Genomic DNA, 72089 nt, shown 5'->3' with positions numbered 1-72089 from the left:
CTGTGTACTGTGATATGATCAAAGCTTTCGACGTTTTTACTAACTCACTACTTCTTGAAAAACTTCTACTCTCTGGCGTTGAAGTCTCACACGTAGCCCTCCTACGCGACAATCTCCTTGATCGCTTCTGCTTTGTCAGTGTCAATGGAGAGACGTCTTTCGTTTACCCTGTAACGAGTGGAGTTCCTCAAGGTTCTGTACTAAGCCCGTTTCTCTTCTCCGTTTTTATTAATGTTTCCTCGGCGATAAAGAACTCCTCGTTTCTTCTTTATGCTGATGATATAAAAATATTCAAGGTAATACATTCTTTTCAAGATTGCTTGTTGTTGCAATCGGACATATCTGCTTTTTCTGATTGGTGTGCGAAGAATCGACTTACCCTCAGTTCTTCCAAAACTAGGGTTGCGTCCTTTACTCGTAAAACACATAGCTTTCTCTACCATTATTCTGTGAATTCTGTTCTGTTGTACAGGGTTGATGAAATTAATGACCTTGGTGTACTTTTTGACCGCACAGTCAGCTTCTCCTCTCACACTAAACGCATTGCTAAGCGGGCTATGCGCCCACTCGGATTCGTTTGCAGACTTTCGAGAGAGTTCCATACTCCACTTCCGTTCCTAAAACTGTACCTGTCCATATGCTTGCCGCTCTTGGAGTACGCGTCGGTTGTTTGGAATGCCACTTGCAAATCGAACTTGGACAAGGTTGACAGAGTACAAAAAAAATTTTACGGATATTTCATTATCGCTTTCCTTGCTCAACTTCCCCCTCTCGCTCCACCAGGAGCGCCCAAATGAATCTTCCTTCTCTTCACTGCTGTCGTATCAGACTTGATATCATTTTTTTGTACAAACTCCTTCATGGCCACATTATGTGCCCTCAGCTCTTAGAGTACATCCTATTGCGCGTTCCGCGAAAGAGCATGAGGGAATTCTGACCATTTCAAGTTTCTCCTCTTCATTCTCACTCCCCTCTGGATAGGATGCAGTGGTTATTTAACTCTTTTTGTCCTCACCTTGACATCTTCCAAAACTCACTCTGTTCACTTGCATTGGATGTTCGTAGCGTTGTATTCTAAATAGTACTTTGTCTCATATAACTCCCACTTTATAGCCTTAATATTGTATTTACTTTACTTTTTGCTTTTTCTTCTGTTCAATGCTGTCTTTATCTTGAACTGCTTTTTATCCGTTTCTTACTTATATTTCAACTTTAAACTTTATATTCGAAGCTTACTGTCCCCTGTTCAATTTCTATTTCTTTATTGTATTATTCGGGATTTCTAGCCTGTGTTTTAAGTACCATGCACTTGTTGCGCCTGGAATGGTTCTATATTTTATGTATATTTCTATATTACTATATTCAATGTCAGTTATTTGTTGTTGTTTTTCCTCCTCTATCTACCGTTCTTTTTTTTTCTTTCCTGATGTGCTCAAAAATTATCTCACTGTATATAGAAGTGATGCTACTCATTGACTGCTTACCTTCCGTGATTCTTTTCGTCTCAGTTTCATTTCATGTATTATTTATTTCTTCTTTTGTGTTCTCTCTGTGTGTGTAAACATGTTTGTGCATTTTCATTTTTGTTTCTTATATTTTTATTTGTGCTGCAGCACGAAGACCACATGATTGTTCCTGCGCACATTAAATAAAGATTGATTGATTGATTATTTTAAATTATTAATATGAGAAACTAAGCGCTGGTCAGCTGCCATACGATGACAAAGAAATTTCCCTGATTTTCTCTTTAGAAACATGCAGTATTATGATTCTCATGGAATGGTGACCAACAGCGTGCACAGAACAGCAATTTTGATTGAGAATGTTTTTCTGTATTTCATGCGGTCATCCTTACCTGTGTGAATTCCTCCTTCCTAATATGAGGCGCTCTAGACGTGCAGGCTGACGTCGGAATTCGCATTCCATAAATATAGGCTACACATTTGTCCGCGCTCCCCCGCGGCCTTAGCACCGCACAATTAGTTTGTTATAAAACATTTAGAAGTAACTTTCAATTGCTAAATAGAAATTATGCATAAAATATCAGTAGGCATGCAATTATTAAATTACTAAATAAATATTATGCATAAAGAAGATCAGTAGGCATGCAATTATTCAGTTCATATCGGTTACTAATATTGTGGATACAATCGCTTAATTTCAGCTGCTAACCACCCAAAAGGAACCACATGCGCCCTGGCCAACCTCCAAAAGTGAACGGAGCCCTGCCTAAGCAACCTGCACTTGTCAACCCAATTCAACCTAACCATCCTATGAATGTCAACCCTATAAACCCTAGCCCCCCTCTGGAGAGGAATCCAGTCCAACCTAACCAGCCTCTAAATTTCAACGCAGTTCACCCTATCGAACCTGTAAGTACCAATGCAATTACTCCAAGCCAACCTCCAATAATCAACCCAATTGACAGCCCCACCCAGTGCCCCACTTGGGTAAGTATAGTGTGCCTGTTTCATGGTTTAATCCCTTTCACCATTCAAAAGGAGCATATATGGGGCGCATTGCTTTCACCAATATGCCTTTTATAGGACGCACAGGCTTTAAAAACGTATAACTATACATAAAATCGTATTTCCATAGCTGAAAGATGAGTAGAGGCCTGCATGTAGTTGAATAAAGAAATGTTTGAAATTTAAAGCCAATTTTTTTTAAGTGTTTTTTCATTCTGAGTCGCGAGATTCAGTACGTAGCAAGCATTCAGTTTCAAATTTACTATGCAGTGGAGACAGGAGTCGGCACTTTGCATTCTTGTGAAAATCTCATGCTTTTCTATATACACCTATTGCTTTTCTAGACTCCGTACTTCGTTCAGGAATTTCCAATTCCCTTATTGGATAGACGATATATTTATGTAAAGAGGAACACTGAAACAGCCCTATTGCCTGACGGAACATTGTTTGTAAATATCACGCTTATCAAACAATAATTCAAACGTTTTGCTCATCAAACGTGAATTCATGCAGCACGTGGTAATGAAAATAGTTTTTTTGTAAAATAGTTTCAATGTTTGTTCAAGAAAGAATGCAGCATTCCTGATTGTTTGGTAGCATGATGCCTACTAGAGAAATCCTTACTTAAGTCATAGTGAAAATCAAGCCTGGGCGAGGTCTGTTCTCAACATTCGCGGGATTTCAACAGATTTTTTCTTTTTTGAGGAAGGGGGAGGGGTAGGGGGTTGTAAGAAAAAAAAAGTCATCCTCCACGGGCCATTAAACTCGTACTCCTCCATTTACCAGCCGACCGCATTACCCGACTGCGCCACGCAGATGTTTTTTCTTTATTGCGGTGCGCAGATTGACGACGTCATTGGAAAAAGGTTGCTTTTGTGAGCATGAATACGGAAGTATCTGCAACTAGTTATAAATGCCTCCCCCCGAAACTAGTGCGCGTCATTGCTCCCGAGTGGAGCTACTCACTGCGATTCTGGCACGGGAAATGAGGCTCTCCTGCACTTTGACATCGGCGAGGTTCTTTTTAATAAGCCCTACGGGAGAACCAGGCCTATTTGCTTAGCGCTCTTATATTGTCTTAAATGCCTCCAGAATTTTATATAAAAATTCCCATCTTGATAGTCAGGTACATAAATTACCTGACTTTGGTAAACCATGATGTGGCGGAATTGGAAAAATTATTATCCATAAATTGCGCAAAGCCCAGCAGATAATGCACGTAAAGTAAATATTATTATAGTTTGAAAATCTTTCAAAAAGAATTAGTCATGGTGTTGATATGAATGTACCGAGAGTAAAACTATTTTATTTATAGTTTATTAAAACAAAATAGAGCATGCAAGGAAGGTGATTATTTTAAGAATTCCTGCTGAGCACAGAAGCCTGGCAAAAACAGACAAGGTTATATATTTATTTTTATATGTTGTTTACTTTAGTTTTGGTGGGGTAGCAGAATGAACCCACGGGTAATTAAACACAAGCCCATGTGTTACTACACTTCAGCTCCGCTCGACACAGGCCTTCGATTTAAAATTTCTCGCCAAACGTTGCTCGATGGTGCCCCGAAAAAGATTGCACTAAAATTGTGGTGGGCGTGCAAGTCGGATGCACGATTCCATTGGACGCTACTCGCTACACGGCTTCTGGAACATATTTCCGGAGTTACATTTGTTGACCATAAAATGTTGGCATTGCAGTGGCGACGAAAGGTATAACGTTTAAACTCAAAACGACTATTTCATACCTGCTTTAAATGCAGCTGAAAAATGGTAACAGATTAATTATTATAAGATAATTGGCTGTAATTTATGATTTAGGCAGCAACCTGAATAACATGTGTAGTTTTTTTTCTTCATTATGCTGCCAACGAAACTGGCATAACCAAAAGAATGGTTGTTTAACTGATGATGATAACTTTTATGCAATGCTAAGACGACCAAGGTAAAATTCCTGTCCAAGAAATGAACACCATGTTTAAAATTGCTGATTGAAAGAAGAAACTCGTTTGAGTTAGATGACATAGGTGGGGTGTATAGATGGAGATCTCAATTCAAACACGTAGAATGTATCGGAAAAGTTTTGTCGGATAACAGTTTTTGGCATGTTTCATACTAATGAACAAGAAATACGAATGTACAGAGCTTCTCTTAGCTGACCCTTCTCAATTTGTGGACACTCTGATTTCGAGGCTGCTGGAAACCTGCTCCGAGCGCCTGTCGTTTCTACAAGAAGACTAAACTAGCCGGAAATTGAAAAGAGGCCTCGAAGGACGGTACAACACACTATTCACAATTTCGGACGCATAAAAGCGCCAGTCAATGGCCAATATTATAAACATCAAATTTGTCGCCCGAAAGCTTCGTTTCCCGACACTGGAGCGCCCTTTCTGGAGAGTATTTAGCTATAGTCGCACTTTTTCAGATGTAACCAGTTACCACAAATGAGGATCTTTGATAAGAAAGGCATATTTTACACCAATAGTGCTTGTTGCGGCGTGCTGCGGAAACAGGAGTCGAACCTGTTATTTCATAACCTGCGTGGATCAATAACACAACGCAGAAGCCAAAAGAACACGTGTTCACCGAGGAGGTGTGCAGCTGAAAAAATCACAAGCATTCATTCCATACGACTGAACATATATGAGAACTCGAAGCTCAGGGTTGATAAGGAAGTTCGAAGTGCATCGTGTACGCGATAGCAAGAATAATAATTGCGCAGCGAATTCTATTGCTGTATTTAACACATTTCGTAATGTTTTCTTCCGCATTATGGCCCATATATGTAGCTGCTGTAGGACTCATTGACGATTTATCTTTCAGTTTAGTTCAGGTACAAAAAAACAAAAAAGCGCGCCTTTTTAGATTTGTTCAAAGCAAGGATCGTCGTGGTTGAAAGAGCACAATGAGTGAAATGTTAGTGGCGTTTAACGATTACAGTAGTTTTTACGTCAGGCCAGTGCTGTATGTACTGCTGGAAGAAAAGCACTTGGTAAATTACTGCGTGTTACACAGCCTGTCAACAGGCATATTCGTTGAATACTAGCATGCCAAGTTTCTTATTACGACCGCATGCAAGACATGGTCTCTAAAGTGTGGATGCATGATTAATATGCTGCCACAACAAAATATAAAGTTTTACAAAGCGGTTTAGACATATGCAGTATATTTTTGCAGCCAGGATGGCGGCGGCTTTTGGGAAATTCTGTATTTCGTTTGACTGCGGTGTACTTATGTATTTGTAAAGAAAGGAGAGGCAGTGCTACCTTTCCTTCCGTACAACCGATTTGCGCACTTGTCGCAGCTCTCACGTCTCCTCTGCCGCATAAAAGATGAGAAATTTCACACAAAATATAGCATTCAAGTTTGAAGTCACGAGCCAGGGCAGTTTATTTTTCTTTTTCTTTCATAATAATTCGTTAATCACACCTTTATCAACCCAGATATATTCATTACCAATTATTTGCCTTTCTCATTAAGTGAACACTTTCTTCCTTCTCGAAAGCAGCACTGGAGCAAGTCGCATGCCTCTGACACTCTGAAAGCTGGAGTCCAAAAAAAAAAAAACGTTTCTTGAACACTTGCCGAAAATCTGTATTCGGGACAAAGATCGCATGTATTAAGTTTGTGAAAACCTCGACGAGGCGGTGATGACCACGATATTCGAAATCAAAAGAGCCCTACAAACTCTTACAGATATATCATAAAATTGCTGAAAGATATATCACCACGGTCATTCTTCATTACAGTGTGCGCATTTCCGTGCGATTATCTATGACAAGACGAATTGTGTTTCGTTGCTTTCAGTTAACTTCGGCCGCCGCACTTCCATGCTTCTTTTTGTTCTTTCTAGTGCCCTCAAGGGAAAAAAACCAGGAGATTGGTGCGCTCCGGGCTGTAAGTGCGGATATATTCCCAACGTAAGATACATGCTGTCTTATTGCAACCCTGCAATAAACAAAAAGAAGCCTGAAGTCGCATTGCAACAGAAGGGATTGATAAAACAACACACAACGTAGAATACGCCGTTCTTCCTACATTCCTAAACTTGCTTCAAGAAAGGCATAGCTCTTGTAGGATCGAGAACACAAAATAGTCCGAAAGGAAAATAAAATCTGTGGTGGTGCCCATTTGAGTTGACTCTCTCTTTGTTTTGTTCCTTGCAGCGGGCGACAAGTTTCAATACAGATCGCAGATCCTGATTTCGCCCACTGGACTGTTCAAGTTTAAACAGAAACTCGTTGCATATATTGCGAAATATTCCGACAATTTTCTTTCTATACTGCCATTCTCAGTTGTGACCACTGTGGTTGCTGCTTGCTCTACAGTCTGCAAGTAACAGGATAATAATTGCAATACTCAGTAGTGCCCTTTTTCTAATCGTCATGAAGGGCGCCTTGCTGGCATGTGAGTTTCGCCTGCAGAATCGTTCACAGAACGAAACTTCTCGCTGTAGAGTCAGTTTCGCTACAGCCACGCCGACCTAAACTGTAAATATCCCTCACTAAAACTGATCAGACGCAGCTATGATAAAATCTATCATTTCGCGGAATTCAACACCTCCGCCTGCTAATATTGCGTGCCAATTAAGAGAAAGTGTTAGCGCATGCAATAAGTAATTGTTAATCGTAAGCTCTGTGTATATTGTAAGCAACTGTTAGCATCAAACTTGAACAACAATACAGCTGTTTATTGATATTAACCAAAATGTAGCCAGGCATCTCTACGACCACTACCACTACGACCACTACGGCCAGTACTTTATGTTCAATCGAGATAACGCAGTGTTGAGTAATCTGCACAGGCCTCACATTTAGGCGTTGGCGTAAAATTTACAGTGTCATAATGAAGTTCTAGGGGATGTAATTTTCAGAGAATCGAGACACGAATGCCTACTATGAAATTTATATTCGTACTGGGAGATACATATTGTTTTTCACTTCAAAGTCCAAAAATATTTCCCGCAACATCTGAAAAGTTTCAGCTCTTGCTGCGAGATGGTAAAGCATCCGTGGACCTATTCATTTTACTGTGTTGGGTATGCGCAACGTCTGCTATTTGTAATGTGCCTTGTTACGTTTGCCGTTGCCCTTAAACCCCATATAAACTTCGTGGAGTTTACAGCGAACATTCGGGAGGAGCTGGGCTGCAGTGCGGATGTCGTGGAAGCACTAGAGGTATTACAACGCTGTAACTGACAATGGGGCGGATCTCTTCGAAAGTATATTAAAGCTCATGTCAGTACTGTAGTCATGTCTCCCGACGCTGTCGTTTACTGGTTTTCGCCACTCTGCATAGATCCGTAATATACACTCCCGAATTCCCATACATAAATACGCCGTAGCCGCAGGACGCGCAAGTTAATCCGGGGGAATTCCGGTTTCTGGGCAGGGAAATAATTGAGATTAATAACTTCTAAATCACCCTAACATAAAGCCCTGTATTTGATAGGGAGTTTCTCTAAGTGTAAACATGGCCGTGGGTCAGCGCGTTTTTAGTATACAATGTTCCGACGATCATCTGAAAGCTGCGCGTATTTTCAGCAGCTGCACGCGGCTGGCATATTTATAACAACTTGCGATTCCATAATGTGGCGTTAACAGCAACATTGGACCCGTTGCGGCTTGCTGAATCACAAGAAGTTGTAATTTAACAAGTTTAACACGAGTCTTTCTTATAACTGCGGTGTATTTTGTTACCTGATTTCGAAATTTTTTTCATCCTGTTATACAAACAACCAAGTACATCGCACACTTTTACTGCGCCTTGGTTTAGGGGCCCGGATGTCCAACCTGTTCAGGCTTGAAAGAAGCTCTCTAAACACTTCTTCGCGCTCTTTAAAGCGAAGTACATTTCTAGAGAATTGGCCTAAATTTGCTGCTTCTGTTACCTTGATCACATGGTGCGTCAACTGGATTTGTACGATCAGACTAAAGAGTCTAAGCGCACGCAGCTAACCGTGTGTGCTGTAAGAAATATATTTTTAGAATAATATTGAACCCCTTTGGGAGTCCTTATATGGCTACAGTGAATTAATTTCAAGACTAAGAAATATAACATGTCTGGGAAACGTTGCTGCCCACTACGCCATCTAATGCATAACTTTCAGGTTACCCAACAGTACCAGTAATGTGACTGCTGCCTCATGTGCTCATCAATGTGCATAATGTGATGCAGGAATGTATATAAAAAACAGCTCACATTTCGAAAAGCTTTGCCAGAAGCTACCAATAGATCTTTAGGTACTGAAGACGCAATAGAATAATATCTACCTGAGAACCAGTAGCTATTAACAACAATGTTTTGAATAATGTTAGCTTAAATTCGTCCTGCTATTGAACAATATCAGTGCCCCTTCAAGAACCTCGAGTATTCGAAAATTTCGAACAGCTTCCTTACGGCATATCTCGTAACCTGGGTTTCTTTGGGACGATAAACACTATAAACTTGTCTTTATCTCTGCAACCCGTTTTCGATAGATGCTGTGTCTCTTACCAATACCAGACGCTCGTAATAGTCATCTTTGTGGAAACTGATACTGCATCCTGTCAGCTCATAGGAAGTGCGGTCACCCACGTGAGACGGCAGACAACGCAGTGTACGCGAACGCTGGACATGCAAAGGCGATATGGGTTGTGCTGCGCGAAAACTCAAAGATGCGGACCAAATAGATTTACGCAATGCGCCAGAAGCGGCCCAATGATCTGGGTTTGTGCGGAGCACGCGGAGGCAATGCGACAGTAGTTAGCTTACGAAGTTAACTGCCGAGGGTCGGCAGGTGTAGGTAAAGCGTCAGAAACTAGCTATAGACGTTGAGTATCGAATAAGGGAGGGGGAAGCAATGCGTTAAGATACACTGTGCATCCCGAGCACATTCTCGAAGGTATGAGAGCGAAACGTGAAATGCGATGTGTGGACTTCGAATCACCTGCCTGTGAAGCTGAAGTCGGGTCATTAGAAACTAGATGATCCGCAGAAGCGAGGCCGAGAGACTGAAGTCGTAAGATTAAGAATAAAATTTTGATTATTGAAAATAAAATTAGCTGATCACGGTATCATATCAAGGCGAAGCTTGAGCGTCATCGCATTTACTTATTCTGGACTGGGAAGTGAGTTCACTGAGAACCATGGTTGAGCTTCACTGTGTTCAGGAGTCATCATCATCATCAGCCTGATTATACCCACTGCAGGGCGAAGGCCTCTCCCATATTTCTCCACTTAACCCGGTTCTGTGCTAGCTGCATCCACTTGACCCCTGCGAACTTCTTAATCTCATCCGCTCACCTAACTTTCTGCCGCCCCCTGATACGCTTTCCTTCCCTTGGAATCCAGTTTGTTACCCTCAGCGACCATCGGTTATCCTCTCTTCGCTCAGGAGTGCCTACGTACAAAATCAACGCTCCGCTGTTTCATTTCCTTCTTATCTAATTGAGGGAGATTATAAGAAGCGAGAAGACGCACACGAAATATAAGATTGATGTTGCGAAAATTCGGATGCGCTAGGATTCAACATCTTGCCACTTAGTTGCGCCAGTGACGTTTGTTTCTAAATTGTATATAGGGCAATAAGTGGTTGCTTTACGATAACGTAGACCACATAGACTACCCTATAGCTATGTACAACTGTTTTCAGAGAAAGATTTCGAGTGCCAGCCGATCTTGGTGCTTCGCAGGATTTGCACCAAAGAGGACCAAAGATGGACTGCCTCTACCGATCGCATTTGTACGCGCATTTCAATAAACCATTAGAATCTGCCTGCACCATTTTATAATGGGCTGCTATTAAGCGGAGGTATACAGCTACGTATGTAACTTGTGTTAATGTGATATATGTGTTTACATTATGAAATAAGATTGCAGTGACAAGTTTTGCAAATATAGTTTTCTATACCATAGTATGGAGCCTGTCATAAATGAATGGAATGAGAACAATCAGGGTTCATTTTGCCAGAACCCACTTTTGGACATTGTCCTGCAAAGCTCCAACTCTGTGTAAGTACAAATATTGCATGAAAAATCTATTTTTCAATTTCCGGATGGAGGTGCCAAAATATCTAAGCATCACGTCTACTCTTGCAAACGATTTCAGACAATTTTCATGCGAATAATAGCACCCTTTTGATACAAGTATATGCACGCATCCAATCCCATCAGGCGCAGTGCTCACTTTGCTGTCGAAACGCAGCTGTGAGAGTCCCGAGGGTAGAGGGGGCGAGGCATCATGGCGTGATCACGGTCATAATCTACTGCTTCGTGTGTTGTGTTCCGACACTACCTTTCAGATGGCTGTACAAAGCGCGCGCTGTAAATATCACGTGACCTGGTATCCGCGGCACTCGGTCGGTTTCTCGGCATCGTGGAGCTCGCATTGCATACGTAGGTGTTAGTGTTTGAAAGCAGTAACGTAAGCCGGAACGGATTTGTAGAGGTGCTGCCTAAAGCTTTCAGTTTGGGCGAACTATACTATTTTCACAAGATGTTTTCTAAATTATATTTTCAGATAAACTGTTATTTCTCACGCATTTCCCGCAGAGCTAGAGCCTAGCAAAGAAGGGGAGTAATTATTTTAAAATTCTCGAATCAAAGCACGCCCCATCCCTAGATAATTTAGTCATCGGGATGCGAAAAAATAACTGGGGACTTTAAGCGAGCAAATATTGTATGTGTCTGCAGGAGCAAAATATTGTGACGATCCTATACATATGCGCTGGAACTGTATGGTTTGAAGATTTCGATTTGTTTCGTTTTGTTTTTACAATTGGTAACGCGCATAGGATAGGATAGGATAGGAAATACGTTAGTTTCTCTAGGAAGGTCTTGTGCTAGTAGTAGAAGAGGTAACGCGAAGAAATTAGGCATGGATGAAGAACATTTCACTGCGGGCAGCAATAATTCAATGGCAACGTATTCATGAGGAATTGCTCTAATCTAGTTTAAACATCGGAAGTTTTTATTAAAGCGTCTTATTACCGGTGAAGTCGACTGCACTCATCGCGTCTGCTCTTTTAGTTTTGACTTTTATATTGAAGGTCGGCAGGACTTACCAATATTTCCTTTCTGCTCTTTACCCCAATCTGGGGCTGTTATGTATATTATTACTGTTGCAGGAATAATCGCGATTCTAGTATACCGTTCCATTTAGGCCTGTATGCAAGAAATAAGACTTAAAAACGCGAATAATTTTTGCTTTTTTCGGGAGGTGCCAGGAACTGTGAACTCATCTGATGGATCAATGTAACAACGAGTACGCTCCTTTTTTTATTTTAGGAACTGCCTTTGATATAAAGCTTCGGAACGTGTATAGTCGCTGCTAAAAAGTTCACCGCCAATTTTTTTATTGCCATGATTTTTTCACTGTGATCTGCCCAGTGCCCATTCACTCAAACCCTGTCTAAGTATTCTCAGTAATGATTTCTATTTCTGTCTCCTCTTCTATCTTCTTATAGTGGATACATAATTTCCTCTCTACGTTTGCCACCGTCTTTTCGAGGCATTGGACGTAGCTGCGTTTCCTCGAATAGAAAATCCGAAAGCCCTGCTGAATCTGCAGTGGAGAAACGCGACTGCCTGAGCGTTGATGCTGCATACCGTACATTGCGCGCCTCTTGTCGTATACAGCCAGCGTTCTGTTGAAAACATCAAAGTTTACCCCGCCGCGGTGGTGCCGTAGTAAGTCTCCCGACTATTTGACGGAGAACCCGGATTCGATCCCAACCGTGGCGGCGGCGTTTCAATGGAGCCGAAACGAAGAGGCGTCCCTGTACTGTGCGATGTTAGCGCACGCTAAGGATCCCCAGGTGGGCGAAATTATTCCAATAATTTTTACCAATGATTATGAACCAATTATTATTATTATTAATACAAGCATCCGCCCCCTCTCCCAGACGTAGACCGCGGCCAGATCGAATGACACGGGACGGCTGGAGGCGTTGCGTCGGTGCTCTTGCAGCTCTCTAGGCGCTAAACTCCCGGCTCGCACATCGTTTCTTCGTTGCGAGACTCTCTTTACTATGTCGCCACTCACTCGGACGCACTGAACATATAAAAACACCAAATAAACTATAAAAAGTTTCTGTATCAATTTCATACCGGATTCGGCATACCGGGTATGGTACAGCCTGAACAGGCATTAACCCGACCTGACCTTATTCGTGATCTGCTTCCTGTATGGCCGTTTGCCCTCGTTCCTGGAGAAAACGAAAAGTGAACATGGCATGGAAAAATCAAAGAGAGCTATATCATGAAACGACTGCATGTAAAAAATACGAAAATATGTAAACTGGATAGGCATAGAGCGAATGTTGTTGTTCCGCACTTTTTTATATTTTTTTCGGGTGTGGAAGTTGTGGACATATCTTTAGTATGGTAGTGGTCATACTGTTGCTTGTGGCTCTCTTTTTTCTCCACTGTGCAGTGTAGCATGTTTTGTAACAAAAAAATGTTTTGATCTCACCTACTGTTCGCAGTTTCAATGTCTGTGCATCACCCCTTTCATGTCATGCATTCAAGAGTTCGCTCTTTCTGGTGTTTTTTCATTCCTACAATATTACGGTTCGGAGAACCGCATTTTGTCATTTGCATTCTGTTGCATGGGGCTTGCTTTGCTGTTAACATATGTCAAATTATTTAAGTTGTCTCTTTGCAATGTATAATGCTGAGGAAATTAAAAGGTTATGTTGTTTACTCATGTCATTTTTTAGCATTGGGTGCCGTTACTACGTCACTGGTGGCTGTTCACAGTGAAATGTGGCATGTTTTGTCATAACAACATACAGTTCTCTTTAACCAGACAACAGTTGTAGTGTATAATTATTGATCGACGATTGTACACCGTAATTTAGGTGACATCATAACTTAATCTGTGAAATCAGTTCAGTTCAGTCGTTCAGTCGTGTCCGACTCTTCGTGACCCTATGGACCATGTCACGCCACGCTCTCCGGTCTCTCACTATCTTCCTAACATCACATAACTTCATCTGCAGTGCCTCGAGGATGCCATCTAACCATCGCGTTCATTGCCTACCCCTTCTCCGGCGACCCTCAACCTTTCCCAACATCAAATCTTTCTCCAGTGACTCCTCTCTTCTCATCAGATGACCAAAGTAGCTGAGCTTTAACTTTAGAATTTGACCCTCCAATGAGCAGTCAGGGTTTATGGTCGCCAATATTGACTGATTTGATCTTCTGGCAGTCCAAGGAACTCTCAAGAGTCTTCGCCAGCACCACAATTCAAACGCGTCAATTCTTCGGCGGCCAGCCTTTTTCACACTCCAACTCTCGCATCCATACATCACAACTGGAAAGACCATAGCAAATCTGTGAAATAGCGCTGTGATTATGTGCATTAGACATTTCAAGCCGGAATGTAGGCCACATCTCGCTGTAATCATGAATCGACAGTTTGAACAAGGTTCAAAGCATTTTTAGATCTCCAACAGTATAGCCTTTCATGTATCTACAAGATTACTTCTTGTAGATAGTTCAAGCCGTTGTATCGAGTAAACTAGCATATTTGTAAATAAGTTATCAGCTATAGGAAGTCTGAAGAACTCTGTATGCTTCAAAAATTTGTCTCTGAGTGAGCTACGGTATTTTCTTGAAAAACATCTTGTAGCTTAAGTAGGTGGAGCGTTAGTCCAGCTAGGAGACATTTGCAAAATATCTGAAAGGTATCTGGAAATACCTTGCAAGGCATTCATAGGTATCTAGGCCAGACATTCTCAAACGTTCACAAGATGTCCGAAGCTTCACTTAAGGTGCCTTCAAGACTGATTGTACTACATCTTGCCAAGACTGATTGTAGACATCTGAAAGATGACATTGTGTTCAGTGGGAGAGCTAGGTGTCTCCTCTACAAAAGCAGACAGAATATTTTGGCACTGAGAAATTTCGCCAGCTGCAGAATTGACCGTTGCTACACAATCGCGCAGAAAATCAATGCCGAGAATAATGTCATGTGTGGCTCTTGCTGAAACTACAAATTCAACTCGAGACGTTTCCCTAGCAATGACCACTGACACGCAGCAGGGACCCACCGGACGCAAATGTTCTCCCCCAATACCACAAAAGCTTACACTTTGGTCCCAAGCGAACATTATTGTAGGTCCATGGCGATTTTTAAAACTGAGACTCATTACAGAAATTGTAGCACCAGTATCTAATAAAGCTAATGTATTTACACAATTTACAGTAACATACACTTTGTTCCTCAACATCACAGTAGGCAGAGGAATTGGCGAAGATTCTGTTTCGTGACCTCACCTCCATCGGCCGCTCCTGCTAGTATACCGATGGTGGCGTAGGATAGCATTGACGTGGGGATGGGGACCGTACTGAGCGCGGGGGTGGTGGTGTTAAGCTGCTTTGAGAAGCGGGAGAGACTGCGAAATACGCCTGGGTGAGGCTGTAGTGAAAGAGGTGGACGCCACTCAATGTTGTCGTGGACACGGAAACCTGGCCAAGAGCTGGTGCAAGAACGTGAGGCCTGCTGTCGAAGGAGCTGTCAAAACCGCGCGATGTGCCCGCGGTGACCGCAGTTGTAACAAACGGGCGACTCCCGAAAAGCATTGGAGCTGGATCAGGAAAACTTCGATGGTGGTTTAGAGACAATGGGAGCTGATTGCATGACGCACGTTTGAATGTGGAGAAAAGTGGCTAGTCAGATGTGAAGAGGCGCACTCACTGCCGTGCGAGTAGCCCGGAAGTTCTGGTTGGCACGCCCACGAGGCTGGATGTTCAGCCTGCTTTGGCTGAACTGCGCATTCCGAGTACACAGGTTGCGCGTCAGCGCACTGCAGGTGCTTGGCCAGCTCTCCACTCACAACTCTGCGGACCAGAGAGGCGAGATCGTCGTGTAATTGTAGTCAACGCTGGCAGCTACTGGGACGTTGGAGAGGCGTCCAAATTTGGGCACAATACGTCGCATTTTTAAAGCGTCAAATCTACGGCAGTACTGGATAACGTCCGAAGTGCCGCCTAGGGTTTGTTTTGTGATAATGAAATTATAAACATCTTCCAGGAATCCTTTAAGAGATGGCCAACGTTGTCTTCTTCGAGTATGTGTCTATTAAAAAAATGCGGCACAGATTCAGGACTTCCTCTATGTATGTCGTGCAAGTCTCTCCAGGTAACTGTGCTCAATGGGAAAGGATTTGCTCAGCCTTGCGTCTTTTGAATGTGGAGTCTCCAAAACAGTTGGTTATCTCTTCCACAAACGTATCCTAAGTGGAACGGTTGTCTTCATGGTTCTCAAACCATAACAGCGCTGTGCCGGCCAGAAAGAATACCGCGTTCGCTAGTGGCATGGCCGATTCCCAGCAACTTTATTTGCTGACACGTTTGTAATGCGTCAGCCAGTTTTCGACATCCTCAACGGTCAGACAAGAAAATGTTCTGAGCTCCCGCCGATGCGGCCATGAGCTGAACGGTACTTGATGGTCCCGGCCTCATTTAGAAGCAGGTCCAGTTGAGCGGGAAGAGTGACCTTCTCCGTCGTGGTCGTGGCTTGCCATGGCTGTGGGGTCAGGTGTGAGGCCGGCCATGCGTCTGTTTCTTCGATGATGTTCGGTAGGTTCCAGGACTATCCCGCACACTTCGCCAAGTTGTTACAGGGAAACGGGTTTAATATTTACGATATATACGGGGGACGCATGAAAGCTGCACACAGAAAATCTCAGGCATAGTCTAAGTAAGTCTTGTTCCAGAATGAGTCCATGCGCATCCCCTTCGTCCTCTTATTTCCCATGCGCGACCGTCCACTTCGTCCTTCTCTTTCACATGTGCAACACCGCGCGGCGCAGCGTAAAATTAATTGACGTAACGCTATGACCAGATATGTAGGATGGCTGTGGAAACGCAATAAGCTCTGGACACAAATAAACAGCTTTGGATTTTTATATTCGAACTTGGCTACAAAACTCTTTTTTTTTTCATGTGTCTGCTGTAAATGTCTATGATTGAAATTGGTGTTATTAGTTTGTATTTTTATTTTTTATCACAATTGACCTCCTAGATCCAACTCAGTGCATTTGTATGGCTCTACTACCGCGGTAGACCCAGACAGGGTTGATTCTAGTGATACGGCTGCCCGATACGTGGAGATAATCAGGCTCACCTTCGCAGAGAAAGTAGCGCAGCGCACCTCAACAGCCACATTGGACAGTGACATTCACCAGGCTATGCAAATTTCTCACTGATACTCCGTTTGTCAGCTCATAGCGGTTCAGCAAACCTGGCCGCGTTCTGGTTCCTTTCGATTTGGCACACCAGGCGTACTGACGACCACTCCACCAATCATGTGAGCCTGCGTCGAGCTGCGGTGACGCTGTAGTTGGGGCGCTTTACTGCTGCACCCAAGGATGCGGCATCGCATCCCTGTTGGGCAGTCGCTTTTGGAATTGTGGCGAAAAGCATGGCGCCCATGCGCTGTGAGCTCTCCGTAGGTGGCCGAAATTTCCTCCCAGTCGGAAAAAACTACAGAAAATTTTCTGATGTTACGACAGAATTTCTGTGCGGTTTTTGTCTGGGAACCTGTTGTGACAACAGAACATTCTGTCGTAACATCAGAAATTCCTGTAGTTACAACAGAAATGTGCTACAGAACTACAGACAACAGAAATATACTACAGAAAAACTACAGAACTAGAGAAAAGTACTACAGAACTACAGAAAAATCTGATGGTTACGACAGAACTACAGGATATTTTGTCGTATTTTTTACACAGTTCTGTAGTTTTTTTCGACTGGGCTGAGCCCTCCACTACGGCGTTTACCATAGCGTGGGCCAACTTGGTACGTTTAACACCACAAACTAAATCAGACCATAAAGCCTGCGAAGTAAATGCCCACCCCAACGAAGAGCGAAGCTTTGTGATACTTTTAGGCCGCGATCGCATAATATTATTTGGAATGATACAGCATTATGAATACAAGAGCCGGAATCTGACCTCTGTGTAGCAATGGCCGAAATAGGATGGGACGTCATAATCGACACAGCAGTAATAAATATTAAAACGTTACTGCCACAAAAGTTTCAGTCTCAGCACTGTAAAGAAATGAAATGCAAAATTTTACAAAATATCAAGTAAGCTCCTCCATTATAAACATCAGAAACATCATCATTATAGTGCTGCTTATTAATAAGGCGTTTATTAAACGGTTACACAGCTGATTTCTTGGAATACAGTGAAGATAAAATACCTTACGTGTATGTAAATATAACAATGGAACAGACTATAATTTTCTGAATTTTAGCTTACATCAAAGTTAGAAAACTAAACTTATAAAATATTTTACTTCGAATTTCTTTTCTCTTTTTTTAGCAATCAGAATAGATTGTCCTTGTCGGAATATATATAACCGTTGACGCGGCTATTCAGCAATTATGTTATACAAGTATCTGCAATAGGACAAGATGGGAGCACCTAAAATCACATGCGCTATGCTTTTGCTATCTGTCATTTGGGCTTCACTTCTGGCCGCAAAGTAAGGTTCACATTCCACGGTATTTTGTTGCACGACAGATATTTGTTTTCGCTTTCAATGACGTGCGTTCGTGGTACCGCTCGAGCCTAAGCACTGCTTTCATATTTGATACTGCAATTTCAAAGTTTTTGTTTTTAATCTACCAATAAGCGAAAGCGGCAGCATCGGCGTTGAGACGAAAAAACCTTTTTCCGCCGGCGCGGTGCCGTAGAACCTGCGTCACGATTGCGTAATGTAAAAATTGCAGATCACGGCTGATCTCTATCAAGAAGTTTACGTAAATCGTGAATTTCTCAAAAGTATAGTTGAAACAGGTATTCGGTTGCGAAATGAAGGTTAGCTCTTGTCTCAAAAGAATTCAGTTTAAAACGTTTTAAACGTATTAAAACGTGAAGAGTCCGCGCATATCAGTCGGCGTTTGAACAGGATTTCGTTTCAGCCAGGCGCGCGACCCATTATGCCATGTAGTCGGCTTATAGTGGTTTGGTGCAAAATCATTTATTCTGGTTGTCGTGCTTCTTGCACGGAGAATGTTTTGGTTTTGTTTGAATTCCACACCCCCACTTTTCACAGTGGCCTAGGCTATGAAGGGCTTCCTTACTGGCGGACGCCAGATATTTTTGTTACCTGCGGGTTTGAAACGTCCGCAATCATTGCATAGTAGGTTGGCGCCTTCAATGAAAAGTGGCTGTCACGAAAGTGGTTTTATATAGCGTCCATGTGTTCAGAATTTGAGCCGCCTAATCACTGAACAAGGCGGTCATGACATGGTGGGATTGAACTAGGGTCGGAACCCTTGAGTCCGACGCACTGCATTTATGCTGTGCATTTACAATCCTTTGGCTATATTATTTAATATTTGATGAATACGGGGTGTCTTTAACACAATGTGGTACATTATGACGGCATCTGTGCTGGCAATTGTGTCAGATGATGAAGACAATATATAATAGACTACAGAATCATTTAATGCGAAATTAGCAATTAACGGAAGGCTCAGGTGGGACGCCATAAAGCTGTCAACAAATGCTATTAAAGGCTGAGTTTTGCTGTTTACATTTTTTCAGTGCTATAAAAGGCTAAGTCACCAATTATTCTCAACTCATAAATACAACAAATGTCATAGCTAAAACGCTGAAGCATGAGTCACGCTTAAAAACGAGGATACCAAAAACAAAATTGCCATTGAAGGAAACCTCGGAACCCATATTCAGGAGTTGAAGCTCACAAATCAGGCAGCTGAGATTAGGAAGAGGTTAAGGGGATATGTTTGCTGTCACGCTTTCCCCATTCCATTGAACCTGTCCTTATTTGGCACGACAGGGCTTCATCATTCATATCAGGTTGACATGGGCTACTTCCTTGCAACGTGGGTTATTTATTCAATTTGTCCCTTGGACTGCAAGAAGATCAAATCAGTCGATATTGTCGATCATGAACACTGACTTCTCACTGGAGGGTCACATTCTGAAGCGAAAACTTCCTTGCAACGTGGGTTATTTATTCAATTTGTCCCTTGGACTGCCAGAAGATCAAATCAGTCGATATTGTCGACCATGAACACTGACTTCTCACTGGAGGGTCAAATTCTGAAGTGAAAGTTCAGCTACTTTGGTCATCTGATGAGAAGAGAGGAGTCGCCGGAGAAAGATTTGATGTTGGGAAAGGTTGAGGGTCGCCGGAGAAGGGGTAGGCAACGAACGCGATGGTTAGATGGCATCTTCGAGGCGCTGCAGATGAAGTTATGTGATTTTAGGGATATATTGAGAGACGGGAAAGCGTGGCGTGACATGGTCCATAGGGTCACGAAGAGTCGGACACGACTGAACGACTGAACTGAACTGAATGCTAAAGTCCCCGCAGTAGAGTAATCAATTTTAGAGCGCAGCCCTTTGTCCCAGTTCCTGGTTTCGCGTCGGCGTCGCCGTCTGCATCGGCCTTGTAACCAGCTCTGGTTCTTTTCAGCCCCCCTGCTCAGCCCCGTCTTCCTGCGTGGCGCAGACCGGGCGTTATCTGATTGCTGCGCGCGCTCCGCTCCCCTGTTCCCCGCTGCTTAGAGAACCCGCGAGGGTTCTCTCCGTTTGCCGAAACACCGGCTCGCTATCAGTGGATCACGGTGCATGCATCCCAAGAAGAAACGCAGAGTCCCGTTCTCTTAATTCGCTAGCGGCGTCAGCGGCATCAGTCAGTCACTGCTATCTGTTCGTCGCGCAACGTTCCTATGGGCCCACGCGTTGCCTTCTGCAACCAATCGATAGCTTAATTGCTCTCTTCATTTCACCGCCCACAAAGCTTCTTTCGTGACAGGCAAGAAATGTTAGTTGAGCGTTTCTTAAGAATACGTGTGAAAAATGAAAAACAAAAAGTTGCCAGTAATTGTACATACGTGTCTTGCTCGAAATCTTTGCCTCAATCTATCTAAAAGATGAAGCAGCTGAACAGCTGCGCTCAAATTTCGTAGTAGGAAGTAACATAATCGTCGGAAATTTTTTCACTACAGCATTTTCTCCGCCTATTATTGTAATTTTTATGCGACATGCCTCGAAGCCGCGAGCAATCGAAGCTAATAACTTCCAGTCAATATCTACATTTACTCAGTTGATTTAATTTTCAATCGCAGCAGCGTATATTGTTCAACATTTAAGCAGGCCTTTTGCGTACTAGAAAAGCGCTTGAATATTCAGTTGTGGAAATTTTGGCACGTGAAATATTTGTGAGCCGATATGACCATTTTCCCTAATGCTACAAATAGATGTACCACAGGGATACTCAATGCTTATTTGTAAGATTTTCTTTGACCGTTGCGAACATATAATACTCCATATACAGCCGAGTAGAATTATGAACTACGTACCTTATCGTCTAGCATTAAGGCCTTATATGCATCATTATCAGCACTCATGAATTGATTCTCAAGCAAACGCAAGAAACGAATCTGGACATTGGAATGCTGAAATGGGGATACTAAAAGCGAAATCAATTTCATATGGCGATCTTAATCTGGCTTCTGTCCCGATGTGGACGTCTTCGAAGACCTGCGTTACAGGAACCATAAGATCATGATGTCGCGTATTTGACCTGCTTTAAGAAGCAGCGATGAAAACAAAAACAAGGAAAAATAACACCAGACATTGATTTCGCGATACGAGTGAATATTGAGGAAGTAAGGACCACGCTGCAGAACATGTTTTATGGTATGGTCGATAAATAAAACCTTGTTTTCGACTCAATTACCGATATTATTAGAAATAATTTTGCTCAGTGAAAATATATCTAGCCGGCTGTATAATTAAAAAAGTAACACCAAACCCTGTGAGGATGTGCAAGTTCGCATTAAGAAACTGCAACCCAATTGGCAGAATGAAATTGGCAGCACTTTCAAAGCGAATTGAAAAGATTAAATTATAATATGTGAGGAAATATATATGTGGAGAGTGGAGTTTCCTGTAAGGAGCGGTGACAACCTAGAGAACGGTGTGGAAACCTCAGCATGGGCAAAAATTAGAATTATGCTCAAAGCAGAGAAAGCAGGTAAAACCATTTCAAATAAGTATACATATGCAAATATGTCATAAACTCAGCAATAATTTATATGGTTGCCGAAATACTCAAAGCATAAATGATAGCGAAAGTAGAGCAGAGCAGTCAGAGTTGCTCCAGTAATGCAGGATGAAGAAAACAAAGCTCCAAATGCAATGCAGAGTAGGAAAGCATCCGCCTAGAATCAAGTTACGGCAGGATGACGTCGAACGAAAAACACATGAAGGATATGGAAATGACGGAAGATTATTTTGATGGCTGTCACATGCAAAGTATTTTCGAGGTGACCACTATGAACATCGCGAAATTTTTAAGGATATATACATCCCAAGCACCACAAAAGTTTTTGAAAAGCAATCCAGCCGCACCATCGCAGCCGTGATGAATTTCTGTTCACTCCCCTCATCAAACTGAACCTCCCCTAGACGCCTCCTCAGAAGCTGCACAGAAAGCCGTCGTTGCATTAGCCATAAACCGCACGTAAGCCCAGAACAGTTTAACGCTTTCAAAAACTGTGATTTTAAATTTTGCACGATGTGGAGTCCCATTAACTGCTTTTAGCATACTGGGACCACCGGATGCACATCCGCCCCGCCTCACTTCGGAAATTCCACAAAGAGGCTGCGAACCTTTTGGCCCGAGGCTTTTTAAACCGGGTTCAGGAGGCCTCCAATCCAGGATTAATGAAAGAGCTCATGAACTCCTTCAGTGACGTAACACATACCTACAAAGACTTGGGCCAACTCTAGCCCCCAGTTCAGTTCAGTTCAGTCGTTCAGTCGTGTCCGACTCTTAGTGATCCTATGGACCATATCACGCCACGCTTTCCTGTCTCTCACTATCTTCCTAACATCACATACCTTCATCTGCAACGGCTTGAGGATGCCATCTAACCATTGCGTTCGCTGCCTACCCCTTCTGCGGTGAACCGCAATCTTTTTCAACATCAAATCTTTCTCCAGCGACTCTTCTCTTCTCATCAGATGACCAAAGTAACTGAGCTTTAACTTTAGAATTTGACCTTCCAATGAGCAGGCAGGGTCGACAATATCGACTGATTTGATCTTCTGGCAGTCCAAGGAACTCTCAAGAGTCTCCGCCAGCACCACAATTCAAACGGGTCAGTTCTTCAGCGGTCAGCCTTCTTCACAGTCCAACTCTCGCATCCATACATCACAACTGGAAAGACCATAACACGAGTTATACGGATCTTGGTTGGCAGACTAATGTCTCTGCTCTTTAACTGGGTGGTCAAGACTAGCTATGGCTCTCTTTCCCAGAAGCAGGCGTCTCTTAATTTCATGGCTACAGTCTCCTTCCGAGTTAATCTTGGAGCCCAAGAAAAGAAAATCTGTCTTAGCTTCTACTTCCTGTCCATTGATGCTCTAGGACTTGATAGGGCAAGACGCCATAATATTTGTCTTTTTAATATTCAGTTTAAGCCCAAACCTCTCACTCTCTTCTTGCACGCGCATCAGAAGTCTCTTGCGCCTTCCTGAAGATACACACGCAACAGTATGCCGCAGGCAGGCCCCACACTCTTCCCTCACCTGTTACATTATCCCACTACCACCCCTCCGTCTTAATTTCTTTCTGTACACTATGACCAGAACCCTTTGCCTTTTTCCTCCCCATCTCCCTCTGCCGAAGTGAAGGAACAACACAGGTAAGAGAACAAAGAATTTCAAGATATAGGGAAGCCCTAGAATTTAAAACATATATACAAATACGAACTTTTTTCGCGTGCCACTGACTTCCCGACAAGCTATGATGCTACAAGCCAAGGGCTACGAAAGTGAAATAATTAGATTTCAAGACAAATGCAGAAGGTCACGCGAGGCTGATCATTGAGTCCTACCATGAAATATTTCATACATGTAGATTTTTGTTTCATTTGCTCTTAGTGGGAAAGCATAATTGTGTTTTCAATGTTAGCTTCTAGCAATACTCATAACAGTTTTTTCACAATAATGAAAGCCGGATGGATATTCAGTTGTTCCAAGCCTTTCTTAGGCTAAAAGACAGCGCCTGGAAGCAACAAATCAAAATGCACCGAAATACACATAACACTTAGGAGGTCATTGATTATATTGATCAAGCAGAGAAACAGAGCTACGTGAGCTACTAAAAATATTGCAATACTAAAAGCACAGATCAATCAGGTTGGCTTTGCACATCGGGAATTGTACATGCACAGAAAAGGGTCCCTGAATATAGAAACAAAAATTAGTTTTTCGTAAACGAATACAATTTAGTAGCTCGTCTATACTTACGCACTCCGCTAAGCGGTCAAGTATAGAATGAAGTGGGGACGTCATGAGCGCATAATTTATAGCCACACCTTGTGGGGCGTCGCGGTCTCGAAAATGGTCGTTGGGTGTCAACAATGAGATAGAACTTGCAGAACTAAGAATTAATAGCATCAAAATGATTACAAACCAACCGTTAACACTAAGTACCTATCAAGTTCAACATCGAGAAAACTTTGAAATGATATACAGCAGCACTTCGGCATTAATCATCAGATACGTTGTTTTGATAGGAGTGCGGTATTCAGCTTTATCTGTTGCGCAAGGGAACAGCACAGTGCGCATAAATTTATATTCCATATAGCAGTCAACTGTCGACTAGAGTGTGTTATCATTTTCAATATTTAAAAGGCAAGTAGCACCTTAAAGTTCACGTGCACTAGTGATGATAGGGCGCGAAGGCTTTGAGAAACATGGCATATTATCACTTTCATAATAGGTCACTGCAAAGATTCAAGCTCTACTAGAGGTGAATATTGTAGCGGTGTATAAGAGCAAGATGAGCAACCAGAGAAACTACTATCCAGGGAAAAACGAAGAGTTGGTTTCCTCAAGAGAATACGGAAGCATAATAGTTCACCTACATATATTTATATTAGCGCATTTCAGAACAGGCCCATAGCAGTTGTAGTAGAAAGCTACAAATGTGAAGCTCAAATAATATTTTAAATTTTTCACGTCAGATTCAATATGTTTTCGTAGTATTAACAAAGACAAGCAGGTATGAAACTGTGGAAGCCTTACCGTAAAAAATAAATAGAAATTAAAAAAAGGAGTGCGAAACTATGTGGCACTCTGTTCGTTCACACAGAAAGCGCCGTGGTTATGCCCATATTAAAGTACCTAACGCCGATATTGCAGAACATTTTTAAACAACGATCAGAAAACATCCCGATATCCTTGCAAAAATAGCCCATTCAACATCAGATCGTGTATAACAGTGTCGATTGCCTTGCTGCAACACAGAAGGTTTTCAAAAGTATTTTATCTTTGCAGAAAGACAAATTAAAAAGATGAGAAAAATATTTCATAGAGACTCGAGTGTTGTTGTCTTACCGGAAACCATGCTGAAGCTCAACATGAAAAGCGTCGTAAGAAGTCTGAAACTTCGATTCGCATGTGTGGCGCGTGGCGTGCGCTCGAACGAAAAGAGGCATCCCGACAGGAAAATATAGTTCGCTAAAATGGCGTCCATCATACACTTGTAATTTATTGAGCGTTCTAAATTATACTTTTTAATAATTTTTAATTACAATACATCTATAAATAATAAACGTTCTAAACCCGTGTGTCTGCAAAATAAATGGGAGGAATATTTTTTTTGTCTATTGGCAGAAGTAGATTGACGTGTCCGTGCTAGTAATGCGTGCATTTGCATGCGGACAGGACACGGAAAGAAAATGAAATATGGATTGTTACATTTTTAGGAAACTTTTCAAGGAAGGTACTTTTTATCCAGACAGTACTCACCGTTATTGGTTTGTTTCCAAGCGTTTGGTTACCCTTAGTTTAATTAAAAATCATCGTGACTCAAAATCAATCCTCTACTATGCCGCCTGTGAAGGTATAGGAAAAGCTTTATGCGATAGGTGCTGCATGGGGAATTTATTGGGAAATTAGTGAAGAGGGGCTGTCGCAATGCTAGCCAATTTCGTTTATCAGTACACCTCATACACGTAGTTGTGATTTCCGCGTACTTTTTGTCTCACAAATAAACGATGTTTACGGGCGATTTAGCTATATCTTAACGCAATAAGCAATTGTATAGAGCCTATAATCTCAAAACGAAAACTATTTGGCGGCAAGATGTCGAAAATGAAAATTTGGTCGCTGATTTTCGTGTTAAATGAGCAGTTTTATACTTTTCATCACTGGTGGCGAGCTTCGTGCCCTGAACTCTAATTTGAATCTGGGGAGGTTTTTCAGTATTGTTTCGCTTGCCATCACTTGGTCGAGAGAGCACTCGCCCCTTTCTAATGTCAGGCGTTGTAGGTTTCCTGTCCAACGCTTACATTCATATGACAGAAATGTAGACCAAAATATTCAACGCGTTTCTTAGCAGCCGCAAGCCTGCACCTAAAGTTTGCTCTTAGATATTTGGAAATTTTCAATTACTAACTGAAAATTACAAATAATGAATATCCATGAGTTTTGTATTTATTTGGTTCACGTTTGTTCCTGAAATTGGGAATACGATTGTTTATTTCAGCTGTCAACACCCAAAGAAGAACCGACCGCCTCCGGAACAACCTCCGAAAGTTTCAGCAAGCCTGCCTAACCAACCTGGAAATGTCAACCCAGTGCACCCTAGACCACCTACAAACGCCAGGCCAATTAGCCCTACTACCCCTCTAGACAGGAACCCGGTCCAACCTAACCAACCTCTAAATGTCAACTCAGTCCGCTCTAGACAACCTCTAAATACCAACGCAATTAGCCCAGAACAACCTCCAATGGTCAACCCGATTGACCCTCCGACTCAATGCCCTACTTGGGTAGGTGTGCCTGTTCTTTTATTGCTTAAACGTTTTCTCCGAGTAAAAAAAAAACTGAATATTGGCCACTTCGATTCTCTAATAGGCATTTTATATTAAAGTAGCCCAGGCTTCTCAAAGTTCTGTCACAAGTCACGATCTGTTATTTCTATCGAAGAAACATCAGAAAACGTAGACCATCACGTAGTTATAGAAGAGAAAGGTTCGCGATTTGAAGGCAGTGTATTCTACAGGTTACATTCATAAGTCACGATCTGTTATTTCTATCGAAGAAACATCAGAAAACGTAGACCATCACGTAGTTATAGAAGAGAAAGGTTCGCGATTTGAAGGCAGTGTATTCTACAGGTTACATTCATCTTGAGGCGCGAGCTTTATGCACGTAGCAATGATTCAGCTTGAATGCTGCTCATGCAATATTATATCCGCTTCTCCAATTTACCGAAAACCTATTGCAGTGTAACTGGTTCCTTTCAATTATCACCCGGGGCTCCTATATGCTCCGTACTCTGTTCAGGACGATCCTGTGCCCGAACAGAGTTGGTGGTATATTTATGCAAAGAAGAATGCTGATATCTACTTCCTTTCCATTTCAGAAAACATCTTTGTGACTGGCGTGCATAGCTTTCACAAAAACATGTTACGTAAATACGCACCATATAGCAGTGTTTACTAAAAAAAAAAGATTTAGAGTTCACCATTTTTCGCCTCATTGATTTTACGAGACTAATTAAATTCCTTCATTACTACTGATAACGATTCTTTTTATGGTATGATTAGAGACGAACGATAGCTGCAGACCATTAAAGAACCCTGGAAAAAGGTTGAAAAGAAGCCTTAGTTAGCAAGCCCAGCCATTGTTTAAGCAAGCGAACTTGTCCCCTTATCGACACGATGGCTCGGCTTGCGGGGAGGCTGCCCCTCAAACCTTGTTCAGTGTTCTTTCAAATTATTTTTCTAGAAACTTCCGTCTTGATTGTCAGGTCAGAAACCAACGGCTTGTTTACTATCATTTTGTGGCAGACCATTTAAAATAATATTGTATAAATTAAACTAGATACTCTAGCGAACGTACACAAAGCAAATAGTAATACGGTTTCCAAATATTGCAAAAATAACTTTAGTCATGGTACTTCCAGGCCTACTTATGACTAGTACCATTAAATTTTTAAAGTTCGGTTTATTAAAATAAAACGACTTGCGAGCTCGGTGATTTTGGTTTAAAATCCTAGTGCGGGATTCAGAAGCTTCAAAAATTATAGTACTTTTCATTTTATTTTTATACATGGTTTAATATGTTTGCTCTCACGTTGTATTAAGATTCCTGAGATATAAATCCATGCTATAATATGCTTGAGCGCCTGTCGACGCAAGGATTCTTAATGACATTTCTTGTGAAATCATTGTTCAGATGTGTACCGAGAAAGAATTTGCTAACATTGGTGTATACCTTCAAGCGGCGGGATCGATTCTATTGTCCACCAACTCCCTGGCATTCCTTCTGATACAAATTGTTGGTATAAAATTGTGTTGGCACTAAATTATCGTCACTGCAGCGGCGGCGAAAGTAAATCATTTACGGCTCTTGCATCGGGGAGGTGAATAAGGGTAACCTATTTATGAATATAAGAACCTAACTTATCAATTAACCTGCTTATCAATTAAGCAGCAATATACTTAGGATGGCTCGCTTTTATTCTTCCGAATGATACCAGGGACTCTGCTATGGCAAAAAAAAAAAAAAGCAGTCGTGTAACTGTCGATAATAATTTTTCTTAAGTGTTAAAGGTAGCCCTGCACATCCAAGCAGCACCAGGTGTAAGATACCTGAGGTAAAGGTAAAAAAACGCTTAAATAGTATGATACATCTAGAAGATATGGACGACGGAAACGAATTCGAATGAAACATATAATGTGTTATGAAATGTTCTGTGGATAACTGTTTTGTATGTTTCTTGCGAAAAAATGCGAAGGCGCCTACACGAGCAGCTACTTCTAACGGACTCCTTGCAATTTGCGGTGAGAATCCGGGTGCGTCAGATAGAGTCTGGGCATACAGTCAGCCATATTACTTTGATTTGGTGGCGCTGGAAACCAACCTACAAGCCCGCCTTTGGCGCACCGAACAACCGAGACACCAGAAAGTTGAAAGTGGGCTTTCTAAAGATGGTACTAATACCTGTTGCATAGACGTAAAAAAAAAAAGCCTGTTAGCGGTTAATAATTTGCCGTGCGGCAAGGAATAGCAGCGAAGATCTATGCTGCATATCTTGCGTTCCACTGCTATTTAATTTCGAGTAGACCAGGACATGAAGATTCCAATTTTTCCCACAGAAGATACGTGTCTCAACACTACAGTGCCTTGTCTGGATAGTCATTAGCTATAGCTGGATTTCTAATGCGTAAACATCCGGTAAATAAGGACCTTATAAACGTAATGCGTGTTTCACATTGCTTGAATCTTTTGCGGTGTCCAACCATTTTCTCCGTCCCATGCACGGAACATTCGCCCAACGATGCAGCGCAAACGAACACGTCTACGCCGAGCATGCGCACGAAAGAGAAAATCAATATCCTACATTCTAAACTGACTGCGAATTCGTGAGAAGACAAAGCGTCGTGTTAAATAGGGTGTTGAAACTGAAAAGTGAACGCGAGAGTAAAAATGAGCCTTGCGGGGCGCAATTCGTGAACTCGGTCGATATTTTATTCTATTCTTCGGCACTATTGTCCAGATATTTTCATTAGGACAAAATACTAACGTGCCTTTCTAGCTACATCAATCTCGAAACAAAAGCACTCACATTCTTTGCTTTAGACAAAGCAAGTATTCTCGTGGGTAAAATGTTTGTGATTAACGCACAGAAATGATTACGCTTTCCACATCTGGCCAGCCTACTAGGCCGCGCTGGTAGAACAAGACCGGATAAAATCTTGGTGTGCTTATTCATATTTGTTTCAAGAAATATCTCGTCACCAGGCTTATCCCAAAATTCCTAGCTGAGTAATAGCATGCACGGTCTGGTATTATACCCGCTTGCACGGGGTGCTCACAACGGCATGGATGGACGGATCATATGATGTGGGGCACACAAGGCAAACCTTTAGCAAATCCTGTTGAAATTCTCAGTAGCTTTTCAGTCATTATAACCCCGCCGTTTAAAACCATGGAGCAGTAAGTCTGTGCTGTTCATATATATTCTTCACGAAAAGGGCAAGTGCAATATTTTCCTCCACGTAGCCGGTTCGCTCAGTTGACCCAGCTCTCGCTTCTCCTCTTCTCAACCTCGGACGTAGCCGAAAATGCTTTGTGACCTACCATTACCAGCTGCTGCGTACAAGGCAAATGCACTTCACGAGATAGCGCGCTTGATATCTATGCTTCGGTCATCATTCCTTAATTGCCTCTTTCTCCTCACAGCCATATGTTATAGCATTTCATTTCCTTCCTTGACAATTGAACTCTTTCGCTTTCTTCTCGAAAGTAGGGCAGTATTCTTAGTCAAATGTGCCTGCACCACTGAGAACATGAGTGCCAAAAGTTTGGGCATTTCGCTATTCATTTAAGGCCTTGATGCGGTACTGCAGGCTGCCAGTACGGAACTCCGCATTCAACTATGCCGTATGAATTTGGCTACGTGGCCTAGGTTTAGTATGAATGCAAGGGTCCCGGCAGGCGAGTTGTGATATCGCCCTCCCATATGAAAGGAAGGGAACGAGTTGGCAACTGCTGCGAACCGTAACAGCTGCCAGCTATATACCACCTGCTAGAGCCACCTGCTAGAGCCATAGCTGTGGCGCCTTTCATGTTCACCACAATATTTAGGAGAGGAGATAATGTATACAAGAAGATCGGATGAGCCCCGGCTCACGAGCTGCTGCTGCTACACAGTTTTGATGTGAAACTTGCTTGAATTGCTGTTTTGCTCTTACCAGCAACCCGATACGGGTCAACAATCCTCAATGAGGTTTTTATTGAAGCGAACGTGGTTATTATTTAAGCGAACAATAAATCTAGCACAAATATCTGACGCTAGCGCAAGAGATGCACGTATGGCCTTCGAGAGATGCGGCAAGCGCAGGATATGGAGGCATGCATTGCTGCCTTCAGACGCTGTTTGATTGCGGCGTGGCCGCGAGAGCAGTACGGCATTACAAACACTGCGTAATAAATTCCTATTGTAAATACAGCATCGTTCAGCCAATTACCATATGATGCATTTCGTCCACTATACTTAATTGGCAATTTTTTGCGGCAGCCGAGAACGGCGGCAAGCTGTGTAACAAAAGTGAGCGCGACTTGTGTTTTATGATCAGCAACTTAGATAAACGTGAAGACGGTAGAGCTGGCTGTTCAACAAGGCCATTAAGCAAATTAGATGCAAGAACAATGACATATAGGTACCGAACTTCAGTGGCGCTGATTTGATTGAAATCCCGAGTGGCTGCAATTACTGCCACAATGAGCTGGTCGTCATCGATACGAAAATTGTCACTGCACAGCACAGCTGATCTGAAAGGAATTAAAGTTTTTTTTTGCTTTAGATTTCACACACCTATTTTGCTCAATGTATATTCTCTCGGAAATAATGAAACACAGTGCCGCTTAGACCAGCGATTTGCGCACAACCCAAAGCCGTGCTGAGCCACTATCCTCGTCACGCCTCACCCAGAATGTTTATTATTTTATTGACATACTGAAAATACTTTTCCTACATCAAAGGACGTTTATTTTATAACGAATCAAGAGAGGAGCACTGCCCAGAAGGCGTTGAAATGCGGGGCGCGATATTCTGCGATAGCTGCGTGTGCGCTGGTCGACCTCGTGGAACATTTGAACACGCGGAATCCTTAGCAAAGAACTACGGAACTGGAGAAAACAAACGCCATCAGCAGCAACCTATACTAATTTCTTGATCCCCGAATAGCGGGATGTAGCTGAGCAAGAGTGCAAATCAGGTGGTCGGTCTTGCCGGCCAGCATTTCCACATTTATGTCACATCCGCCCACCCTCCAGTTTCGGCGTCTGCCCCGCTCCTCCCGACTGCGATTAGGGCGTACCTGCGCCGCGTTTTAACAAGCGATTTCGTATTTTTCATTGACCGAATTCACAGCACATTAACACACATGGATAATAAAGCACATTCGCTCTAACCACTGAAGTTTATGCACAGAAAGCCGTTTGTACTTTCCTTTAAGCTACTTCCCAAGTCAGTTGACTTTCGATCTTTACGCTGACTTCAAGCGTGAAATTTGGTGGGAAGATAGCTACGCAAAGTGATTGTGGCTTAAGTACCAACATGACCTCGAAGCTGTTTGAAGGTGATCAGAGCCACATGCTCATCTTGGCTTTACCTCGCATTGTGATGCTATCGCTTCAAAACCACGGTGGTCTGAATTCTCTCGTAGCCTGAGTCAATTTGGAAAGTTAAACCCCATAATCATGGACACAGTTATCATCCGCTTGCCGTGACTCACTCTACTACTACGTTGTAAATTTCTCGCACTGAAAAAACTAGATTTCTTTTACTGGTTAAGTTCCCTGCCTTTCCTCCTCATCCTCCTCCTCCCTATTACAGCTGGGGATGATTTGTGATCAGTCACTTAGCTCAATTTTTTTGCATTTCTAATAAATGCCTTCATTATCTAAGTCTAAGCCTTCTTGCTAATGTTAGGACTGGTAAACCTACAAGAATTTCATTTTAAGAGATAGCCTCTTTGCGCCCTTTAACTTCAGATTCCATTATGTTTTGAGTGTTCCGCTTAATGGTCCTCTAAAACTCGCAACGTGTCGAGTTTAGATTTCACCCTTTTTTTGACCCTTTCAACTTAACCGTCAGTTACTGCATAAATGTTATTGACACGACCATTCTCTGCGCCCCTACACCGCCGTGTCCACTGCTACTTCTTACCTCCATCAGTCAAAAACGCAAGCTTTACTCACATATGTGTGTATTCTCTGAATGGCAGTGACTACGCATTCTTGTTTTCAATATGGTGCCCTGTTTGTTAGGACATAATATTGTGCTTCGAAATAAATATACAGTAGATATTCAATACACTTTTGCTTATTGCACTGCTTCAATCCTTGTCTCTTATCCCTGACGCCCTTTCGTCACCATGGATGGGAATGCCGATAGCGACATGATGACTGCAACATTAGAAATAAATATTCGGTGTGCATATCAGACATACATTAAAGGTACAGAAATTAAACATACTTGGTCGCTTTCAGTTCTCTTTGGTCGTACTTTTACTCTGCTGCTTCTTCTTTCCAGTGTCCACAAGGAATAAGGCCAGGACAAGTGTGCGCTCCAGGTTGCAAGTGCGGAAGTGTTCCCTATTTACCTTATTTTCTATTTTTTTGCCACCCGGACAAAAAGCTTCAAAAACCCCAGGGCGTGATACATGAGCATGGAATGAGAAGAAAAAACAGAACGTAGCACCCGTATTTCTTATCACGTTTCTATTCTGGCTTGCAGAAGGTTCTAGGTCCTGTATGGATGCAGACCACATAACAGTACTGAAGGCAAATAAAGCTGACAAAACAAACAATTGAGCTATGTCCTGTATAAGAGTTGAATCAGATATAACATGTTGCTTGGGAGAGTGGCAGCACCTGACGAAAGCAAGACATTCGTATGCAGTTTACGATGCCGGGTCCTACGCAGCATCGTATATGCCGTAACACCTCTAACAACTGTCCCTCATTTTTTTTGCTTACATGAGCGCGACGAATATATTTTTCGCTGACACGCCTTTCACCCAGTTGAAGAATACAATTTAAATAAATATATCTGCGTTTCTTGTAACAAAATATTTCAAGCCTGTGATTATAACAAAACAGAACGGCGCGAAGGAAACGGGACAAGAAGGCACAAATACACACACACAAAGCGCAGTACTTTCAACTGACTTTATTTAGCGAAAGCAGAATGCTTATACAGGTTATCACAAAAAAAAACAAAAAAAACGAAGAGACAAGAAAAAGCAACGTGCGCACGGCAATGACAGAGTCAACAAGACCACGTGTGGTCACGACCCATGGAAAGCTCGGATGTGACCATCGAAGAAGTTAATCTCTTGCCTTGAAAGAGCTAAGGAAGGTGCGCTAACGTACTTATAGCCCATTTTTGAGATGAAACAAGCCTCGATAACTTCTGTTTCAGCTTTTGTTTTAGCATTAGAACACACTGCGCTTTGTGTGTGTGTGTATTCGTGTCTTCTTGTCCCGTTTCCTTTTGCGCAGTTCTGTTTTGTTATAACCATAAACCGACTAGTCCAACATCACGTCTTACGGAAGCCTGTGATGATTATCTTTTCGTGTAGCCTACCTTCTTACAGCGTGACAATCGCTGCTACTTCTGGCTGGACAAGTTGCCTTGGAAATGATAGAAATTACTAAGGCGGAAGCAACTAATGCCATATATTCGCGGCACCCGATCACTACAGCTATCAATCACATGATTCACATGATGTTATTGTCATCACCAAAACAAAAATCAGATCTCCACGGAAAATCGAACCTCCACACTTCGGATCCCCCGCCGAACAATTTAACGAGCTATGTTACGCCCGGGAACGTGAAAGCGTATCATAGTTCTGCTTGGCCACCGTGAGGATAATAGCGCTGACAACGACATTGCAAGTATGATGATATGTATGATGTCAGTAGCGATGATAATGCGGTTAACATAGCCCCATAATAATAATAATGAAAACAAACGTGATGCACTCTGTGCAGCAACGACACTCAGGCTTTCACCTTTCTGCAGTGTAGATTGAAAAGTGCCCTAAGAATGTTCATATTTAGTTTTGTTTTCTCCTCCAAATTGCATACAATTTCGATATTTAGAGATTAGGGTGTCTCCGGTAGGACTGCTCTGAGAACAATAATTATTGCTACGATATCAGCTGAGTTAGCAGCAAGTAGACGTATCTCGTGTGCAAATTGAATACCTCATTATGAGTAATTATAGATAAATGCAAGATAATGCCTCCGGTATTACGCTGCTGCTTACATAAAAAGTGCGGGAGAGAAAAATAAATTATCAGGGATGCGTAATGATGTCATTTAATTTAAGTTGTCACTGAGTCTGCTGTTTAGTATCAATATTCAAGATGCAGCTTGTTCACCGATATTAAGCAACATCTCGTAGGTATGTCTACCAGTGCGAAGTGTACTACCAGCCTTTTGCCAGGATGAGACAAGCACAGCGCTCTCCGTGGCAGCGTTGAGGGGCGCTATGCTGCACACACCGATGAAAATCTATGCCACCCCATCAAGCTACATCTCGATGTCACTTCCTGCGCAACGTGAAATCAGGATGAAACCGATGCGGAAGGCGTCAAAGGAGTGAAATGTGAAGAAGCACAACGCCAGCTTTCGTCATATTATGACGGTGCAACGACAGCGGCACAAGGGGCACCGAAAAAGAGGCAACAAACGGCGGTAGGAGGCAAACAGCGTCTTGCAAACAGCGAGTATGCAACATGGAGTCTGGTAGCAAGGCACAGGGCCAAAGGACCTAGGGCATCATTCTCTGCTTATCTTAACGGGGAGCCGGCTCTGTGATGGTACAGTTGAACGGTGGGTGGTGCATCAGCTGCGATTTGTGCGGGTGTGTGTGTGGGTGAATGTTTCCTTCGGCGCAGCGTGCCTCAACCAGAAGTTTTCGCCGCATTTACAACTGCTCTGGTTGGCGTCATCATCTTCCCGTCGCGAGGTTGCCAGCCAGGACGCCGAATGGGCCGGGATCCTTTCCCACTTTAGGTACCACCCCGATGCTCATGTGTAGACGCGCCCGCAGAGTATTACCGCAGGACACTGCTTTGAGTCCGTCAACGTTTTAATTTGTATACCTGCTTTCAACTTTCGGTTTCTGGTATCGGCTTGCCTCTTCCATTTTTATCATGATAGCAGCGTTTCAGTTTCTTTCATTTAATGATCTAGGTTTCCGTAACTCAGACAACCAACGGGAGGTATATTGCATTTTTCGCGTTCGTGCGACACCGCTGTTTTATTTTTGCAAGATTATAACTATCGTTCGTAGCCCTGTGAGCGTCCTTTCAGTTTCCGTCCTTCATGTTGATGCCTATGTCACGTAGGCCAGTTCACGTTGTTGCGGAGTGTGTGTAGGTTTCCGCACGCCAAGCTTTCTTATGGGAGTGCACTGTACACGGTAGTTCAATAGTCTGTAGGTAGGAGCACTAGTCAAGGTGTCCTTGCTCCGCGCTTCTAAGTGGCACATGCGGACAGCAGCCTGGATGGCGTGCTTCCGGTAGTTTGCTACCGCGCGAATGCGCACTAGGATTCCTTTATGGAGAAGTATACCTAAACATGTGCTCGTATACACCCAAACAATCCCTAGACGGCGATGTCGCGCTTCACTCGATTCTGCGTGTCGAATTCAGAACTATGGAAGGCTATCAGCTTGCGGACCCTGCTTGCTTGGGCACGGCAATCTCTTATCAGCTGGCGAAACTGATAGGCTCCCGCAGATTAGTGCCAAGCTAAGCGGCGTTTATTATTTAGTTGGTACTTTAAGTGTGAAATGGTGGCTAAGGCCCAAGCGACTTGTCTATCCTAGCACGTAAATATCGGATGATTTGTGAAAGTCTGATCCATCGCGCTCTTTTTTTTTTCTCATCCGACAAATACCTTAGCCGTTTTTGAAGCAATGATGTCAATGTTTTTTTGTTCCTTGTTAATTTGTTAAACTGCTCCAGTGATAAAAAATATTACAAGTCTAAGCACGGAGCGCTTCTTTACTGTAGCAGTTGACAAGCAGCTCGGCCTCCAGAACTCTGTGCGCCTGCGTCACTGCTTCGCCTGTGCGACCGCCTCGAATGAACTGATGCTACTTAGAGCATTGTCACGCTTAGCCATGCCGGTAGCGTGTACCTTTTGGTGTGATGGCAGAGGTCTAGTTTCGGATATTTATTCCGATAGGCAGAACACTTGGTTTGCAATGTCTATGCACCAGTAACGAGCTCGTCGAGTAACGAATTCTTCTATCCTATCGCACGAAACTTATTGGAATCTGTGCCTCACATCCTTTTGGAGGTTTTAACTGTGTTTTTGGTGCTACTCCAAATTTTAGTGGACCTGGTTTGTGTGCGTCGAACTACCAAGTGAAAGAGCTTGATAAGCTGGTAATTCTGCTGAATATGTCAGCCTCCTGTGCACAGACTTGGTAACCTCCTTGCTGCCACGCGCATGAGAGGCCAGAGTGTGACAAGGATGGACAGCTAATAAATCCCTGTGAGTCTGTCCAAACCTCGTGTCATAAGAGTGGTTGCAGTTTCCGCTCAACACGCGGCCTCTGTGATCACTTTCCTTCAGCGGTGCAATGAAGCAGTCAACCGGACATGACAACAGCCAGGCGACAAGCCGGTTGGATGTTTGTTGCGCAATAAGGCAAGTCTTAAATATATTCGAGTACATTAGCCTACTTGGTTTCTGAGGTTAATCACTTTACTCATAATAAATGGGACGTTCTGAAGGTGTGGCATAGTTTAGTTCTAATGAAAGCTGGAAAAGATACCTACGCGATCCACGCTGACACTTAACGACGTTTTGGATAGAAGACACAAAGTAAAAAGGGTGACACCCTCACCATTTGAAGCTAAAAATACCTGCATATTCTTCTCATCCGCTAAGACTGTGTTCTTGGGGACGAAACATGGGCCGAAGTACTGCCGCTACACTTCGTTTGCCTTTGAGAGACAATGAAGTTTTAAAGCACGACTGCGGCCTCACCCATAAAAAAATTCAATACAGCTTCTTCCGAAACTTTGTAGATTGGTTGTATAGCATACCTTTCTAGCCATATGACTGCGCTGGGGGGTTGGGAATGAGTAATTACTCCCTTATAATAAATCTGCTCCACCTTGGGGTATTCCCGTTCATATTAAACTAGCACCATTCCCACTTTGCGTTATGGATGAAATCGCTCTAGGCCTACCATATGTTCTGCGGACAAACCTGGTTAGCTTAGATGGTAGATAGACTGTCCCGGAAAGGAGGTAGTCCCGGCTTCGCCCCCGCTGCAGGATTAACTTTTCTTGAACTAAAAAGCTTCTGAGAGAGGTACATAGGTTTCCTCTGCAGATGTAATGCTGCGCTTGGGTGGAAGCCAATGAGTAATTACTCATTATTATAAACCAACTCGACCTCGCCCACCATCTGTTGTGTTGACCGTCTTGCTTAGCTCAGGTGGTAGAGTGACTGCACCGAAAAGCTGTCGTCTGAGGTTCTATCCCTAGAATAGGACTAATTTTTTTTAGCTACGAATATTCCGCAGAGCTGCATAGCTTTCCTTTGTAGCTGTACGGCTGCGCTGGGTGAACTCCAATGTGTAATTACTGCCTCATTACAAATCTACTCCCTTTTGGAGTATTCCCCAAAATATTTAGGTGACAGGATTTCACTTCCAGTTATTTGTCAGCTCGCTCTCGCCCTGCCACCTGTTAGGCTGTCCTGCAAATTTAGCTCAGCTGGTAAAGGGACTGCCCCGGAAAGGCTGTAGGTCCAGGATTAATCTTCTGAACAAGACTAAGTTTTCTTTGACTACACATTTCTGAGAAAGCAGCATAGCTTTCCTTTGTTTGTAGACGTAAGGCTGCGCTTGGGTGTATCCTAATGCAATATGGGGACATATAACACATATGCTGCATGCTTATTACTTTAACAATGTTTTTTCTTGACACTGTGCTATCTTATAAATACCTCGCTGTTTACGTTTCTTCTAACTTTTCCTGGAAAGCTCATGTTGACTGCATACAAAATAACGCCAACCGCATGCTTGGCTATCTGTGCAGACAGTTCCCTCCTTATACCAGTGTATTATACTTATTGCTTTATAAAATTAAGGTATGCTCAAAATTATAATATTCATCATCTGTTTTGAGCCCCGTATTGATTCACTTGTTTCTGATTTGTTGATTTGGAGGCTGTGCGGAACCGCGCCTGTCGGTTCATACTTTTGATCACGGAAGAAGTAGTGCGACATATCGCCGTAGTTCCCTAGCGTCCGTGTGCCTTTTTTTCATAATATTTATCACAACAGTCACCTGAAAGACAGATTACTACAAGACCATCTTAAATATCGACAAGCATTGATCATCGCCATAAAGTTGAGCTTCTATCTTGTCACACAAAGTTTTCATTATTTATCCACAGCCAGAACTTGTATCAGCTGGAATAACCTGAAACAAAATTTGTATCTGTGTCGTATTATAACTCATTTCGCAAAGCTAATTTACTTTTGAATGATTTTATGCATATAACTATGTGAATATTTGCCTTCAACTCTCTACAAATGTGTTGTTCTTATCCCTGCTGCCTATTGATCATATTTGTCTTCTTTATTTGCGGAAATTTCAATATACCTGTATTTTTCTCTTCGTCATTGCTGAGTATTTTGTGTCTTTATTTATCCTCGAGTCCTGCGGGTAAAATATTTAAATAAATAAATAAGCCCTGGTAATATGATCAAAGGGCTAAACAATAAATTTTCAGAGGCCGGTGAAGAAAGGCATTTATATTTCCGGCAGCTATCTTCAGCGCTAAGAAATGTTTTGTTAGCACTGTATAATTCGAATTATTTATCTAAATTAATAAATATTGAGCATAGACTATAGATGGGAGTTGTTTTATTGAATAACACCCCCATAATACCCCAGTTCATTTTTTTGTAAGCACGTCCACGTGGACATTTCTTTTTTTTCAATTAAGCAAGAACGCGCTGTAATAGAAGAATAACCTGGTCAGAGAATTCAGATGAGTCCTTGAGCCTACAGCCCAGTGCAGCGGTAGACCTATAGTTTGACAAAGATTGCTTCGTCCAGCGTGATACAAACCTTTCTATGCGACTATAGTTGATCAGCTCGGTTACAATTGAATTGACTGAACCTTTCTCTCATTTATCTTCCAGTTTTGTAGTCTACCATCATTGTAGTTCGGCACGCATGCTATAAGTTGCGCCTGAATAAGCCACTGATGGCAAATGCGAAGCAACCATCTCAAACGCTTGAAGAGAGCTATCCAGTGAGGGTGGCAGGTTGTTTTGTTGGCTCATTATATTATTGGGAGTAGCACCAGTGTTGCGTACGAATCGGTTGCTAATAGTTTCTATGCACATTGTGGTGACGTTCTCTCGAGATGAGAAAAAAAATTGCTTTTGAGGTTTCCTCACCGCAAGTAAAGAAATCGGTGGTTTCTGAATGTGCTCTCCAATTTGTACATTACATTTGTTGCCTAAAATGATTTTCTTTATTTGAGCAATAAACGTAATTCATTACTGATAAAGCAAAAAATTTTCCGTGCCTTACAAAGTTGTGTCTGTTTATATATCTCGCATATAGGTATACTGTGAGAATAGCATCGCCGCTGTCTTTCTGGGCGTATTTAACAGATTTCTCTTCCTGACTAGAATAGAGCCCTCAACGTTTATAATAGCCGCTCAGCACATACACCTATTCCAAAAAGAGCAGGCTGGCGAAAACGAAGATGTGCCCGGTTTTCAAAGTTTCTTAGAAAGAAGTGCCCTTCACAACACGAAATGCCAAATATATGCTCTTGAAACAGCGTTCACTTGGCTTTCCTCCGGCGCATATTTATAATATAATGTCCATCGCACTCTTTTCATATCACATGCAAATAAATTTGTTTAATTTATGATGACGGAAAGGCGATTTATGTGACGGTACTGGGTTCACTGACGCAGGTTTTCAAGTAATATTTGCAGGACAGCCAACTATAATGAGCTTCTAGCTCAAACCGAATAAACAAGAATACACTTGTGCCAATCAGCAGCAGAAAGCAGAGAACAGCAGTAGCCCGGGTAACAAATCTTCTTTTTTTTTTTTTTATTACGCAAGCGTACCATAAGGCATATTATAAAACCTCATGTAAATTATTTTCCGTAAGGAGCCGGAGAAGGCTCCCGCTCTTATTATTGTCGGTGAGCCATTTGGAGAAGTCCTCATCGCTTGCTGCGGTTAAATCCACTTCCCACAGAATCTGTGTCCTTGATTCCCTTGTCCCTGCACACTTTTTCTTTACCATACAAATTTTGATTAATGAATAAAGTTTTACATCACGCTACAGTTTTGAGATAAGGAAATTTTCTAAATTGTTTTTATCGAATATTGTCTTACTAGCCTGCCAAAAGTAAATGAAATAAGTTCTTTTTTAACACATCTGTTGCGCTTTTGTGAATTTCGTATTTATCAGCACTTTCAAGAGAATTCTTATCTTTTGTACCCTTTAGTGCTCATGAAGGCTGTATTTATTCAACAAAAATTCAAATTGTTCTCAATTTAACGTAACACAATTTTTCGCTTTCCCTTTTAGATACGACTGTGACTGCGGTAAAAACATGTAATAAATAGCGACTTTTAGGTTTGCCACGCTGTTCACAAATAGTTTATATACGCACGGACCGGTCACTAAAACCATAACACCATAACCATAACCATCACTAAAACCAAAACCGGTCACTAAGACCATAACATCAACTCTGCACCATTTAAAACTCCTTCATCATAGGCAGAGGCATGGCGAACTTTTAAGTGGTGGTTAATAAGCGGAACAGTATCTTTAAGATTACATAAACGCCTTCCCATTCACGTGTCTATGCATAATATACAGAAATAATATGTCAGGCTCGAAACAGTTCTGTGAAAGCATTACAGCGCTTTCTTAGGGCAATTTCAAACTCTTTTTTGATTCTGTGATCCCTGCTTTTTATGAAGTGACAGCGTTCTGTTACCACAAATGCCAATAGGTTCAATCATCCTGCCAATCACATTATGAAAACTGAACATTTGGACGCCTTACTTATTATTTGCGCTTTCATTTAGCATTTCAGCATAGGGTGACTTCCTTGACACTATGAGAAATTATTGCGAAAACTTGATACTTTTCTACTTTGTTTCTCAATGTCAGAGGAACCTGGTGGCGGTGTAGATTGGAACCAGTTTACGTGACCTTGAGGAGCAATCGACCTCTCGAACAGTCCCTGTAGATATTTTCACAAGTGTGCGGTGCGATCGCAGGACGACATGTCTGTTGATGCACCAATATGAATAAAAACGTATATGGTATTTCATCTCAAGGTGTTAATTCTGATTTCCAAAAAAAAAACAGAATGGGGTGTGACACAAAATTAGACTAAGATGTAAAACAGCACGGCGAGAATCAAATCGAAATTATTCTTCAAGCTACCACTTTGGGAATAACAATATTGAAATATTTGAGTTCTTGGAAGCATGGACTGAAAACCTATTGAGCTTTGATCGTAGTAGTACTTTCTGCGGTTTTGAATCTTCACTTCTAAAATGCGCTGAAGACAAAAAACACTACGTAAAAATGCAATTATGCATAAACATCCCATCATTATCTGGACTTCATCTAAATCGCGGACTGCCAAATGAGATGAAATATTTATTCTGAATATCATTTTGTTCTTTAGGAGATCATTTCTTCAGACATTTAAATATATATAGGTTGAGGGGCTGCTCAAATGCGTGACACGACCTTCTCTAAGAAGACAATATGACAGCACTGATGTGCACCCTACTTTCGCTGTCTCTGATTTTGGATTCGTTTCCAGTCACAAAGTAAGCACTATATTGCCTGAAATGGTTTTCTAGGATAGGTATACCTGCCTCAGTTTGGATACCGTGTGTTTGTGGTTCCGCTGGGACATCGATACATAGTAATAATTCGTAGAGCTATTTTTAGGCCAATAACTTTAAGGTTACCAACAAGCGAAAAAGGTGCCACAGATTTATGACGAGAAGGCCTGTATTTTCGTCATTCAGCCTCAGACCCTGCGTAATTATTTTAGTCTGAAGCTTATTTGTCAATTTGTCAATAGTCCTATGAAGAAATAGACGTCTTGCATAGGTAGATAGAATAAAGATGAGATATATTATGCTAAAGGGTGCTTCACTTAAGAAGAACTAGGCATCGAAATATTTACCCTGAATTGAAAAAATGTGGCGCAACTACATGAGTTTAAAATATTGATGTAGGCAGCTAACAGCGGAAAGAGCTCAGGATATGTGTGATGGCAAATTCAGCGAAATAGGTCCAAAATCTTTAGTGTACCTAACTCGAAGCTTCCAAATATGAAAGTAAAAAACCTTTGATCACCAATGATGGCGATGACCCTTATCACCAATTTTGGCTTATCACTTATCACCCATGATACTTATCACCAATGATGGCGATGACCCATTGCAGCTTTCCATTGCACTTGCAAACCAAAGTTTTGTTTGTTGCGTCATGCTGGCAAGCAGTACGTTTTCTTCCTTACTCTTGAAATATTCTCAGGTCCGTGTTGTTTCCACAAAAGCTGGTGGGAGAGTTTTTCTTCGCTACTAATTGCTTAGTTTGAAGTCTCTCAGAATGAAGCATATGCTACGAGTCCAATAAAATAAAGTAAAACTATCATTTGTAAATTTCATTGCCTGACATGGAGACATAATAAGTGTTATTATTAGCACTCACGAATGCTTTATTCAGCTAAAGGAAGAACTGGAAATGGACATAGGAAGGCTTGAAGCGGGGTACTAAAGGTGGAAAAGATTTCACATTGGGCTATAGCCCAAACATTTTGTGGGATGTGTAGGCGATCAGAAAAATGGCCGTCTAATGCGAGACCTCAACAGAGGTTGGCGAGGTATCGCATTAGGCAAAAAGGTCTAAAAGAGCAGCCGACAAAAAACGAAATCGGCATGAGAGGCAAAGGTCAGGATTTCAACATTTCGCTATAGAACTTATCTTCGGCTTTAGGGAGAAGTGCTACTTTCACCTAAAAAGATTGCACAATTATGCAGAAATATTGATTCATTGCCTAATATAGTGAGTTTGTGGAATATACTTAAATGATGCCGGAACTGTATGTGCTGACCAAAGATTACACTAAAAATTACAAACAAATGAAAGCATTCAATTCAACAGGCAGGATAGAACTTGTGGAGTTTCAAAGCAAATTTAAAACAGTTATTTATGATATATTTTTAAATATATTATGGACAGAACTAAGCATGTGTTAAAGAAGCGCGACAACCTAAAGCAATCAAGACTGAAGCTTATGTATGCAAAATGCTATAACCGACAAGGCAGGCATTTTCTTTGCCCATGCAGATAATAAAGGATAACTACGTGAGGAATTGACAACTAGAGCTACATAAGTACTCATGTCGATATTGAGAGTCTGATAGAGCAAAGCAACCAGACTTTTCTCTAGTGATCAAGTACAAAGTAAAGAAGTCTTTCTATACAATGAACAGAAACAAAAAACTGTGACGCAAAATCACGGTACTGTAGGTTCGTTTAACGACGCTAAGAGCGTATTTATAAGTACCTGATCAATCTTGTACGCAATTCCCAGTACCCAGCCCATTACTGAAACCTAGGAAGAACTTACTTCTTATTCCTTGAAAAGGTTATGAAAAGGATAGAAAAAATGAAGCATAATCAGTTTTATATCAGTAATTTACAAGATATTTCCCAACGCGTTCAAAAAAGAACTAGAAAGCGTTAGCTTTTCATACTTCCAAAACACCAGGCATAGCTTTGGAAATTTACTACACAAAAGGCCGCATCCATAATCTTAACAGGCGACAAAATGTATGCTCAGAATATACCCATCTTTACACGTAGGTTTCATGGATAGCAAGGAAGATAATAAATAAGCTAAACGTTAGCTCTGATCCATGCTTTGCAGAATGATGATGGTAGTGAGCAATGTGTCAAAGTATCGGAAGGTATATTGTTGCGAAACTGCGACCACATCTTTCAGTATGCGTAATATAATTTCCTCAGGGTTAGGTGACGCAAGGAAGAATTCTCTTCAATTTATTTCAGCGCTTACTCCAGAGGCTTGAACGGGAAGAGTTAGAATTAGGAAATAATGAAGACTTTATCGGTAATATGTGCTTTATGGATAAAATATTGCATTCTCATTACTCAAGAGACAAATCTGAAGTGACTGTTAATGACCTGAAGAGGCGACGTTGAACGGTACAGATAATAGTACTATGCAGAAGGTGGACGCAATGGGAAACAGCCTCGAAAGAGAACAAATATTTACCAGAGGCAGCGAAGTGACTGGAGTGATAAGGACGAATAAATACAAATTTCGTTGAACTCTATCGCATACCAACGACAGCCCCACAGCGTTCAAATCTTGCGTGAAAAGTACGAAGGTGCAATATAGAATTCAAAAATACCTGAAATGTATAAAAATGAAAGGCAAAAGTTGAATTTAAGATCAAAACTGAAAGTCGCAAGGTGATTAAAACTGTGTCCTAAGTGGCACCAGCTAGCACAATGTCTTTAAATGCGCCTATAATACGCAGTCCGACAAAAAGGTGCAGCGAAGAAAATAACAAGCAATAAATAGTGTACATTTGCATCTTTCTTGTTAAATATATACGTTCTTTACAAAAACGCTAGCCAGCTAAAACTTGAAGTCATAAACATTCGAATTCAGGAGCAAAATACCTTAAAACTTGGGTCGCAACAGAAAGTTCATTATGAAGCGCCGACTGGCATTTCGTTAATGAACACGTATACATATTCATCTGAGGCAGGAGTTTTGACAGATCTTCAGAAAGAACAGCGTCAAAAGTCTCTGAATAGTACCCAAAAATGCCGCCAGCTATAGCAAACATTTTTTATCCGCCATTATGTCGCCACGGTAAGAGAAAGGGACCAGTTTCAATTTTATTTTCCCGCATTAACTGAACTAACAAATTTATACAATTAAAAACATGATCTGTAAGTATGATCTGCAATTACCCCCATTTGTAGTGCTTCTAGGTTTCGCTCCTTCTCTTAAGTGCTTCTGACGCAAAGACAATCGAAGAGTTCAGTCAGCCTCCTCTCGATTTAGGCCTTGTGAAAACGCCCACGTTTACGTGCCGCCAAACGTGAATTCGATCCAGTAGCCATAATGGGGAAGGTGAATTGTAGGGCCCTGATACCGAGAAAAGCCTATGCGTATCCAGTGACATTGAGATCAGCATTGTTCTCCCTGTTGTTTACTCGCACCACAGGCTAAAAGATTAATATCCAGAAAGCGTTTTCAACTTTTGGTCCTATATACCATGGAACAACAACGATTGAACATATATACTATGCATTAAAATATTGCAATCATCACAATTATTAGAAAATTATTTCTTTGGTTTAACATGCCTACCTTCTGAGATCTCCAAAATAACATTACACAACAAACCAGGGAGCGTAATGAAAGCTCGCGCTAAGCAGTACGTCAGCTTGCTTAACTCAGGCCTAGCTATCGACGTGAAGTGCTTGGTACATTAAATCCGAGCTTCAAATGTACAGCTGGTCGCCCCCCTTTGAAGCCATCCGAATGTAATCTTAAGGGTAGCAACCAAGGAAATTATATAGAACTTCTGGAGTGGAGGCAGTGAGTGAAAAGTGAAGCCGACGTCCGCCATCTTGCAAGAGGCAAGAAGGAGGTATCACCAAGGGGCCCTTCGATATATAGCGTCCCATTTGCGGCTCAACGCTACTTTGCACTTGTCTGGTTATCTTCACGCTCTTTTGAATAGCATGGGATAAAAATTCACCTAAAAAGTTATGAAAAAAAAAGATGCGCATATTAATCAGCAGCATTATTGGATCCTACGGCACAGCGCATTTATGCAATGTGTATAAATGTTCTGTATTGATTATGTCGAGTATAAGAGCCTCAAGTGTTATGTCGTCGGATAGCTTATGTCGAGTATAATCGCACTAGAGTTATTGTAACTCTTAATTGCCATGAATAATAAAATAAAATAAATAAAAATAAATAAATTATTTTTTTGTATTAAATTCAACTTTCCGCTACAGCTTCAAGTCGTATATCATTAAATAGCTTGTATCGAGAACGAGATATTGCACTATACAATTTGCTGGTATTCGCTAATGAGATTTAATTAGGTGATTTCATTAACAATTGAACTTTAGGCTACAACATCGTCATACATCGTTTAAAAGGTATCTACAAGTATAACTTAAAATCAAATGGTAAACTACGCAAAACGATGTAAAACCGCACTAACGCGGGTCTCACTCTGTTAAAATAAACGCGTGGTAGATGCGAAACTGTCTCAATGTTTACAGACTCAAAGCACGTAATGAGTGATAAGGGCTCCCGGTATTTTTTTTTTTTTTGTCCGCTTGAAAGAAACTAACCTCTGGCGTTGGCACGTGCGTCCCCTCGGTTAGATATTGGCACAAACGTCTGAAAGAAGACATGATCAGTCGTTTCTTTCCTGCACTTCATAATTTCTGTAGCATCATCATAACACTTTTGAAGTTTGAAACATTTTTATTAAAAGGTTGTCATTTTTTCTCACAGCGCTACCAATAGAGTTTGAAAGATGTCGCACTAGTTCTAGAAGTCGCAGTTTTCGAATGCTATTAATATCATTAAAGTAACAGACTTAGTTGATTCAGCGTTTGTAATGCAGGCAACGAATGCCGCTCATTCGGACAGAAACTTTTCATACTGTCAGCGAAGCATACGTGCCGCAATGCAGATGTAAGGGCATATTCCCATCTCGAAACAGTGTTCGTCAACTGTGTGCTCTAATTTTGAAACTCAGTTTACGGATGTGCTATGTGCGCCAAAGCGCAAGAGTGTTTTTTTGGTCCAAGAAGCAGTGAAAAAATCTAGAGAACATTATAATATCTCGGCCCCGACTACACCCACTCTTATGACAATGTAACGCGTATGAAACAAGAAATTGGCAGTCTAAACAGTGTATTTTGACAAGGTGATTTCATCAAGATTTTCTTAAATTCACATGCGCAAACGTGCACGCGAATCGCGCGGGATGCGCTTGCGCTGACCGGCGCCGCGTGCTTTTTGCCCCTTGCAACATGGCCGCCGCTGTCTCGGCCGGCTTCACCCGCTCGCATTGGCGTCCAAGGGGGACCGCCACTCCAGAAGTTCTATATAACCTCCTTGGTAACAACTAGCTAATTGTTGGACGTTCTGTTCCGTAAGTCACTCTGTCATTGTCATTGACAAACTTCTTATTATCAACAACCTTCGCGAAGACCGACGTGCGTTTTTAGTAAACTGTTGATCTGCACTGATAAGGTAAATGCATTCTTATAGTGTAAATGATTTATCGAAAAAAATAGATAGTTTAGGAGTGGTTACTACAATGGCGCCAAAAATAGCCCTGCCGCCAACTTATAATTTATGTCGCGCGGTGCATGTAAAAGTTACTCATTTTGCAAAAAATTGCCAAATTTGTCAAAAGTGTCAGTGGTGTAGACACGAAACAGCGCAAAATAAGTATTTTGGCGAAATGCTTAAAATCCTTGCATCAGTGCGAGCAATCTGCATAATAAATTCGATATAATATTCTGGTTATTTGCCGATGTGTCGCAGGAATTAGGATAAGTGTATAAAGTGAATATTTCATGGCGGGATATATCCCAAAACGATGTTCAATAAGATCGCTTGATATATATAAACCTCATAAATTTCTACTGTCCCTCACGATAATATACTTTCAGACACAAAGCGGCGGTGATTTAGTGTTTATCATATTTTTCTTTAGATTTACAAAACCGTGTTGATTAGTGGCCGAGCTGCAAGACGAGTTGAAGTCTGTCGCATCTTATGTAGAATTTTTTGCGGTGTTCATAGGAACAATTAAGATATTACCTCCTTTAGATTTTCCGGAGAAGTATGACAACGTTGTATTACTGGTGTAAGGTTATTACTGCTCATATACAAAAATATAGTGTTCGCTGTTACCCTATTATTAACCTCAGAGCCTCAGCACTTCGCAGTGTTTTTCTGCCGCAGAAAAAAGGGCACTAGAAAGGATTTCTGAGGTATGATCCGGCTAGAAAGGAGGACATGGTTTTATGATTTATTGAAAAAGAATATTGTATTTCGAGCTATTTTTGCTGTTTAATACTCGTTAACGTATTTTGTTGTCGCGAAAAATGTTTGACCATGTATTTTTGATTAGATAGTTTCGTTTAAGTGAACGTGTCTTGCACAAGTTATCATACTATCTTCAGAAAAAGAGTAACATTATTCACATCAAGGACTTTTTATTTTTGTTCGAATAAAAATTATAAAAATTCACGAATATGGCTCAGGGCATGTGGAGACAAATATGGAGACAATCATGCACAGCAATTCTGGCTGATAATAAACCCAAAGGACGCTCATACCATTAACCTTACGCACGCGGCCGGCAAGGCGGTCAGTGCCACTGGATCGGCTGAATTGTTTAATGGCGCGTTCTCACCTGCAATCACAAAAGAAGCTGGCGCATCACCTCCTGCAACTTATACTGCACTTCCCCCTTTACCCTGTATAACGTTATCCGCTTGTGGTATTTTATATTTAATAGTACATATGAGGCTCTCATCATTATCAGGAATTGAAGAAATTAATTCCAAACTGCTAAAAAACACTAAGCGCATCTCTGTGGAATAGTTGTTGTTCTCGCAGTCACTCGCTACAGGAAGCCTCCCGAATCATTGCAAAGTGGAGAAGGCTGTTCCAGTATACGAATCAAGTGACAAAGAAGCTCCCCTTAATTACCGTCCTATTTCTTTAACAAGCGTACCATGTAAAGTCATGGAACACATCATTTACTCCCATGTCATGAATTTTCTAGACGCTAATAGATTTTTTCATCCGTCACAACAAGGCATCCGCAAGGGCTTCTCTTGCGAAACCTAGCTCACACTTTTCATCCATAATCTACATGCTAACCTTGATCGTAATATTCATACTGATGGCATATTTTTTGATTTGGCAAATGCTTTTGATCTTTACTACTACAGTTAGAGCAGTTTAATTTTGCAGCCTGACGTTCTCACATGGATCAAGGAGTTTATGACTAACCGCTCACAGTTTGGTTTTGTTAACAACCATGTTTCTACCTCCCTTGCTGTAACTTCAGGCCTCCCACAAGGCTGTGTCATTTGTGTTCTGTTGTTCCTGTTCTATACTAATGACTTATCAACACATCTAACATGTAAGATTCGCATGTTTGCCGATGATTGCGTCATCTACAGCACAGTGACTAACACATCCCACCAAGGAGCTCGCCAAAATGGCCTTAACCAGTTTAAGCAATGGTGCGACCAGTGGCTCATGAAACTAAACGCTAACAAGTTCAAGCATGTCTTCTTTAACTGTCGCCAATACCCCCTCATATTTAACTACACTATCATTCCCTCCACTATTGAACACGTGCAATCTTATAAATACCTTGATGTAACCTTAAGCAGTGATCTGACCTTGCGCTCTCATATCTCTAACGTGATATTATCTGCAAACAAATCTCTCGGTTATATAAAACGTCATCTAAGGCGTGCACCAAAGCATGTAAAAGTCATCATCATCATCAGAGTGACTGTGCCAACTTCAGGGCGAAGACCTTCTGATATTTCTCCAATTAACCCGGTTCTGTGCTAGCTACATCTACTTGACCCCTTCGAACTTCTTAACCTCATCTGCCCACTTAACTTACTGCTGCCCCTGCTACGCTTTCCTCCCCTTGGAATCCAGTTTGTTACCCTAAGCGACCATCGCTTATGCTCTCTTCGCACCACAAGTCCTGCCCATGCTCATTTATTCTTCTTGATTTTCATTAGAATGTCAGTAACTTGAGTTGTTTCCCTGACCCGCTCTGTACGCTTCCTATCTCTTAATATTACCCCTACCATTTGTCGTTCCATAGCCCTCTGGGTTGTCCTCAACTTAAGTAGAACCCTCTTGGTTAACCTCCACGTTTCATCCCCATAGGTGAGTAGAGGTAAGATGCATCAGACCTAGGGGAGAATGTGCATCCCAAATATGGTACCCGCATCCTAGCTAACGCAATTGAAGCTTCACAGAATCGCGCTGTAAAATTAATTTACTCTGATTACTCGTTTAATAGCAGCGTAAAAGCATTAAAACTTCAAACCGAGCTTATGAGCCTTAGCGCCCGTCGTCGCATAGCTAGCCTCTGTCTTTTTCATTGGCTTTGCATAGTTCGCTCAATCAGCCCCCTTACATAACCCCGCCATCATGCATATCCCACCGCACTGCACATCCTTTTCATATTGCACGACCACTGTGTAGAACCGCCATTTTCTGGCTCATTTTTACCCGAACAGCGATCGACTGGAACGGCCTTCCCCACGTCATTGCTGTCATCACCTGCCAATCTAAGTTTGCGACAACTGTAACATCACATATTCGAACATTATAAACCTCGCTTATTTGTTAACCAACTCCGAAAGATGTCTTTAAGGTAATAAAATGCAATAAAGATTACAACATCGACAAAATCCGAAGCTTCATGAGCTTTTACCACTGTGATTTGTCACGACATTCTGCATTAAGATTCGCACTTCTTAGTTGCGACATTTAACTCTGTAGGCGTAATTCGACTATATGACTTAGAAATAGCAGATATTATGTTCAATAACTCTGTCTGGGTCGCACCTAATGTACCTCGAAAATAAATGGCAGCGTTGTAAGCTACCTTCATGAACATTTGTAGACTGAAATAGAGTGACGCATTGGTGGTACTTACATTATAGGGCAAACGATGAGTTTTCGCGCGGGAAAACGTAGCATCGAAATGAATACAAAGGGTTACATTAGTGACACATAACCTATTGGGCATGCTTTTTGTACCAGCAATACTAACAGTTCTTTATTTTGCTTCCACATGCTGTGTTAATCTTATATTACTTTCACATCGTCTTTATTACCCCTCTTCTAGGTTTCCTGCTAGCAGTATAAAAAGCGTGTACGCGATACATGATTTCTGGGTATTTTAATACGGAAGTAGTGAGAACCCGGTCTCAAAACAGGATCACGATGCTAGGCTGATCTTTATCCAGTCATAAAAACTACAGAAAATTTGTCTGTGCAATTTTTTCAGAAAATCTGTTGTGACAAAAGAATTTTCCCTAGTTACAAGAGACAAATACTACATAAGTACAGAGAACTGAAAACTACTGCAGAAAGCCTACCGAACAACAAGGAAGTACTAGAGAATTACAGAAAAAAATTGACTTTACGACAGAACTACGCAATATTTCTCGTATTTTTCAAACTGCACTGCTTCAGCTTTTTTCGGCTTGGTCTTTATACACTAACAAGCCGAAGAAATATAGACTGTGCATATTTAAAAAAAAAATAGGCGGTGGCCAGAGGACGATAAACAAACCACTTCCTCATAATAATATTAGTATCATAGTCTGATTTTATTTAAATCGTGTTTGCGATCTTGGTGCACTGAAGCCTATTTAGGATCCAGACCTGGTTTCAGTAATTCATCCACTCATATCCGCTTGACTGAAGCGCCCCGCTCCTTCCTTACCCCTCGCATTCACGCCTTCCAGGCGACGGTTATGTTAACGTGCCTTAAATTTATGCTATGTAATTTTCCGCGTCCCCGGAGTCCACACCTTTAATTTCTTCTCTGCTTTTTAAAATGATTTTTCACTTAGATATTATTAATTGTAAATAATGAAGATCAATGTGCATTGATATAATTCGTTATGCGTTTCTGGCTAATACTGTGAATGCAATTATTTATTTTTCAGCGGCCAGTCCAAAAAACCCAAGCGAGCTCTCAACAACAAAGCTCCAGGTGCCAACCCAGTCTACCCCAGCCCCCCTCTAAATCCCAGTTCAGTCCAGCATGCACATACTCTTGATAAGAATGCAATCCACCCTAGCCGTCCTCTAGGTAGGGGCCCAATTAGTAATACCCAACCTCTAAATGTCCATTCAGTTCACTCCACGCAACATCTAGATATAGATCCAATCGGCCCAAAGCCATTTACAACTGTCAACCCAAACCACCCTAAGCAGCCTGACTGCCCTACTCACGTAAGTATAGTGTGTGTCTTATCACATGTTTTAATGTTTCGCTCCGCAAAACAATTCATATTGTCACGTGCTGAAGATCAGAACCGAGACTCCAAAGGTCAGCAGCCTCCGCTCCTTCTTTTTTGTCAACTCAAAGAAATGCCATTTCGGCAAACGCAAAACGCTTGTCTTTGGCCATTTCGTTGATAAGGACGGTGCTCGGCCGGCTCCTGAGAAGATTCAAGCTGTAACCAGCTTCACAACACAGTATTCAGTGTAAGAACTTCGGAGCGTTTTTAAGTTTCTCCGTTTTATCCCTTAGTTCGCTCACATTGCCTATCTTCTTACGTGCCTTTTGAACTAGGTTACACCTTTCAACTGGACTGGTGACTATGACTCTGCCTTCTACCATCTTAAATTTCCTCGGACGTCGCGCCTGTGCTACGCCGTTTCCGTGCTTCTGCTCCCATCGAAGTTCACACCAACGGTAGTGGTGTCCATGTTGGCGCAGGGCTCATACAGTCCCACTGGGATGCTCAGCATGTAACAGCTCATGCCAATTGGTCACTGATAAAGTCTCAACAAAATTACAGTGACTTCCAAGAGTGTCTCGCACACGTTTTTGCTGAACAAAGATTTCGTTGTTATATATAAAAACTACTTTACTATCGTCCTCGATCATCATTCACTGTGTTGGCTTGTAAATCTCCTGATGTACTAGAGGAGCCATCAACACGCCGGCACTAACAGTCTCTCGCGCTAGCCGCTACCGACTACTGGTTGCGATAGCGAGATTTTTTAAGTCTTTCTGGCGCCTATATCACCTGAGATTCCTGACCTTCTCCACTTTCGCAATGAACAGCGCAACGACATGGCTTTGGGAGCGTCCTTCGAAGCTGCTCGTCATTCACCAGATGCCCATTTTTGTGTTCGAGATAGCTTACTTCAGAAGCGGAGTTTCACCCCCCGGATGTTAGCGTTTTCTTCTCTTGATCGCGTTAATCTACGAATTTCTGTTCTTGAAACGATGCACCACGACGAAACTTCTGGCCACGTGGGGTTCGTCCGGGCCCTTCACCACACACAGGATAGATTTTACTGATAAAAACGCGATTCCATTCTATGCAACCAGTTGTTTACATTGCCAGCGTTAAAGCTTCCTGCATCTCGCCTGCCGGGACCGCTGCAACCTGTCGCTTCTCCGACCGCACCCTTCGAGGACGTGGGCATCACCTTTTGGGCCTTTTTCCACAGGCGTCCAAAAGTAACCGATGGGTTATTGTGCGTGCCGACCACCTCAGACGATACTCGAAGACAGCTGCATTATCATCAGAGACTGCTTCCGAGGTGTCCAAATTTGTTGTGCGGTTTCTATTTCTTCGACACTGTTCGCCTCAAGTTCTAATCAGTGTCCGTTGACCACAGGTTACTACTGACTTTCTTGAAAAACTCCTCTGGTATTGCGATTCTGTCATTCAGGGCCTGGGGCTCGTGGAACGGGTTCGTTGAAATGGCGGGCTCATTGAACGCAAAAATCGCCCTTTCACCACTTTGGTGATAATGTAGTACGTCGATGCCCACCATAAGGACTGGGATGACATCCTACATTTTATCACGTACGCTTATAACTCAGAACAACGCAGTACTACTCTCTGTAGACCGTTCTACCTCATCTTTGCTCCCGTTTCGCAAAGGTGTCTGGATACCCTCCTACTTTTTACCTTCCACGACGACCCTTCTATCGCAGCTAGTCTTGGTCGAGCTGAAAAAACCGCGCCTTGCTTGCCTCCGCATTATTGACCCACAGACTCGCTCTAAGGAGTGTAATCAAGAAAGCAATTTTGACTGGCGCTCCATCCCGTTACCTTTCTTGAAAGAGAGAGAGAGAGAGTAAACTTTAATTGTTTAACGGAATAGCGTGGGTGGTTTCCTCAGTCCAGGATACCATTGGCCTAGGCTGTCGCGCGGGCCCTGGTGAGCAGGCTGCGCTGCTCAGACCCGTGTGGGCCAGCTCTGCCTCCCACTCCGCTTGGCTGAGCGCTCGAGCTTTATATTTCTCTAATTGCTCTTTGCAGTTCCATATCATGTGAAGAATGTCCGAGACTTCATCGCATGTAGTGCATGGGTTATTTTTGAAATTTTCGGGCGAGAGTTTGTGGTACTTGGCTAGGTTTCGGAATGTCCTAGCTTGTATGTTCCTCCAGCTAGGTTAATGCCTCCTGTCTGCTGAGGTCTTTGTGCGGTTCTGCGTATCGTTTTCTTTCTAATTTGAAGTATTGTATTAGTTCCCCGTATGTGAGAGGGGTTGAAGGCTCTGGGGCTGCTGACGCAGGTGCCCGGAAAGTATGCCCTCGGGCTATCCTGTCGGCTGCCTCGTTGCGTCGATTACTTAGTGTGCCGATATCCACATGGTTGTGTGCTTCATGTTGCCCGTCTTTTTTTCCTACTCCCTTATTCGGTGTACCTGTTTGCATACGCGCCCCAGGAGGAAGGCACGATAGGCCTTTTGGGAATTGCTCAGTATTATGTGTTTTCTACCTTGGCTGCGGGCGTGTTTAAATGCAAGGGTGATTGCAACTTCCTCTGCATCTTCTATGTAGTTATTGGTCTTGATCGATGAGCTGGTCACCTCTCTTCTGATGTGGTCAACTGTGGTGGCTACCGCCGCTTTTCTCCCGAGATATGGACTGACGTCTACATAGGGTATGTCGCTATTGTTTCTGACGACGTTGTTTTCTATGTCGCGACTTCTCGTTTTTCCTCTTTCGCTGTTGTGTAGGGGGTCTATGTTTTTGAGAATTGGAAGGATCTGGTATTCAGCTCTGCTTTCGGGAGTGAGTGTTTCTCTTAGGGGATTAGTTTTCTCGTCGATGGGTCGTCCCATAATGTTCAGTAGGTGTCTACCAGTCCGACTTTGTTCTAGCCTGCGTTCTTGACAGACCAGGATTGCTTCTTTGTGTTCTTCGCAAGTGTCCGAGATGCCCATTGTCATAACAGCCTCATTGGATGCATTACTTGGTAATCCGAGCGCTAGTTTATAAGCTTTCCAAAACTTCGCGTCAATTTTCTGTGATTGCGTTCTGGTGACGTTGTGGTACTGGAGGCTATAGGTCCAGCGGGGGACTATCATCGCCGTTACTATTCTGATCGCGTCCTTCTTTTTTAATCCTCCGTCCCTGTTTGCTATTCTTCGAATCATGCCGCAGACCTGACTGGTTGCCCGAGTTAAACGGCATGCAATGCGCCCCTGAAAAAACCCGAGTTCATTAGAAGCAGATAGACCACCTTACAAATTGGCTGGCTAACCTCAACAAGGACGTGAACATGGCCACATCGGAAATGCCGTGCACACAATCCTCGGAGGTGATTGACACCCGATTACTCCACATGTGGGAAGCTCACTCGAGCTTGCAGAAGCGATGGCTTAAAAACAAACACAATCGCGCCCTGAAGCTCCGCATCTCCGCTCTCATAAGGGAAATGGAGACGCACGCGGCACAGCTCAGTCACCAGCAATGGGGTCAAGTATGCGACCGCCTTGCTGGAAACCTAGGACTTAAGGACACGTGGCGGTTGCTACGATGCCTTCTTGAACCCGATCACGCCAAGAATGTACAGCAGAAAAATGTGACGCGTCTTATCCATGGCATAGACATGGACAACGACAACATTATTCAATCCTTAAAAGATACATACCTCACAACCACACCGAAGACACCCTTACCACAGTACCTTGGAACCCAAAACCATGAGCTAGACGAAGACATCACAAAGTATGAAGTCAGAGCAGCCATGCTCCAACTCCGCACTACGTCTGCTCCAGGAGCCGATCAGGTCACGAACAAAACACTTAGAAACCTCGATGAAAACTCCATCCAGGCAATAACAGAACTCTTTAACAAACACTGGCAAGAGGGAACGCTTCCCTCAGAGTGGACACACGCTCAGGTTACCTTTATACCTAAACCCGGCAAACCGCTCACTCTTTCAAACCTTAGGCCCATTTCGCTAACTTCATGTCTTGGTAAACTTTTTGAACACGTTGTCTTGAATCGGCTACATACACACATGCAAACCCGCGACCTTTTTCCTCACACAATGCTGGGTTTCCGCAGCCACCTATGCACCCAAGATGTCATGCTACAGATATCAGAAGAAATTCTCCATCCCCGACACTGCAAACGCACAAGAGCATTGCTGGCTCTAGACTTGCAAAAGGCATTTGACAATGTCTGTCACTCCTCTATATTGGATGCACTATCCACTCTGAATGTGGGAAACCGAACACATGCCTACATTTCAGCATTTCTCCGGGATCGCACAGCAGAAATTCGGTTCGGCCCCCTAAAATCCCCCACTTTTACCCTCGGTAATAGAGGCACTCCGCAGGGATCAGTCCTTTCCCCCTTTTTATTTAACATCACACTCATTCCCATGGCTAAAAAGCTGTCACAGATCCCAAACCTCTCCCATTCTCTATATGCAGATGATATCACCCTGTGGACCACCACTGGGAATGTAGGTAGCATGGAAGAAACTCTTCAGGAGGGGGCAGACATGGTGTCAAGATGCGCAGCTTCAATAGGCCTTGCATGTTCCTCCACCAAATCCGAGCTCCTGATACTCCACCCAAGCCCGCGGAAACACCCCCCACCCCCTATGCTCATCACCGTAGATGGTCAGCCAGTACCACAAGTTCACAAACTTCGAATACTAGGTATGTTCATACAAGACAACGGCCTTAACACGGATACACTCTCCAGACTGACTAACACAACACATCAGATCACCCGCCTAATCAAACGTATAGCCAACAAGCACTGTGGAATGCGCGAGCATGACCTCAGACGCTTAGTACAGGCATTTATTATAAGCCGTATTCTTTACTCGATTCCATATTTATATCTAACAAAAACAGAGACCGACAAGGTGGATGCTCTCATCAGACACGCTTATAAGGCAGCTCTCGGCTTACCTAAGCGCACCCCAACCTATCGACTCTTAGGCATGGGAGTTCATAACACCCTCAGCGAACTGGTGGAAGCCCACCGCATCGCCCAACTAGGACGGCTCTCCACTACCCCAACTGGTCGCTACATTCTTTCCTTTCTCCAACTTAGACCGTTAGATGCCTCTCCAGTAGAAACTTATGCAGTTCCAAAGACAGTCTGCGATCACCTCACTGTCCACCCACTTCCGAAAAACATGCATCCCCTTCATAACCAGGCCAGACGGAGAGCGAGAGCACGTGCTCTACACATAGCACATGCGAACGAACCCGACACGGTCTACGTGGACGCCGCAGAATATCCACACCGCTCAGCTTATGCGATATGCGCGGTATCCAGCCGCTTCGAACACATCACATCAGCCTCTATCATTACACGAACGTCCGTAGAAGCGGAAGAATCCGCTATAGCCATTGCGATAGTCTCTTCCACTGCCACCCTTATCCTCAGCGATTCTAAAACTGCCATACAAAATTTCGCCCGAGGCCAGCTACATGCTGCCTCTCACAAAATCTTAACTACCAACGTTCAAACACCCCGACCCATAGACCTTGTCTGGGTACCAGCCCATTCCGGCAACCCCGGTAACGAAGCGGCCAATTCTGCTGCTCGAGCATACGTCGACCGAGCAACAGATACCGAGGACCTAGGCAGTGCCAGAGATCGGCTGATCACCTACAACGACATTACACTACACTACCGGTCTGAAAGACTTCACTACCCTCCCCCACACCCCTCCTTAACTAAACCACAACAAATAACATGGAGACACCTTCAAGCCCGCACCTTTCCCTCCCCAGCACTGCTGGCACTCTTCTCCCCCTCTACTCATCAGTCCGTATGTTCCCTCTGCGAGGCCCCGAGAGCTACATTCGAACATATTATGTTCAGATGCCCGGAGTTTCAACCACCGGCCGAATGGCGCCTTACGGACAGCGAGGCTTGGGAGATCGCGGTCTCCAGCTCAGAACCGGCTCCACAAAGGAGACTGGTCGCCTGGGCTGAAGCGGACGCCGTCAGGCACTGCCTGCTGGCCACCACCCGTGATCAGGAGCCGGCCCAGCCCTTGTAACGAGTATTTCGCGGCTCCACTAAATAAAGTTTTTCACCACCACCACCATTCAAGTAATAACTGTTTCCCAAGAAAGGAAAGGTGCAATAATTGTCGCGCTTGTTCTGTGGACACCTGACAGCGCCGTAAAAGAAGAAAGCACATTGTAAATGCAAGTGGAAAGAGAGAAAGTGGACCTGCAGTGGAGGGCTACGTAGTAATTTCGACCACCAGTGATCTGAAACGTCCACTGACATCGCATAGCACACGGGCACCTCTCCTTCTGCTTGCGACACGCTCAAAACAATTGAAAAAAGTTTAATGCAGGTTAAATATCTGTCCTCATACGACGCCGTGTTAATGAGAGGGTTAAAATATGCAATTTTTAGCAATCTATAATAGCTTGAACACTTGTCATACGCGGTCTACAGTCATCATCATCATCATCAGCTGGACTATATTCTCTGCATGGCGACAGCCCCTCCAATATGCCTTCAAATAACTCGTTCCTGTGCTAGCTGCATCCACTTGACCCCAGCAAACTTGTTACCCTCATACGCTCATCTAACTTTCTGTCGCCCCCTGATCCGCTTTCCTTCCCTTGGAAGCCAGTTGCCTTATGCGATCATTGATTACCACCTCTTCGCACTAGATGTCCTGCTCAAGCTCATTTCCTATGGTTTCTACTAAAATCTCAGGAACTTGGGTTATTTTTCTGACCCAATCTGCACGCCTATCTCTCAACGTAAACCCAACAATTTTTTGTTCCGTAGCTCTCTACTCCGACCTAAACTTAAGTAGAACCCTTTTCGTTAGGCTCCACGATTCAACCCCATTGGCGAGTACAGGTAAAATGCAGCTGTTGTATGCTTTATTGAACGATACCGGCAAGCTGCTAGTCATAATCTGCGAGTATTTGACAAAAAATCTCCATCCCACACTTGTTCTCCTTGTTATTTCTCTTTCATGGTCCGGATATGCGGTTACTACCTCTCAGTAGACATATTCGCCTACGACTTGGACTGCTTCGCTACATAATCTAAAACCGCCGTTCTTTCCCTAAGCTTTTGAGCATTGCTTTAGTCCTCTTCATATTGATTTTCAAGCCTACCTTTTTGCTTTTACTGTATATATCTGCATACATGCTTTGCAGTTCAGCCCCTGAGTGACCTAGAAAGGCAATGTTATCAACGAATCGCAGATTACGGAGATATGTTTGATCTACCATTGTTACTAACTGCTCCCATTCCAAGTCTCCGTACTTTCCCTTAACAAGCTTTGAAAAGTGCCTGGGAGATGGTGCCTCATTGCTTAGCACCTTTCTTTAGAGGAATTGTGTTACTTTCTTTGTGCAGAGCTATGTTTCTTGTGCAGCTACTATATATATCTGCGAGTAATTTCACATACCCGTTGAGTACACATTGATTTCGCAATGCTTGCATGACAGCCGATGTTTAAACCGAGTCAAATTATTTCTTTTAATCAATGCTCTTTGTAAGGGCTGGTTATATTTTGAACATTTTTTATTACCTAGTTGATTTAATATGACGATGTGTAATGTGCCCCTTCGAGAAACCTTAGTTTTTTGCTTGATTGAAGTCTAAGGTTATCATGACTCTATTAGTCATCACCTTAGTACATACCTTATATGTAACAGAGAGGAATCTCAGTGCCGTTTAATTTTTCAAGTTTTAGCGTCCTCTTTCGTATGACATATTTTATTCGCGTTTTTTAAGGGCTTCAGTTCCGTGAGTAACACCAGGCATTTAGTTTATAGGGTCGCCATTTTTCGTAACATTACATTTCACCGTCCTTCAATTAATGTGCAGTTATCTGATCCTGTCAAGCTGCTTTCCCCTTTTCATAGGTTCTAGAGCTTTATTTAGCTCGTCCTTCATCACTTGCGGAACGTCTCAGTGCTTTTCCATGCTTCCAATCTTATTATTGTACTGACCACACTGGGTACTGTACAGATCAGTATAGAACTCGTCTGCTGCTTTTAGTATCTTTTCAATATTCGTGATGACATTGCCCGCATTGTCTTTTAGCGTATAGAGCTGATGTTTGCCTATGCCCAATTTCTACTCAACCGCTTTAAGGTTTTTTTAGTTCGTTACAACATAGTCAATTTTCTCCGCGTTATACTTCCTTACATCGGCCACTTTACGTTTATTGAGTAGCTATGATATCTCTTCCAGTTCTATCAGCCTGTAGGTTGGAAGCTTCTATACTTCGGCGTTTTTTAACGAAATCTTTCGTCTCCTTACAGAGCTTACAGGTACACTCTTTAACAATCCCACCGCCTACTTCTTCAGCGTACTAAGTAATGATATCTCTGAAAACACAGTTCATTGCTTCTAGGCGAATGTCATCATCCTCTATCACAGCCGAATTCTTTAGCGAGATCTCGAACTTTTCTGTCCTTCTCCTTGCTAATCTATTTCGTCCCCTTTTCAGATGTAGGCTCATTCGAGACATCATTATCCTGGAGTCGCTACATCGCACCTTCCCAATTATTTCTTTCTCCTACATAATGAAGGGGTTAGAACGCAGTATGATGTCAATTTCATTTTTAGTCTCCCCGTTAGGAGTTTTTCATAAGCACTCTCTGTTTTCCGTTTGCAGAATAAGATATTGATGACTCTAAAAGGCCCACTGTCCACCCTCCGGTCGAAAATATTTTCTTCCCCGGTGACTGTCAGACTTCGCCCTAGAACGCAAGGCCGCAAAATGTTTTTGAAAGAGTAACTAATTACGCAGTTACAGTCATCGCAATCACCCGATTCTGTCATGCTTCTCTCCTTCCGTTCCCTCGCAAAGGTTTTTCACTCTCCTGCCCGAGGTCGTCTAGCCTCCGCAAGACAAATTCCCCTTCCTCCTCCGCGTTTGGCGGGAGTTGGGGCGTGGCACTCCGCGAGCGCGAAAAGCAAAACAAAAAAACGGCCGAGGGAGCGCCGCCGCTGGATTCAGTCTGGCCGTGGCGAGGGAAAAGCGCGCAGCGAGCGGTAGACATCCATCCTTCTCCCGTCAGTCAGCGAGACGAACCAATGGACGTCGTTCGCGGTACGTACGTCATTGATGTGGCCCGTCGGGCCAGCGCAGGAAACGGGGAAGCTGGCTTCCCAAAGGAGAGCATGAGAGAGCTTTGAATTGTATTTTCGATGCTTTGCTACGCGCGTGTCACTGTAGCATTTTGCACAAACTAGCTCCGGTACCTGATCGAAACACTGGGCTCCTTTGCTTAAAAGGGTCTTCCCTGGACAGTGGCCCTCCAAGGTATTGCACTGTGCGCACTCAACTAGTAAATTCCCCCTGCTATTACTAGAACCAATACCATAGTCATCCCTTGCTTGCCTCCTGTCTGCTTGCTCCCTACCTGGGTACTGAGGTCGCTCAATAGTACAATATATTGCGTCTTTGCTTCTCGCATTGCCGATATAACATCTTAGTAGAAGAAGGTTTCAACTAACTGGTCACCATGAATACATCTAGGTGAGTATGCATGTACAACCTTCAGTTTACACTGATTTTTAAGCTTAACTACAATGCCTGCCACCCCATAATTATTCCTCTAAAATTCCTCTGTAATGCGACTTATGTCCTTATTGACCACAAAACCTACTTCTAGTTTTCGCATTTTTGGTAAAGCTCGGTAACGTAGCAGATGATTGTCCTTCAGTACAGTGTATGCCTCATTCGGCCCCCGAACCCCATTAAGCCCAATGATATCCCATTTCATGCCCTCAAGTTCCTCAAACAACGCTGCTAAACTTGCCTTACTAGCTTGGGTCTAGCAATAAACGTGCCTACGCTCAGGTTTCAATAGCTGCCTGTATGAAGCCGGACATTTTTAGCATCCCACTTAACGTCACAGGTCTGAGCGGCGCCGTGATCAGTTGCTAAGCAGCCGCTGGTGACTGAGGGCCGGGGTTTTATAAGAGTATTCCTGGAAGGCTGTGGCCAATCACTGCATCAGGGTGGCCAACTTCTGTTCTGGTATGGGAGTGCGTTGCCGGAGGTGCTAACCGGAATCAGGTCGCATCCCAGACTTCTTTATGCAATTCCATTCACAAGCCTATTTTCTTATACCGGTGGAGAATTGGGCGGCACCGGGATTCGAACTGCGATCTTCTTGCTTGCACTGCGCATCTTCTACCTCTAGGTGATAGCTGATATCAGTTTCTTCATAAAAAGGCGCGCTGAACGACTTTGTTGAACACGTCGACAGCGAAAGCGAATTCATCAAATCTGCGCGACTCGGGAGTCGCCACCCGGGTGCGAAAAGCGCACGAACTGGCCCACTTTAACAACTGCCCTTTACACACTAAATCACATTGCAAGAGCAAGAAATGAAATAGCATTTATAAGGTGCAATGTAGCCCCCCATATCTCGTTTATACAAATTTCTGGTCGCCCAACGGCTCAGAAGGAAGCGCAAGATTACTGCAGCTAGAACGCGTCTCGAGCGGTGTGTTGTTCAACGCAACGCCGAAAAGATTCCGTTTGCAGCCTCAGCATTCACTCCGACAAGTTCACAAATCCTGCAGCTCCGCTGAGAGCACACTGCAGAGATGACGGAAGCGAGAGTTGCGGACGGGCGCTCACACCATATGCTACTCTCTGGTTGTCGCTAGGTCCCTATTCTTTCGCATCAACGCCAAGCCAGATCGCGCCTTGGACTGGGCAGCGATTTAGTAAACTGCTTACTCAAATAAAGCCGTTATTGCCAACCCCCTTGTCTTAAAATAAAATGAAGATATTAATTATGGCGCAGCATGTTGACTGCTGTTGTGATCTACCATAGATCAGCAAGGCAACGTTGCCAGTTCATCAGTAGCCGTGCTGGACGACAAACTGCCTCCATTTTGAACCGTCACCCAGAAATTTCATTCGTAAAAACCGAGTTCCAGATCGCTGCACACCGAATCACGTCCTGGTAACAACTTGTTGGCATGCGAGAGGAGCGCAGAGATCAGGCGGAATGCTTGGACTCTCAGTGACAACAGATTTATTTTCTTTTATGAACCGGCTACTTTTCCGGTAGCCAGTCGACTTCGGTCGGTTATGGTTGGTTAGTTTTCGCTAGCAGCGCTGCTGCCTAGCTGTGGCGCCTTTCAGGTTCACCACAAGCTTTAGGAGAGGACATAATGTATACAAGAAGATCGGATGAGCCCCGACTCACCAGCTGCTGCTGCTACGTAGTTTTGATATGAAACTTGCTTGAATTGCTGTTTTAACCCTTACCGGCATCCCGGTCCGGGTCAACAATCCTCAATGATGTTTTTATTGAAACGAACGTGGGTACTATTTAGAAGAACAATATATCTAGCACAATCTTCTGATGCTAGTGCCAGGGATACACGTACGGCCTTCGAGAGATGTGGCAGGCGCGGGATATGGAGGCATGCATTGCTGCCTTCGGACGCTGTTTGATTGCGCCCTGACCGAGGAGAGCAGTTAGGCATTACAAACACTGCGTAATAAATCCCTATTGTAAATGCAGCTTCGTTCAGTCAATTACGATATAATGCATTTCGTCCGCTATACCTAATTGCCAATTTTTTTGCGGCAGCCGAGAACGGCGGCAAGCTGTGTAATAAAGGAGAGCCGCGACTCGTGTTTTATGATCAGCAACTTCGATCAAGCGTGAAGACGGTAGAGCTAGCCGTTCAACAAGGCCATTAGCCAAATTATATGCACGTACGAAGAGATAAATGTACCGAACTTCATTGGCGTTGATTTAATTGGAATCCAGAGTGGCTCCAATTACTGCCACAATGCGCTGGCCTTCATCGATACGAAAAGTCACTGAACAGCACAGCTGATCTGAAAGAAATTAGTTTTTTTTATTTACATTTCACACACCTATTTTGCTCAATGTATATTGTCTCGGCAACAATGAAACACAGTGTCGCTTAGACCAGCGATTTGCGCACAATCCAAAGCCGTGCTGAGCCAGTATCCTCGTCACGCTACACGCAGAATGTTTATTTATTTATTGACACGATGAAAATATTTTTCCAACATCAAAGGACGTTTATTTTATCACGCAGCAAAAGAGGAGCACTGGCCAGAAGGTGTTGAAGTGCGGAGCGCGATATTCTGCAATAGCTGCTTGTCTGCTGGTCGACCTCGTGGAACATTTGAACACGCGGAATCCTTAGCAAAGAACGACCGAAATGGAGGAAACAAACGCCATCAGCAGCAACTTATACGAATTTGTTGCTTCTCGAACAGCGGGATGTAGCTGAGCAAGAGTGCAAATCAGGTGGTTGATCTTGCCGGCCAGCATTTCCAGATTTATGTCACATCCGCCTAAACTCCAGTTTCGGCGTCCACCCCGTTCCTCCCGACTGTAATTAGGGCGTACCTGCACCGCGTTTTAACAAGCGATTTCGTATTTTTCATCGACAGAATTCACAGCACATTAACACGCATGAATAATAAAGCACCCTCGTTCTAACCACTGAAGTTTATGCAAAGAAAACCGTTTGCACTTTTCTTTAAGCTACTTTTCACGTCAGTTGACTTTTGATCTTCACGCTGACTTCAAGCCTGAAATTTGGTGGGAAGATAGCTACGCAAAGTGATTGTGGCTTAAGTACTAACATGACCTCGAAGCTGTTTGAAGGTGATCAGAGCCACCTGCTGACTTTGGCTTTACCTCGCGTTGTGACGCTATCGCTTCAAAACCTCAGTGGTTTAAATTCTCTCGTAGCCTGAGTCAATTTGGGAAGTTAAACCCCATAATTAGATACAGTTATCATCCGCTTATCGTGACTCACTATACTAGTACATTGTAAATTTCTCTCACTGAAAAAACTGGATTTCTTATTCGAGCTGGGCATGATTTGTGATCAGTCACTTAGCTCGATTGTTTTGCATTTCCTATAAATGTCTTAATTCTCTAAATCTAAGCCTTCTTGCTAATATTAAGGCTGGTAAACCGACTAGAATTTCATTTTAAGAGATAGCCGCTTTGCGCCCTTTAACTTCGTATTCTATTATGTTTTGTGTGTTCCGCTTGATGGTCCTCTAAAAATCGGAAGGTGTCGAGTTTAGACTTCACCCTCTTTTGGAACCTTTTAACTTAACCGTCCATTACTGCATAAATGTTATTGGCACGACCACTCTCTGTGCCCCTGCATCGCCGTGCCCATTGTCACTTCTTACCTCCCTCAGTCAAAAACGCAAGCTTTAATCACATATGTGACCATTTTCTGAATGGCGGTGACTGGGCATTCTTGCTTTCGATGTGGTGCCCTCTTTGTTAGGACATAATATTTGTACTTCGAAATGAATATACAGTACATATTCAATACATTTTGCTTATTGTACAGCTTCAATCCTTGTATTTTATCCCTGACGCCCTTGCGTCACCATGAATGGGAATGCAAATGGAGGCATGATGACTGGAACATTAGAAATAAATATTTGAGGTGTATTTTCAGACATAAAATAAAGGTACAGAAAGTAAACATACTTGGTCGCTTTCAGTTCTCTTTGCTCGTACTTTTACTGTGCTTCTTCTTCTTTCTAGTGTCCAAAAGGAATAAAGCCAGGACAAGTGTGCGCTCCAGGTTGCAAGTGCGGAAATGTTCCCCATTTACCTTATGGGCTATTTTTTTGCCACCCGGACAAAAAGCTTGAAAAACCCCAGGGTGCGATACATGAGCATGGATTGAGAAGAAAAACCAGAACGTAGCACCCGTATTTCCTATCAGGTTTCTATTCTGGCTTGCACAAGGTTCCTGTATGGATGCAGACCACATAACAATACCGAAGGCAAATAAAGCTGACAAAACAAACAATTGAGCTATGTCCTGTATAAGAGTTGAAGCAGGTATAACAAGTTGCTTGGCAGAGTGGCAGCACCTGACGAAAGCACTACTTTCGTCTGCAGTTTGCGATGCCGGGTTCTACGCAGCAGCGCATATGCCGTAACACCTCTAATTATCCCGCATTGTTTTTGCTTACATGAGCGCGAAGAATATATTTTTCGCTGACGCGCCTTTCATCCAGTTGAAAAGTACAATTTAAATAAATATATCTGCGTTTCTTGTAATAAAATATTTCAATCCTACGATGATTATGTTTTCGAGTAGCCCACCTTCTTACAGCGTGACAATGGCTGCTTCTTCTGGCTGAACAAGTTGCCTAGAAAATGGTAGCAATTACTAAGGCGAAAGCATCTAATGCCATATATCTGCGGCACCCGATCAATATAGCTATCAATTACATGATTCACATGATGTTATAGTGGTCATCACCAAAACAAAAATGATTTCTCCACCGAACATCGAACCTCCATACTTTGGATCCCCAGCCGAGCGATTTAACCAACTATATCACGCCCGGGATCATGAAAGCGTATCATAGCTCTGCTTGTCCACCGTGAGGATAATAGCGCTGACAACGACATTGCAAGTACTGATGATTGGTATGATGTCAGCAGCAATAATATTGACTGTTAACTTAGTTCATAATATTATAATGAGAACAAACGTGATGCGCACTCGGTGCAGCAACTACACTCAGGCTTTCACCTTTCGGCAGCGTAGATTGAAAAGTGCCCTCAGAATGTTCATATTTAGTTTTGTTTTCTCCTCCAAATTGCCTAAAATTTCGCTATGTTATAGATTAGAGTGTCTCCGGTAGGACTGCTCAGAGATCAATAATTTTTGCTACGATATCAGCTGAGTTAGCAACAAGAAGACGTATCTCGTTTACAAATTGAATGCCTCATTATGAGTAATTATAGGTAAATACGAGATAATGACTCCGGTATTACGCTGCTGCTTACATAAAAAGTGCGGGACAGGAAAATAAATTGTCAGGGATGCGTAATGATGCAATTTAATTTAGTTTGTCACTGAGTCTGCTGTTCAGTATCAAGATTCAAGATACAGCTTGTTCACCGATATTAAGCAACGACTCGTACGTATGTCTACCAGTGCGAAGAGTACTACCAGCATTTTGCCAGGATGAGGCAAGCACAGCGCCCTCCGTGACACCATTGAGGGGCGCGATGCTGCACACACCGATGAAAACCTATGCCACCCCATCAAGGCACATCCCGGTGGGACTTCCTGCGCAACGTGAAATCATGACGAAACCGATGCGGAAAGCGTCACAGGAGTGAAATGTGAAGAAGCACAACGCCAGCTTTCGTCATATTACGACGGTGCAACGGCAGCGGCACAATGGGCACCGAAAAAGAGGCAAGAGACGGCGGTGGGAGGCAAACAGCGTCTTGCAAGTAGCGAATAGCCAACATGGAGTCTGGTAGCAAGATACAGAGCCATAGGGACCCCGGGCGTCATTCCGTGCTTATCTCAACGGAGACTCGGCTCTGTGGATGGTACTGTTGAACGGTGGGTGGTGCACCAGCTGCGATTCATGCAGGTGTATGTGTGAATGTTTCCTTCGCCGCCGCCTACCTTAGACACACGTTTTCGCAACATCGACAGCTGCTCTGATTGGCGTCATCATCTTCCCGTCACGGGGTTGCCAGTCAGGATGCCGAATGGGCCGGGATCCTTTCTCACTTCAGGTGAGAAAGGATGCTCATGTGTAGACGCGCCCGCACAGTATTACCGCAGGACACTGCTTTGAGCTCGTCTACGTTTTATATTGTATACCTGCTTTGAACTTTCGGTTTCTGGTATCGGCTTGCCTCTTCCTTTTTTTATCATGGTAGCAGCATTTCAGTTTCTTTCATTTAATGATCTAGGTTTCCGTGACTAAGAGAAACAACAGGAGGTATTGCACTTTGCACGTTCGTGCGAGACCAATGTTTTATTTTTTCAAAATTATAACTATCTTTCGTACCCCTGTACGCGTCCTTTCAGTTTCCGTCCTTCATGTTGATGCCTATGTTACGTAGGCTAGTTCACATTGTTGCGGAGTGTGTGTAGGTTTCCTCACGCCAAGCTTTCTGTTTGGAGTGCACTGCACATGGTAGTTCACTATTGGTACAAACACTATTCAGCGTGTCTTTGCTCCGCGCTTCAAAGTGGCACATGCGGACAGCAGCCTGGATGGCGTGCTTCGTGTAGTTTACTACCGCGCGAATGCGCACTATGAATTCTTTTTTAAGGAGTACACCTAAACGTGTGCTCGTATGCACCCAAACAATCCCTAGATGGCGATGTCGCGCTTTACTCGATTCTGCATGTCGTTCAGAACTATGAAAGGATATCAGCTGGCGGAACCTGCTTGCATGGGCACGGCAATCTCTTATCTGCTGGCGAGACTGATAGGGTGCCGCAGGTTACTGCCAAGCTAAGCGGCGTTTATTATTTAGTCGGGAGTTTAAGCATGAAATGGTGACTAAGGCCAAAGCGACTTGTCTATCCTAGCACGTAAATACTGGGGGTTCCTGAAAGCCTGATCCACTGCACACCTTTTTTTTTGTCATCCGACAAAAAACCTTACCTGTTTTTGAAACAATGATGTCAATTGTTTTGTTCCTTGTTTATTTATTAAGCTGCCTCAGTGAAAATAAATATTACCAGTGCAAGCCCGGCGCGCTTGTTTGCTGTAGTAGTTGACAAGCAGCTCGGCCTCCAGAACCCTGTGCGCCTGCGTCACTGCTTTGCCTGCGCGACGGCCTCGGATTGACTGACGCTACTTGGAGCATTGTCACGCTTAGCCCTGCCAGTACCGTGTACCTTTTAGTGTGATGGCAGAGGTCTAGTTTCGGATATTTGTTCCGATAGGCAGAACACTTGGTTTGTAATGTGTATGCACCAGTAACGGGCTCGTCGAGTGACGAATTCTTCTATCCTATCGCACGGCACTTATTGAAATCTGTGCCTCATATCCTTTTGGAGGTTTTTACCTGTGTTTTGGACACTACTCTCAATTTTAGTAGACCTGGTTTGTGTGGGTCGAACTACCACGCGAAAGAGCTTGGTAAGCTGGTAATTCTTCTGAATATGTCGGCCTCCTGTGCACAGACTTCGTAACCTCCTTGCTGTCACGCGCATGAGAGGCCAGAGTGTGACAAGGCTAGACAGCTCATAAATCCCTATGAGTCTGTCCAAACCTCGTGTCATACGAGTGGTTGCAGTTTCCGCTCAACACGTGGCCTCAGTGATCACTTTCCTTTAGCGGTGCAATGAAGCAGCCAACCGGACATGACAACAGCCAGGAAACATGCCGCTTGGATGTTTGTTGCGCAATAAAGCCAGTCGTAAATATATTCGAGTACATTTGCCTACTTAGTTTCTGAGGTTAATCAGTTCACTCATAATAAATGGGACGTTCTGAAGGTGTAGCACAGTTTAGTTCTAATGAAAGCTGGCAAAGAGACTTACGCGCTCCACGCAGACAGTTAACGACGTTTTGGATAGAATACACAACGTAAAAAGGGTGCCACCCTCACCACTGGAAGCTAAAAATACCTACATATTCTTCTCATCCGCTAAGACTGTGTTCTTGGGGAAGAAACATGGGCCCAAGTACTGCCGCTACACTTCGTTTGCCTTTGAGAGACAATGATGTTTTAATGCACGACTGCGGCCTCACCCATAAAACATTCAATACAGCTTCCTCTGAAACTTTGTAGATTCGTAGTATAGCATGCCCTTCTAGTCATATGACTGCGCTGGGTAGATAGGAATGAGTAATTACTCCCTTATAACATCAAGGCCTACGATATGTTCTGCGGACCAACCTGGTTAGCTCAGTTGATAGATGGACTGTCCCGGAAAGGAGGTGGTCCCGGCTTCGCCCCCGCTGCACGATTAACTTTTCTTGAACTAAAAAGCTTCTGAGGGAAGTACAGATGTTTCCTCCTCAGATAATTCTGCGCTTGATTGGAAGCTAATGAGTAATTACTCGTTATTATAAATCAACTCGACCTCACCCACCATCTGTTTTGTTGACCGCCTTGCTTAGCTCAGGTGGTAGATTGACTGCACCGGAAAGGCTGTCGTTTTGTTTTTAGTTACGAATATTTGGGAGAGCTGCATAGCTTTCCTTTGTAGCTGTATGCCTGCGCTGGGTGAACGCAAATGTGTAATTACTGCCTTATTACAAATCTACTCCCTTTTGGAGTATTCCCCAAAATATTTAAGGGACAGGATTTCACTTCCAGTTATTTGAACTCGCTCTCGCCCTGCCACTTGTTAGGCTGTCCGGTAAATTTAGCTCAGCTGGTAAAGGGACTGCCACGGAAAGGCTGTAGGTCCAGGTTCAATCTTCTGAACAGGACTGATTTATCTTTGACTACACATTTCTGAGAAAGCAGCATAGCTTTCCTTTGTTTGTAGACGTAAGGCTGCGCTTGGGTGTGTCTTAATGCGATATGGGGACATATAACACATATGCTGCCTACTTAACACTTTAACAATGTTTTTTTCTTGACACTGTGCTATCTTATAAATAAATACCTTGCTGTTTACGTTACTTCTACCTTTTCTTGGAAGCTCATGCTGACTGCATAATAAATAATGCCTACCGCATGCTTGGATATCTGTGCAGAACGTTCTCTCCTTATACCAGTGTATTATAATTATTGCTTCAATAAAATTGAGGTATGCTCAAAATTAGAATATTCATCATCTGTTTTGAGCCCCGCATTGATTCACTTGGCTCTGATTTGGAGGCTGTGCAGAACCGCGCCTGTCGGTTCATACTTTTTATCATGGAACAAGTAGTGTGACTTCTCTCCGTAGGTCCCTTGCGTCATTGTACCTTTCTTCCTAATATTTATCACAACAGCCACCTGAAAGACAGATTACTACAAGACCATCTTACATATCGACAAGAATTGATCACCGCCATAAAGTTGAGCTTCTATCTTGTCCCACAATGTTTTCATTATTTATTCACACCCAAAACTTGTATATGCTGGAATTACCTTCAACAAAATTTGTATCTGTGTCGTATTACAACTCATTTCGCAAAGCTAATTTACTTTTGAATGTTTTTATGCTTATAACTATGTGAATATTTGCCTTTAACTTTCTAAACATGTGTTGTACTTATCTCTGCTGCATATTGACCATATTTGTCTTCTTTATTCGCGGATATTTCAATATACTTATATTTTTCTATTCGTCATTGCTGAGTATTTTGCTTCTTTATTTATCCTCCCTCCCATCTGTAATGCCCTCGAGTCCTGGGGCAAAATATTTAAATAAATAAATAAGCCAGGTAATTTGATCAAAGGGCTAAATAATAAAATTCCAGAGGCCGGTGAAGAAAGCAATTTTTACTTCCGGCAGCTATCTTCAGCGCTAAGAAATGTTTGTTAGCAATGTATAATTCGAATTATTTACCTAAATTATTAAATATTGAGCTTAGAATATAGATCGGAGCTGTTATATTGAAGAACACCCCCATAAAACCTCACTCCATTTTTTTGTAAGCACATCCATGTGCATGTTTTATTTTTCAATTAAGCAGGGACGCGCTGTAATAGAAGAATAACCTGGTCAAAGAATTCAGATGAGTCCTTGAGCCGACAGCCCAGTGCAGCGGTAGACCTATAGTTTGGCAAAGATTGCTTCGCCCAGCGTGATACAAACCTTTCCATGCGACTATATTTGATCAGCTCGGTTACAATTGAATTGACAGAACCCTTCTCTCATTTCTCTTTCAGTTTTGTAGCCTACCACTATTGAGTTCGGCGCGCACGCTATAAGTTGCGCCTGAATAAGCCACTGATGGTAGAGGCGAAGCAACCATCTCAAACGCTTGAAGGGAGCTATCCAGTAAGGGCGGCAGGTTGTTTTCTTCGCTCATTATATTGTTGGGAGTAGCACCAGTGTTGCGTGCGAATCGGTTGTTAATAGTTTTTATGCACATTGTGGTGACGTTCTCGCGAGATGAGAAA

The 72089-nt window shown here is 42.9% G+C and overlaps 1 protein-coding gene and 1 long non-coding RNA gene across 2 annotated transcripts; both read left to right on the top strand.

Moving 5' to 3' along the window:
- Positions 1 to 17810: 17810 nt before the first annotated feature.
- LOC146170840 (uncharacterized) lies at positions 17811 to 32829 on the top strand. Its single transcript, XR_014703098.1, has 3 exons — positions 17811 to 17947; positions 26006 to 26291; positions 32570 to 32829. It is a non-coding gene; the product is annotated as an uncharacterized LOC146170840 (long non-coding RNA).
- Positions 32830 to 41802: 8973 nt separating this feature from the next.
- LOC146170839 (uncharacterized) lies at positions 41803 to 66058 on the top strand. Its single transcript, XM_084586743.1, has 3 exons — positions 41803 to 41918; positions 51916 to 52204; positions 65784 to 66058. Exons 1-3 carry the CDS (start codon positions 41854 to 41856, stop codon positions 65946 to 65948), a joined length of 519 nt encoding a protein of 172 aa, XP_084442869.1. The 5' UTR covers positions 41803 to 41853; the 3' UTR covers positions 65949 to 66058.
- The last annotated feature ends 6031 nt before the right edge of the window (positions 66059 to 72089 follow it).

The sequence above is a fragment of the Amblyomma maculatum genome, unplaced genomic scaffold, assembly GCF_055883805.1.
Source record: "Amblyomma maculatum isolate TAMU_Amacu unplaced genomic scaffold, ASM5588380v1 scaffold_36, whole genome shotgun sequence".
NCBI classification, from domain to species: domain Eukaryota; kingdom Metazoa; phylum Arthropoda; class Arachnida; order Ixodida; family Ixodidae; genus Amblyomma; species Amblyomma maculatum.
Note: the sequence above shows the minus strand (reverse complement) of the source record. Positions and strands in the feature narration are given on the sequence as shown.

What these genes read in the sequence shown, in the direction of transcription:
- LOC146170839 (XM_084586743.1), top strand. Translation starts at nt 41,854, where the DNA reads ATGACAGCACTGATGTGCACCCTACTTTCGCTGTCTCTGATTTTGGAT. An exon ending in GATTCGTTTCCAGTCACAAA is followed by an intron (nt 41,919 to 51,915) that starts GTAAGCACTATA and finishes TTTATTTTTCAG; the next exon opens with CGGCCAGTCCAAAAAACCCA. An exon ending in AGCCTGACTGCCCTACTCAC is followed by an intron (nt 52,205 to 65,783) that starts GTAAGTATAGTG and finishes TCTTCTTTCTAG; the next exon opens with TGTCCAAAAGGAATAAAGCC.